Source organism: Pantherophis guttatus, chromosome 2 (genome assembly GCF_059756535.1).
Source record: "Pantherophis guttatus breed Tessera chromosome 2, ASM5975653v1, whole genome shotgun sequence".
In the NCBI taxonomy this organism is placed as follows: Eukaryota; Metazoa; Chordata; class Lepidosauria; order Squamata; family Colubridae; genus Pantherophis; species Pantherophis guttatus.
The window spans coordinates 232,501,709-232,573,797 of record NC_142064.1 but is presented as its reverse complement, the minus strand read 5'-3'; the positions used below and the strand labels follow the sequence as shown (position 1 = coordinate 232,573,797).

Here is a 72,089-nt window from a genome sequence, read left to right as displayed (position 1 = left end):
CCATATTTCAACACAGACAAACTATTTTTTTTTAAAAAAAGAAAAGAGGCAGCAGAGAAAAAAAAACTTCTTTCCAACCAAGATCAATATCAAATCTCCAGGAAGAGAAAAAACACAAAAGTAGAGCTTTATTTTCAAGTGTAGCCAAAAATATTTATTCAGCTACTTTGTATCTCAATAGGAAACGGAAGGACTCTCCCTTTCAGCCCCTTCTCAAGCCTCGGCAATCGCCCTTTTTAAAGATTCTTTTTTTCCTTTTCCTTCTTCAATAATTGTTATAAAATAAGTGAGATACTTGCAATTCAGGGTCACAGGTCCAGCTCATATCCCTTCAAATGTAGCCAGGAGCATTTATTCTGCTACTTTGTAACTTAATAAGAAACGGAAGGACTTTCTCTTTTCAGCTTCCCTGCTCCAGTTTCGGCAATCGCCATTTTAAAAGGTCTTTTTTACTTTGTTGAATATCCTTTGCGAAATAAGTATTAATACTTGCAATTTAGGGTCACAGGTCCAGATCCAAATCTCATCATCTTTAGTTAATCTGTTAAATATCTTAAAAAGCTTGTCTTCGTAGCCTTGTTCTGCAAAAAGGCAGAAGTCTCCCAACGCCCGGAGCGGGCGGCGAGTGCTATAGGGAGCTTCTTCCGCCCGCCCCCAAGAGTAAAAAAAAAGACCCTGGGGGCTACGGAGAGCTCTACCTACACTCACCTGCTCTATCCCACATTTCCTCCTGGAAATGGGGTTTTTCGAGCCGCCTTTGCGCTGTACAGGCGGCTCTTTACAGGCGAAGGGGCTGACGGTCCCGAGAGACCGTCTGGTGGCTACGAAGAGCAAACCGGAAGTCGTACCTTATGATTCTTGATAAACATATCTTTTCTTTTATGTACACTGAGAGCGTATGCACCAAGATAAATTCTTTGGGTGTCCAATCACACTTGGCCAATAAAAAATTCTATTCTATTCTATTCTATTCTATTCTATTCTATTCTATTCTATTCTATTCTAATCTATTCTATTCTATTCTATTCTATTCTATTCTATAGTACTGCACAATTCTACTTGCAACTCAGTCTTACAATGTTCAAAAGCATAAATTATTTTGTCTACTTTAATTTTTTCTAATTGTTATAAAGAAGAAAACAACTGACGATTATATGTCTCTGCCACAAGTTCATGTCTTGATTTTATTTTCCACTTCCCTTGACCAAATTATAGTATCTCAGGATACGTTAGCCATTTGTGTCTGCTTATTATTTCTCATCTATAAAATGAGAGCTGAGAGCTACAAAGATATTTTCAGATACAACCTAGATCCACACCTATTCCATATTCTTAATAAGGCGCATATAACAAAATGATTTTTAAAATCCCTATTAACTTTATCATATCAAACATTACAACGTTGCTTTGAGAGAAGGCAGAAAAAGGGGTGGAACTTTGATTGCTTTCATTTGATAAGCAGTCACAGAATCTGACATGTGCTGTTCTGACCCAGTTCCCCAAACACAATAAACCCTCTGAAGTTAACTCAAAGATTCCTTTATTAGGAATACTGGCAGTCCCAGCAAAAAGTTTCTCTCTCACTGCAGGCTAGCAAGTCCATCCAGCCAGATGAACAGTTGTCTGCCACATCTATTCATCTCTGCCCCCTGCCTTTTATCCCCAGAGCTAGGGTGGGGCTTCGCTAGCAACGGTGGCTCTTCCTTTCCAAGGATTGTCCCACGGATTTCCACTGCTCTCCTCTCCTCTGCCTTCTGCGTATCTGTGTATCAGGCACTGGACCCAGCTGTTCCCCCTCCTCTTCCTCATCATCCCCCTCCAGACTTGGGGCCTGTTGACTCTCCATCTGAGGGCTGATGGACGGCCCAGGCTCCGCTTCTCTCTCTCTCCCTCTCTCTCTCTCTCTCTCTCTCTCTCTCTCTCCCTCCCTCCCTCCCTCCCTCTCTCTCTCTCTCTCTCTCTCTCTCTCTCTCTCTCTCTCTCTCTGCCAGCTCCACTCCCTCTTCCCCCTCGGAACTCTCAGGTTGCCTTGATGCTGACCCTGACTCCCACACCTCCTCCTCCTTTGATTCGGCTGCTGGAGGAGCTAGTGGCCGAGAGGCCACAACATGTGCATTCTCCCAGACTTAACATCTCTGGGGAAAAGTAATGGAACAGAACCACTTTGGATGAACCAAAGTCCAGAGCTTTTACTCCATTCTTTTGGACTAGACACGAGAACAGTTTTTTTTTTCCCGAACGCCATCACTCTGCTAAACAAATAATTCCTTCAACACTGTGAAAGTATTCAGTAAGTCTGCATTACTATTACTATTAATTTTCTCATCGTTCCTATCACCCACCATCTCCCACTTATGACTGTATGACTGTAACTTGTTGCTGTATCCTTACGGATATGTTAATTGTTTCCTAGTATGATTTGATTGCTTATTTGTACCCTATGATTATCATTAAGTGTTGTACCTTATAGCAATAGCTATAGCAATAGACTTATATACCACTTCATAGTGCTTTACAGCCCTCTCTAAGCGATTTACAGAGTTTATTGCCCCCAACAATCTGGGTCCTCATTTTACCCATCTCGGAAGGGTGGAAGGCTGAGTCAATCTTGAGCCTGGTGCAGTGGTGGGTCGCCCCAGGTTTGGACCGGTTTGCAAGAACGGGTAGTAAAACCGGTGGGAGGCTCCGCCTACCAATCCGGACATCATCAGGAAGATTCTGTGCATGCGCAGAAGTGCAAGCACATGCACGGCCCCATTGCAAACCAGTAGTAAAGGTAAGTAGAACCCATCCTTGGCCTGGTAAGATTCGATCTGCCAAACTGCCTGCAGTACTGCACTCTAACCACTGTGCCACTGTGGCTCGGTTTCATTCTTAATGAATGTATATTTTCTTTTTATGTACACTGAGAGCATATGCACCAAAAACAAATTCCTTGTGTGTCCAATCACACTTGGCCAATAAAGAATTCTAATTCTAATTAATTGAATTTATATGCTGCCCATCTCGTGGTTTGAACATCAGCCAAAAGAATTCACATGAAGTCCTACATGTCATTTTCCAAAATGTGACAAACAGAATACAATGGCATTGGTTTACTCTGGCTGTTACACTCAAAAGACCTGGACTCAGGAACCTGCTGCGTCTGAGTTGGGGATGGATGCTATGCAGGGAAACAGTTGGTTACTTCCTTCCCCATCAATTAATCTAATGCCTATTTAAAACCTGATCATCATAATCACATCTTGCTAAAACAATTTATTTTACCTCTCTGTACTCTCATTGTTGGATGATGCCAAATTCTAGAATTGGAAGAGAGACAGAAAAGCCTTATCTTTATCGATTTTATCACTGCTGCACATAATTTTATAATTTTTTATAAAGCATTGAAAAATCCACCCTCATTTAAGGCGACATCTTTCCAAAATTGCAATCTTGACTTGTAGGAAAAGTGCAGCAGCTCCTGATTTCCCTACTCGCTCCCAGCTACTGGATTTATCTCCTTCCAAGTTATTCTGTTTTTAATAAAGCTCAAAAGCAAAGATGCCCTTTTGGATAATATAGAAAGAAATATAATCTAGCAAAACCTGACCCTGAAAGCTGAAAAGACCCAGCAGTTAATTTAAGGAAATACTTTATATATGTCTAGGAATAATTATTAACATTTTACATGTTATGAAACTATTTATAAACAGTATTTTTTTCCCCTCAGAGCCAGGCATAATACTGTAGGAGTTTCAAAACAGTAAGTTTAGCACCTTCAGTGGAGGGAAGCACTTAACTGATCTTTCATATCTCAAAAGCTCAGTTGATTAAAGCTTGGATGGGGATCCAGACCAGAGTTTCAGGTCTGAAGGCTAGACATAGAGTTTAAAAAACCAATCAAGGTCAATTCAAGTATGTTATTCATTTAATTATTTAACTTATTGGCCAGATCCTGAAGATGAAACTCAAATACTTTGGCCGCCTAATGAGAAGGAAGGACTCACTGGAAAAAAGCCTAATGCTGGGAAAGATTGAGGGCAAAAAAAGAAAGGGATGACAGAGAATTAAGTGGCTGGATAGAGTCACTGAGGCAGTAGGTGTGAGCTTAAATGGACTCCAGAGGATGGTAGAGGATAGGAAGGCCTGGAAGAACATTGTCCATGGGGTCGCGATGGGTCAGACACAACTTCACAACTAACAACAAAAAGCCACCCATATTATGAAGCACAGTCCTGGACAACTCACAAAAGAATAAAAATAGTAATTTGAAAACTTTTAACATTTTAACTAAGTGCTATTCAAAAGAAGCAATGTTTTCCATCATTACCAGAAAAAAATTCTGAAGTCAGAGATCTATATTTTGAAATCTAGGATGAGAAAATCTGAGATGCAAATAAAATAATAACATATACTGTACATGAAGTAACTCTGGCTTGACAACACTTGAAAAGCTTTTTTTTTTTTTTTTTTTGCTGATATATTGTTGCTAGGTTGCTACAATCCTTTTGGCTAGCCAATAAAATTCAACGCATCTCTGATCAATTGAAATGTGCCATCCAGGAGTTTCCCCTGAATGGAAACTACATGAAGCAGACAAAATGAAAGAACATGATGAGGAGGATCCTGAAATAACAGAATAACAGAGTTGGGAGGAACCTTAGAGGTCTTCTAGTCCAATCCCCTGCCTATACCATTTCAGAAAATAGTAAGGTTCTATACTTCTAGCAGATGATGTTTTTCAAAAGATTGATGTAATGGGATGCATGGATGAGCATGAGGAAAGGAGAGGAGAGATGCTGCCTAGGGAACAATCAGGCAAGAGAAACCCCCAGTGGTTTAACTGTCAGAGAAAAAAACTTACAAAGGACCTACTCTAATGGATCAAACAGTTAAAAGGTGGGGGAAGGAAGATTTGCAAGATTCTGTTAATGTAACCTTACAACACTGGTGGAATTAATTTTTTTTTTACTACTGGTTTTGTGGGCGTGGCTTGGTGGTCATGGTGTGGCTTGGTGGGCATGGCTTGGTGGGCGTGGCAGGGGAAGGATACTGCAAAATCTCCATTCCCACCCCACTTCGGGGGAAGGATATTGCAAAATCTCCATTCCCACTCCACTCTGGGGCCAGCCAGAGGTGGTATTTGCCAGTTCTCCGAACTACTCAAAATTTCTGCTACTGGTTCTCCAGAACCTGTCAGAACCTGCTGAATGCAGTGGTGGGTTGCTACTGGTTCGTCCCGGATCGGGCGAATTGATAGCAGCGGTGGGAAGCTCCGTCCACCTGCCTGGATGCTTCTGTGCATGTGCAGAAGCATCGCGTGAGCGCGCAAGCACCCACAAGCGAACTGGTAGTGACAGGATTTGCAACCCACTACTGGCTGAATAGCACCCCAGCCTTACAACATAGTAGAATTAGCTCATCTAGACATGTTTCCTTTCTGGTTTAGCTGTGAGCGCTAACACTAGTCTTGCAAGGAACAACCTTCTGAGCTATGTCTCTTATATTTAGAGAACCTCCTACTGATACTAACGTGTTTCTTGCTTTTTCTATTTATCAACCTCATGAAATCAATAGCTTGTGTTTGAAGATTTGGCCTGAAACACCTGTGTCTTTACAAATCAGTAGGCATGACCATCCCAGAAGAAAGTCTTTATAACAAGAATCATAGTCTCAGGACACCATGGAGGGCTTCCACCTTGTATTCTCTGGTTCCATCTCACTAACACTTTGTGAGGTTTCTTGATTTTCTGGAGGTTTCTTGATCTTTCTTTGGGCCATCATGAAATCCAGATGTCCAATTCTCAACCTTATCTGCAACAGGGAAAAAGAACTGAAATTCTTTTTCAGGAATTAGAGCATGGAGGTTAAAAAGGTGTCCCTGTGGGTTTTACCCCAATAGTCATGACTGACTTTAGGGGGCGGTGCTCATTTCTGTTTCTTAAGCCAAAAAACCAGTAATGCCTGAAGACATTTATATGGTCATGTAGCTGGTCATGTCACACTGCAACACAGAATATACGGCAAAACATGGAACGCTGTTACCTTTCCGCATACTTACAGTATATGCAGTATCTAGTCATCTACTTGCATTTGCATGCTTTCAAACTGCTAGGTTGACAGGAGATGTGCTATTCTGCTTTCTCTCTCCCCCCCCTCTCTCGAGCAGGGGTGTCAAACTCAATTTCATTGAGGGCTGCATCAGGGTTGTGTTTGACCTGGGGGGGGGTGGAGAGGGCGTGGCCAGGGTGGGTGTGGCCAGCTCAACGTCACTTGTGTCCAGGGCACCTGTGGTGGTCCAAGTGCTCTGCCAGAGAAAACAGGCTCCCGAGTTCTGTTTTCAGCTGTGATGGCTTCCTGCAACCCTCCGCCAGTGAAAACGGAGCTCAGGAGGGCCGCATGCATGGCAGAGGTACAGCGGGCCAGTCCTTTGCTGTTTCCAGAACGGCCCTGCAGACCAGATCCAAGCAACCTCATGGGCCCCCGGGCCTTGAGTTTGACACCCCTGCTCTAGAGAATGATACATAGCTCCCAGACAGAATCACCTTCATTATACAAGAGATTATACAAGAATACAAGAGATTTGCCTGCCCTTAGTGATGTCATAGTGTAATTACATGTATTAATATAGTAACAGACTACTTGATTCCTTATTGGGTAAAATTCCTCCTTTTTTATTTTTGAAGCCTTTAATTTCTTCTAATTAGATAAACATCTTAAAAGGCATTTCTCAATGTGTCTTTGAGAATTCTGAACGTGGAAAAAGTCAGGTAGGCAGACAGTTCTGGTGGGAATTGGAAGGACATAAAACTGGTGTACGGCAGAAGGAAGTTTTAATGAAGTGTGGTTAATAAAGCTTTTTCCTCTGCTAAGCATATTCCATCCATGGTTAGACTGATGCACTCTCAAAGTGCTGAGGCTTTTTTCTTGTTAACTGTAGTCTTGTAAAAACTTACGTTATAGGTCACCAGATGACTGCAACCAAAACATCTTTTCTATTCTTAGTCTATAAAGAGCTGCTAAGATCCAATTGAAGAGTTTGGCCTTTCATATTAAGTTCAAGATTTTGTCGCTTATCTAAGTTGGTGTTTCCATTTCACACTTTCTCCTGCGGTAACAGACAAGTCTCTTTTCACACCTTATAGACAGCTATTCCAATTTTAAACTGTCGCTATTTAATTGCCTCATTTTCAAGAGGCATACCAACGCAAAAAAATTCTATCCCCAATAAAGTTTAATGATTAATGAACTGACTTCTTCCAACTCTACCTTAAGCTCTGCTCTAACCACAGGTGACAGATTTTATTGTTCACGCTAGCTATATCCAACACTGAATGAGTTCACTTCTATTTACACAATGAGATGCCCTCTGGAGCAAATGTGGCACAGTCTACAGGGGGTGGCATATTAAGAAACTATTCCATTATTGCAATGGCATCTGTTAAGAGAATGATGCCACTGGATTCATCCCTAGTGGATAAGAGTTGTGAGTCAACACCACAGGAGGTAACAAACAAGCAGTAATATGCCAGCAGCCAAGGATAGTGTGAGATACGCACACAGTTCTAAAATGGCCCTTGAAACATCATGTAGGACTACAATAGATTAACTGGAAAATTAATACTGAGAGATAAGAAATCAAAAAAAGTTCCCTCCAGCCAAAGCACCCATAGACACAACAGAAAGACACATGTGTGACCGTGTAGGGCCCAGTCAGATAATACAACAGTTTTAATCTTTCTTGTAAAAACCTAAAACTAAAAGAGGATTCCAAGGTTTTTTTTAATCCCTTTATGACAAAACTGTAAAACATATAGTCACATGCAATATGTACTCTGCCAGCGATATTTTTATCACCCTAAGAATAGATAGAGCCAAAAATATGTCACTTTCTTACATTTTGGAGTAATTTAGAATATTTTCAGGGGTGAAATGAGTCTCTTAAAATTTAGATGCTTCCAGTATTGATTTCGCAACTTAAAATTCGAGAAACAATCCCTCTTCCGAGCACTTTGGGAGTGTGACATTTGGCATGCTATTCAAACTCTGGTGGGCTGTCCATGAGATCTCTGTCCTCATCATGGCCTAGCCATGATGATATGGTGGGATGTGATAATGTAGCAATGAACATATTATTGATTTCCAATATAACATTTTGATGTCAATAGCTACCAAACTGATCAGAGAGATCGATAGTCCTAAGGAATAAATCTAAAATTAGCTTCCTCAGGATAGTTAATGAAGCTGTTGATCACCAGTCCATCACAAAGTTTCAGTTCTATCAATCAGCAGCTTCTCCTATTCCAAAAGATCTGATAATTATGTTTGATGGTATTCTTTCCTGTTTCTTCTTTTTCCAAGATGTAGGAATATGGGCAAAAAACCTTGAGAACTTAGACGCTGCAACCATAGGCTTCCTAAACTTCTGAACATCCTACAGAAGTTTTCACTTCAACAACAGATAAATTTGTTATTTGCTAAGAATTTTCAGTCCCCCTCCCCCACCTGAAGGTTGGGATGGAAGAAAGACATTTCTGCCTTCTATGGTAGTTACACCAGCTCAGAAATGAATGAATAATCACATCCTCCTGAAATGTATAACACACATCACTGACACTACTTAATTGCTTTGTATGGAATCTTGTAATGAGAATAAATCATCCAGCATAATTGGTTGCTTAGCATAGCCAACTTTCTACTGGATTTCTGTACCATCTGCCCTTGTATAAAACTGTATCTGTGTTTGAATGCAAGGTCCTCAACTTCCACATTTTGTGCAGAGGAAATGCAACAGAAACCATGAAGCTCCTCACCAAATCTTTTGCTCAAACTTAAATTTCCACAGGGAGGATGGGTCTCTAGTTTTCCATTGAAAGTGGTGCCAAGCAGCATTTATGAATGCCATGGCATTGCTTCATTCTCAATAGAATTTGTTTCCTTCCAAAATGCAAAATGAAAGCATCTGAAGAACGAAGGTCAATACAATAAACGAAAGATAATGTAACTGTGCATTTCCATTTATTTGAAGAAAAAGAGGTCCTCAGAACATTTCTTGTTTATATAAATGTGGAACTAGCTTTCTATATAAATGGCATACACATACGCACATTCTGTTACTACCAAATGGAAATTTCTAAAAATTTGAGAGCAATTATTTAAATCTAACATCACATACTTCCCAGTCTTTAGGTTAAACATGCATTTCAGAAAATAATTAGAAGGAACTTGGTGGCTACAATATTATTTAGCCTCTACTCTACTCGGTTCCAGAAAGCCATATGTTTAACTCCTGGATGTGAGGACATGATTCCTAAATAATTCCAATACCTTTGCCAAACAAAGTCAAAATAAGAGTAACTTGCTTAATTTTCCTGTTTTCTCTTGTAATAAAGCAAAGGAAAAAGAAAAAAAATACTATATTTGAGTATATCAATGGAGATTTTGAGGTCATTGTTGTCTCAAAGATGCTTTTTCAACTGGACTTCCTTGTTTTTCCTGGAAGACGTTTCTCATCCAAGAAGCTTCTTCAGTTCTGACCGTATTTGAGACTTTGAGTTCTCAGAAAAGCAAACTCGTATTTCTTTTTTCTACAAATCAGATTTTAGGAAAAGCAAATATGGAACAAAGCACTTGGTTAAAGTTTATGGAGACTGTCCACGAACTCTATGTAGATGTCATGTCTTCTAACAATGACAACTTAGCAGATTTATTATATACAGTCCCCATTCTGCACAACTGTTGTGAATTTATACTTAATATTGTAGTATTCCATCAGAGAGGCTCTGTAACATACTTAGAATATAAATGCTGGAGCTACATTAGAAGGCCCAAACTATGCTTACACTGCATTTGTAAATATTGTAGGAATTCACTCTGTTTAAAATGGCTACTTTCTGGGTTATCTGAATGATATGATTCCCTCATTATCCTATCCTACAAAATGAACTCAAAGGTATTGCAAAACAATGCCAATTTGACATGAATCTGAAGTAAATCAGAAATAGACATAATTCTGGTCAGTGACTGTAGTGAAGTCTAAAAGGCTTTAGGTGGCATCATCTGGTCAAAGCTGTTTTGAAAATAGAATATACTTCAGAAATCCAAAGAAACTGAGTGAAAAATGAAAGAGCTAGTGTTGTAGTCATTAAAGCTACTGGTCTGCAATGAAGTGAGTGCTATCATGAAATCATTAAGGCTTTCCCTGATGCCATGTTTAAGATAAACGCAGAATGGAATTTGTTTTGAGAATGGTGTTCGGTTTTGTTTCACTAAAGGTCAGCACTAAAGACTGGCTAAATTACACATGAATAGTCTAAACAGGCTATTTAAGTAGGAACTTGTACTTGAGGTCCAACTGTGTTCATAATGTCAGGTCTCACAGAAGCTCTCTAGTGACTGTAATGGCATGTTGCTTAGAACTATAGATTGCTTCCTATGTTGAAGTCGGGGGATTGTTGGGTTCATTCCAAATATTGAGTTATTCTATGCTTTTCATTTAGTGTGTGATAGAACATGAAATCAGCTACTGTGCTTTATCAACATGTGTCAACCCAGATAATTGCTCCTTATACAATAATTGTGATTAGACAAACTAAAGTTTGACAAACATATGCATCTAACTTTATTGTGTCCAGAAAGAAAGTCCCAGTGAACTGAGAGAAAAATCTGCATGCTGAAGGCTTTAGACTTTCCTTCTTTTGATTATTACTAATTATATGGAGTTCTTTTCAAGATTGGGAAGAACTAATTATTATTTTTAAAAAAAAACAAAATCCACCACTGATTATTAGAAAGCCCAAGACAATTTATGACATGACTGAGCACAACAGGGTTACTGCCTAAAGAATTTTCTGCAATATAATAATAGGAAATAGATGAATACTTAGTGGCATGCAAACCATTTCAAATATGAAATATTTTAAGCTCCAACGACTCAGCTTAAAACTCAGCTGCTCCGGCTTTACAGAAAGTGCATTGGGGCTGTTCTGACTATGCCATATAAGTTCTAAGTCCAAAATGGCACTGTTTCAATTTCAAAACAGAGTTATTTTCAATTCAGACCCCTTTCAGACAGGCCCAAACAATTCAAAACACTTCCAGTGAGGGCAGAACAACTCATTTCAAACCATGTGCTCAAAATGTGCACCACTAGTTAAATGCAGAAGCAGAAAAGAGCATTGAATTTGATTCACACGACAAACAAAATACCTAAATTGGTACAGGGGTAAAAAAAGTGATGTGTCTCATATAATGAGTAAAATTCTTTCAGGAAAGAAAGCAGTTGAAAAAGCCAACAGTAAGTAGCAAATTAGAGAGGCTGAAAAATAAGTGGAGAGAGAGGAATGATAAAATTGAACAACAGATGGTGCGTTTAATTATAGACAATATATGAGTATTTGATCAGTAGCTATTTTCATTTGCAATTTACTGAGAAATAAGTGCTTACACAAGCTAATACAGAGGCAAGCAGATTCCTCTGTCATATTTCACACAACAGCTCAGCATATCTCATATGCTTTTAAAGTTGAATGAGAAACGGGTACTCCAAAAGCTGGTTAAACTCATTCAACAGTGAGAATAAGGTTTTACCTCTTAAAAAGTATTCAGCACATATGAACGTTGATTATTGCTTTAAGGTTTTAGCAAAACAGGCAGATCATGGCTAACTCCCACACAAAGTTATTCTCAGAAAATTCTACCCTAATGTGGGCTTGTTTCTCGGTTGCATTGCACACTAGATCCTAAATATACTGTATTTTAAAGTTATAACCAGAAGCAATGCCCTTCAATCTGTTTTCAAAAAAATTCTAGCAATTTTACCCATTCGCTCTCCTTCACTCCACCCCATAACGGTAATCTTCTGGATCTAATTTGGGTCAGTCACCAGGAGCAGAGGTTTATTCTTCCAAGCTTTTGGATTTGTGCTGGAGCCCATGCTCAGGAACTCCTGTCTCACCACGATGGGCTCCAGCACAAACCAGAAAACTTGGGAGATTAAACCTCTGGAGCTCTTGGGAGCTGTGGTGGCACAGTGGTTAGAATGCAGTACTACAAGCTACTTCTGCTGACTGCCTGCTGACAGCAGTTTGGCAGTTCAAATCTCATCAGGCTCAAGGTTAACTCAGCCTTCCAACTTTTCGACATCAGTAAACTGAGGATTCAGATTGTTGGGGGCAATATGCTGACTCTGTAAACTGCTTAGAGAGGGTTGTAAAGCACTGTGAAGCGGTATATGTGTTATTGCTATTCTAATATAAAACCTAGCACAAGACAGGAAACCTCAGGCTATCCTATCCCATACAAATAATTGATCAAACTTTGTTTGAAAATTGCCAGTGATAGAGAGTTTAGGAATCTAGGAAGAGGGCCGTTTCACTACTTAATAGTTTCACAATCAGGAAATTATTCCACCAGTTTCTTAAATTCTCTCCCTAATCAGGAATTATGTCATTGATAATGCAGACAACAATGCAGTAATCATAGGCAGAATTAAGGGAGAAGAAGCCAAGCTGGAGATGGCTGACTCAAATCCATTTAAAGAGAGGGTACGGTATAGAATGCTTGTTTCTTGGTCAGCTTGGTCCTACTTTGACCATATTTTCATCAGGTTTCCACCAAAGAGTACTCTGCAATCATCTCTGGAATATTTCTACTTGTGTATCTGTCCCCAGAGTGGTATCTTTTGAAATTTGCCAAGAGATGCTCTTTACAGCAAATTTTAATACAGCTGAAGCTCAATGCTTCAATAGCAGAGTGGAAATGAAAAGATACAAAAGAGAGAGAGAGCCTTGGTAGTACAGGGGTTTAAGGCACCCTGTTATTAAGCTTATTAAGACCAGCTGCCTGCAATTACTGCAGGGTTCGAATCTCGCCAAGGCTCAAGGTTGACTCAGCCTTCCATCCTTTCTAAGGTAGGTAAATTGAGGACCCAGTTGTGGGGGCAATAAGCTGACTTTGTATAAATATACAAAAGGATGAAGGCTATTGCTGAGCACATTGTAAGCCACCCTGAGTCTTCGGAGAAGGGTGGCATATAAATCAAATTAAAAAAAAAAAAAAATCCTTCCCCCGGAGTGAAAATTCCACCATGTATCGCTATACTCCAAAGGACCCATGAAATTACAGCTGCCTTATAGTCTCCATCAAATTTAATTTCACCTTGTTTCACAACCATGTTAAAAAAAATAATCAATGTCTGACTGTATAATTTTGACTGCATCCATTTATTTGACTATAGTTGTCAACATATAAACCAATAGTCTATATTCCCTCCTTTATTTAGCCTTCAAATCTGCCCCTCCATAAATGCATATCAACGTCTTTCCTCTATACATACATGCATCGGCCTCTTTGTAGCATTCTATCCAGTCTAAGATGAGGTCATTATAAATTAACATTGACATGATAGAAGAAGTGTGACCTTGGTGACTTGTGCGCAATTAATTACTACTATTCTCACTGAGGCAAGAAAATAGTTAACCCCCTTTATACTGAGAGGAATATCTCTTCCTTCCCTGTTAAGCAGTGACCTATAAATAATACATTGGTGAACTGGGCAGGCAAGTGACTGCAATTTGTGGTACCAAGAGGTTAGAGAGGGGATCGTAATGTAGCATTGATTTTCTAGATGTTAGTGATTTAATCATTAGTAACAACCTTGCTGTTGACACTGAATAAGTGTTTTGCCAGAGATTCTTTCATACTGTGTTCGAACTCATGCTGCTCTGCTTTCAGATTTTTTTTAAAGAAAAGGGGAAAAAAGACCACCCTGGATATTCCTAAAATAGTGAGAATGGTGTGTTCATTCCTGATGGCCAGTATGCATGCTGATCAGATAGGGGGGGGGGGGGGGGAAATGTTCCCAATCATTTATTATTCTGCATACGTACAAAATAAGAATATTTTACACTAAACGCCATGTCTCTGTCAAGATGAATTGGTACCTGCAGTATTAATGCATGGTAAACTACAAATGATGTAAACAGGCATCCAAAAAAAAGGGGCAAATTTAGTTATGAACAATTAGCTTATGATCTATTTCTGCTAAAATGAAAATGAAAATGAAGATGAAAATGGTTGCACTTATAATCTTTCTTTTCAGAAGAAAAGAAAGAATGACTCAAGCAAGCAGGTTTTTCAAGATGGATCGTGTTAGATCACTTTTGTGCACACGGCTGATAATACCATATATATATATATATATATATATATATATATATATATATATATATATATATATATATATATATATATAGTAAATTTTAAAATAAAGATCAGTGGGGAATTTTTCACTGATGCGGTATTCCGTCTTTTAAAGACAAGCAGTCTCTCAAGCCATTTGATTGATAGTTTGACATGTAGAGATGCATTGGGTATTAAACCTTCTACAAAATGGGCTAATGTATCCAGTCAAGGTGAAATAGAAAAAAAAACTCATAAAGAACAGCAAGAAAGAATAGCATAGCCAACACATCTGATACAATAAAAGGAGTGAGTTTCTTTGGTTTAGGTGCAGAGATAGGTCTCTAGTTTGTCTGGGACAAAAAAAAATCTGTGAACAAAAATTGTATTCTATAAAGCAGTGACCTATCTTGCCTGCTATAAGTGCAGTAACAGATGGAGTGATTGGTGGTAACTGAAAAGGAAAAATCTTTCAGGAAAGATAGAAAGACTATCAGAAAACTCAGTAGCTCTGAAACTGTCCCCTTCACCTTCCATCACTTTTCTGAGATGCTCCCTCAAAGAACCATTCTTTCTTAGTACAGGTCATTCCACATAATTTGATTTGAATGTTTTTTTTTTTTACCTACTACAATGTCTGACTGAACTTGTAAGTCATTGAAGCCAAGCCAGAATGGACCCAGTTAATATTTCAAAAGAATTACAGGTTTAAAGGCTTAAAAGTACCGGAAGAATGTAATGCCAAACTACATTCATTTTGTTGGAAAGAAAACTGGATAGATGGATGGATGGATGGATCCCATCTAGTCACCCAGAGTCAACTTCAAAATTATATCTAACTTTTATAAATCAAAGATTGCTGGATTAATTTCTCCTTTTTTCCATTCATGCCAATATATTTATACTAGCTGGATACCATGCTTTGCTATGAAACTATGTGATGGGGCTTGATAAATCAACACTTACAGCTTGAAAATTAACAAGTAGTTATGATCGGCCTCTCCTCTCCCCTACTCTCCCTCAGTCTTGCCCCACAGAACCCTATCCTATCCTATTCTATCCCCCTTCTCTCCCTCAGCCTTGCCCCACAGAACCCTATCCTATCCTATCCCCTTCTCTCCCTCAGGCTTGCCCCACAGAAGCCTCACCTATCCTATCCCCTGATTGCTGCTATGAAAGTAAAACTGAAACTGAAATGCCTCTCCTCTGCTTTTGTTTTGCATTTGGAACAGATTTCTTTTCAGGTGGGGAGGAGGAGTAGAACTCCTTAGCATCAGAGTGTGTTAATAATAATATAGGAAATACTAATGCTCTGATGGTCATTTTCAAAAAATCCTTTCTTAGTGAGCACCTAGAAGCCAAGAGGAACATCCGTGCCAAATTTCAACTTTGTAGGCTTTATGGTTCTGGAGATTTCATGATTATGGTGTGAGTGGTTTTCGCTTTTACATATATAGATTTTCTGAAATGGAAGATTTACTGATAGGATTTATTCCTATCAGGTTTTGGGACAACCAACAGACCAATCAAATATTACCATATCTGATGAGCCTGAACCAGTCCAGGGAGAAGTCATAGTTTCAAAAAATGTCTTGGTCTCTCAGTTCAAATCTGTGTGGCTTTTTGCTGAGGCAAAGACAAGAATTTTCTCATCACCAATAAAAATGCATGTGTTCACTTGGAAAGTTGTTTAGAAAGTAAATGAATAAAAAAGCAAAATTTTATTTACCTGAGGTTTTTTTTAAAAAAACAACAACAACAACAACCTCTGCATAAGATTTTGCAATATCAGATCTTAAAGACAGAAGGTGTTGTTCCAAAGCATATTGCCTTTCTGAAATATTGCTATTTTCAGGCCAAATTGAATGTGAGGATAATTATGTTGGTGCAATGCATACATATTCACACATCAGGCTGCGGTTTCTGAGTAAGCAACATTATGTAATGGTCAAGAAAAGATTAAGAAATTGGAAGCGAAATAAATTGGAGGCAGGAGATAAAGGAAAATCTAACAAAATTTAATTTACACCAATACAATTCATTACCTCTCTGCATTTGTTATTTGCAAGCCATTTTTGCAACCTCGTGTCCAAATCACTTCATGCATTCCTTGAAAGCCATCCAAAATGATGGAAGGAGTTTAGGTAAAGAGTGCTGTTGAGCCAATAACTTCAAGCTGTGTTCCAATCCAAATGAAGCTGGCTGTTTTTATGAACTCCAAATAAGCTGCACATTTTATGTTACTATGGAGCTCCGTGGAGCTCCGTCCTTTTGCTTTAAATATATTTGGCAATCTTGTAGAATGATTAATCCATAGTTCTTACTGATAATTTTATGGCTTCATGGGAAATCATAAAAGCAGCCTTTATGGATCAGAGAACAATGGCTGAAGGTAGCCATAAACCATGGAAGTAGATTCTCACTTGGAGGTATATCATCATAGATATACCCCAGAATAAATCCAAACAATTCCATTTGGGAGTTCTATTTCACAGATTCAAAGTACTTTCTCAAAAGGCAACTGGAGTGTGGTTTTTTTTCCTTGAGGAAGAAGAGGAAGATGTTTCACTTCTCATCCAAGACACTTCATCGGTTCTGACAGGATGTGGGGAGGATTAGAAGGATCATAATTATTATTTTTTCTTTGCAGTCCTCTGGTCTTAGCACTCTCCCTGTGAGCTCTGTGGCCTCAACAGCTCTCAGGGAGAGTGCTAAGACCAGAGGATTGCAAAGAGGAAAAAAAAAGAAATATGATTGTTCCACTCACCCAACCCACCCCCATCCTGTCAGAACTAATCCTTCCATAGCCCCCACCATCCTGATGGAACCAATAAAGCTTCTTGGATGAGAAGTCAAACATCTTCTTCTTCCTCAAGGAAAAAAACAGTCCAGTTGCCTTTTACAAAAGCATCTTTGACACAACTATGACCTGGATCATTGAGAATCTCACAGACGTTCACAGGTTCAAGTTACATCATCCGCTTCCTTTCAAACTGCAATTTGTATCTGAGCTTGTTGATCGAAAGGTCAACAAGCTCAGTGGTTCAAATTCTTAGTGTCGCATAATGGGGTAAGCGCCCGTTACTTGTCCCAGCTTCTGCCAACCTAGCAGTTCGAAAGCACGTAAAAAATGCAAGTAGAAAAATAGGGACCACCTTTGGTGGGAAGGGAACAGCGTTCCATGCGTCTTTGGTGTTTAGTCATGCCGGCCACATGACCACGGAGATGTCTTCAGACAGCGCTGGCTCTTCGGCTTTGAAACAGAGAAGAGCACCGCCCCCTAGAGTCAGGAATGACTAGCACATATGTGCGAGGGGAACCTTTACCTTTACCTTCAGTGGGTACTTTCCTGAAAAGTGCAAAATGCCTGCTTCAAAAAGGCAATTTTTAATGACAGGGAGAGGAAGTGTTAAATTCTACCTTATCCAGGTTCTAGGAGTTCTCAAGCTTTCTCATAGTTGCTTGTATGTAACAGTAATATATATTCAGTGGTGTTATTTAGCTGATGTAAAATATGGTTATTCCACCCCTTCCCTCCCCCGCTTTTTGGATTGCTTCCTAAAGCAGACACCCCGGGTACTGAGGCTACACCTACAAGGGTATTCCAGCCCCTAAGTATTGTAACTCCTGTACTGCTTCAACATCTTAGAGGAAAAGCAACACCTTGCAACCAGAGGCCAGCAGACTGAGCAGCCCAGAGTATTGCATTTACCTTACAGTTAGATCTGGGATAGGCAGGTGAGAGGTAGAAATACTGTATCATCTTTGGGGTGTATAGATGGGAGAGAATGAAAGCAGCCTGACTTTGTTTAAAGATTCAGAATTGAAGTGAACCATTGTTGCCTAATTTAGATAACACCTCTGCGTACATCAACCTCATCTATACGATTAACAGTGTCATATATAGTTTGCTTCTCAATTTGATGGTTTATTGAATTTGACAGTAGAATGTGAATATGTTTTTGTATGCGCCAAGTGAAAAATGGAAGGCAATTATAAACTCCAGTAATGTAAGGCAAACTGCTTTGGAAGGAGACAGGTTTGATGAGGAGATAACATGTTATCACCAAATGTTTTAAAACAGACAAGAAGCCAAATACTTTTCAATACTCTATTTCAGGTTTTCAGCAAGTCATTGGAGAAGACTTCAACACTTAGCGTGCCACTTTAAGGTCTTCAGCAGTTTCAGAAAATGAAATATGAATCTGTCTTATGACTTCTAAAAAAAAATCCTAATTCAACAATCAACAGAAGAAAAAACCGGATTCTGAACATCTACAACTACAAATTAATTGAATTGTATGAAAGGACAACAATGAAAGATCATCAGTGCAATTCTATGGATAGATCTACCAGTGCTACTAGTAAATTGACATGGTTTAAAAAGCACTTTAAATTGTCTTCAAATTTCTGGAATATTTGTATTTGGAAATTTCTGAAATAGTATTTCTAAGTATTCTGAACTTCTTGGGGTCTTTTAATTGCAAAAGAAAAACTATGCTAAATTCCTGACTAGAACATTAACTAAGGCATTCAGGTCAACGTTGCAACAGAAACAAGACTATTTGGTGGCAAATATTACAGTTATGGAACAGGAAATGTCCTTTCATAAAAAAAACAAAGCTTGTGAGAGACACTTTGTCATGTTAAAATGTTATAATAGAGGGTTGGTTCTAGGACTAAGTACTAACTGCTTATTTAGACTGAATGTCCAGATTTATTTTTTAAAAAATGCAAAGATGTTTATACTGAGCAAGAGGAGTGAAAGAGCTATGTTTAAATTCTTATTGGTCTTAGACAGGCATATTAATCTTCACAGGTTCTCACTGCAGTAACAATATAGATGCTTATAGTTCTAAAAGTATTCCCTCGACCTATGACTCACTTCTTAAAAGTTTTAAAAAATGATATTGCGAAAGCAAATCTCAAAAGTATCTGCATAATAATATATAGTAATATTAGTTTTTAATTACATTTAATTTTAAGATATACCAATTTCAATATCACTCTTTCTATTTTCCTTCCTTCCTTCCTTCCTTCCTTCCTTCCTTCCTTCCTTCCTTCCTTCTCCAGAAAATTTATAAGCCCAAGGCACTGTATATTGGGTACCCTAATGATCAGTTTCACCCAATATATTGGAAGGCCTTTAGACCTCTTGGCGTTCTAGAAGACTGCAAAGATTTTATTTTTCCTGCAGGCATGGCCCCAAAATGTTCGATAAGCCCAACAAACATTTCCTCTGGTCTGTGAGATGTTATGTGATGCCTTGGTTATCGTGTTTTGATCATTTTAATTGCACTCTTTGTTTGTTTATAGATGCTTTATTGCAATAGTGTTTTTTTGCTTATGAGCCACCCATAATTATGTATGTAAAATAATATTGATATAAATTTTCTCAATAACATAAAAATAAATTAAATGAATTAATATTGCTTCAAGTGGATAATACAGGCCTGGGAATGTATAGCTATTGAAAATGCAACAATGGTAAAGGGAAAGTCTTTGTGATATTGCATAATTCCAAAATAGGTCTTCCTCTGAAACCAGCATATTTACCATATCCCCACTCTCAGCAGCATGATGAATTGAATTGCTTATTAGATACAATTCTCATTATATATATTATATTAAACAAATATTTAATATATTTGTAGAATAGAATAGAATAGAATAGAATAGAATAGAATAGAATAGAATAGAATAGAATAGAATAGAATAGAATAGAATAGAATAGCAGAGTTGGAAGGGATCTTAGAGGTCTTCTAGTCCAACCCCCTGCTTAGACAGGAAACCCTACACCACTTCAGACAAATGGTTATCCAACATCTTCTTAAAAACTTCAAGTGTTGGAGGATTCACAACTTCTGGAGGCAAGTTGTTCCATTGATCAATTGTTCTGTCAAGAAATTTCTCCTTAGTTCTAAGTTCCTTCTCTCCTTGATTAGTCTCCTTGATTAGTTTAGTTGGTTCTTGTCCTACCCTCAGGTGCTTTGAAGAATAGTTTGACTCCTTCTTTTTGTGGCAGCCCCTGAGATATTAAAACACTGCTATCATGTCTCCCCTAGTCCTCCTTTTCATTAAACTAGACATACCCAGTTCCGGCAACCATTCTTCATATGTTTAAGCCTCCAGTCCCCTAATGTTTCCTTAGTGACACAACTGAACATAATTTAGCAAATTCCCTTGATCAACACCTAGCACAGTGATGACGAATCTTTTTTTCCTTGGGTGCCAAAAGCGCATGCGCACGTGCAACACCATGCACGTGCGTGCCAACACCCATAATGCAATGCCCCCACAGGCCCCGCCCCTCCGTTCATGTGCCCGTGATCCCCGTGACCCCCATGCTCCCCCCACCCCCTGTGCATGTGCACACCACCCCCATTTTTGTGCTAACAGGCCTCCCTGAAGCCTCCTGGAACCAAACACAGGGTATGGGGGGGGGCGCCACACACACCCGGGCACATGTGCACGCAACCCCCCCCACACATACACCATACCCTGTGTCTCCCGGCAGAGACCTGAAAATCAGCTGGCTGGGGGGAGGTGTGCGGGCTTGCGTGGTGGAGTTGACCTAGGCATCGGCTCGCGTGCCCACAGAGATGGCTCCGCATGCCACCTGTGGCATGTGTGCCATAGGTTTGTCATCACGGACCTAGCACATACCAAGCACAATAACTAACAGGCTAATTCATTTTGCAAGCTTATTCTTCAAACATTTTTATAAAGCTTGTGTTTCATTTTCAATTAACATTGCCTCCCCTACTTCTGTCATGACAATTTAAATGGATTGTAATTCATGATTCTACAAACAGGCATGACTCTGAAAAATTATTACTCATAATGTTTATTATTCTATTTCTCTTATTTATATTTAACTATATAAATAAACTATAATAACAATATATGTTAAACTTCTGATGCTTATATTGTGTTGGCCGTATGGTTAGCTTAAGTACAGTTTAATCATAAGTAGCTCTATGACTAGAATGCTGCAAGAAAACCAACAAACAGCTATGTCCAGTCACACGTACACAGATTGATGTATCATCTGAATCTGATTTTTGTGTTGGGTGCTCAATGGTAGCAATTATGGGGCAGTCTTTCAAATGTGTCGCACTATCTTTTCCAGCTAGGTTTTCCTGTTCACATTTCCAGCACTGCAAACTCTACAAAGAAGATTTACTCCTAGACCATTTTAACGTGGTCTGTCTGGGGCCTATATTATATGGACAGAGCTTGCCTAGTCATACATTCCAGCTTGGCCCATCAACATGCTAAGTCAAAATGGCAAGTGTCATTTTTTTCTACAAACCTTTAATTTTTATGGTATGGTGTATGAAACACTGGTTTATTCATCATGTTTAAATAAACCAAGCTTTCCCACGTGGTATGAACCATAGCTATCCTTTTACACAGGCTAAATGTAAAGGAGAACAAGGAAAAACTGTATAGATTTCTTTTGAAAAAGGCTGATGAATATTGATAATATCCCTTTTTTTATATAGAAAATCAACATATGCTATTGCATCTCCTCCATGTTTAGCAAGTGCAATCCATAGTTCCTTAAATCAGAAACAAAATGGTAAGTGAACAGGTATGTGTGTGTGTGTGAGAGAGAGAGAGAGACAGACAGACAGACAGACAGACAGACAGACACAGAGAGAAACAGAGAGAGTCACAGACACAGAGACACAGAGACCCAGAGAGATGACCAGACAGACAGAGAGATGCTGCAAAGATCACTGGTTCCTACCATCTCATTTAAATAAAGTTCTCTCATATACTATCCTGTGCCTGAATCCCATATCCATCATACCACAGAGCTGTTCTTCTCCATAACAAAGTATGTCCCTAAAAAGTGCTACCTGCAAGTTAACAAGCTCAATTCTGTGAACTTAATCAGTTGATGAGGACCCAGATGGTTGGGGGCAACAAGGTGACTCTGTAAACCACTTAGAAAGGGCTGTAAAGCACTGCGAAGTGGTATATAAGTCTAAGTACTATTGCTATTACTATTAAAATCATCCATAGGAGGAGAGGACAATCTATGGCCCCTTTATCACCTGTGGACTTCAACTCTCAGAATTCCTAAGTCAGCATTGAAGTCCACAGGTCATAAAAGGGCCATAGATATTTACACCTGCTCCATAGACTTATACCACATGTTAATCAGTTTCACAGTGAAGGCTTTGGTTGTCAGGCACATGAAAATTTGGGTAAATGTTGGAAAGGAGTCCTGGTGGTGCAGTGGTTAGAATGCAGTATTGCAAGCAAACTCTGCCCAGAGCCTGGAGTTCGATCCTAATAGGCTCAGGGTTGACTCAGCCTTCCATCTTTCCAAGGTTGGTAAAATGAGGACCCATATTGTTGGGATCAATATGCTGACACCCAGAGAATGCTGTAAAGCACCATGGAGCAGAATATACATCTGAGTGCTATTGCTATTCCTAATATGATTAGTTTTTATTACCATCATATTGTGAACAGTGACTAAACAATACATATATTTGTACCTGTATGCATATTTGTACCTGTATCTATTCTATTTTATATGACTGAGCAGCTCCATGTTTGTATCATAAGCATCCTAAGTGACCCATCTTGGTTTTATAACCCTGGAGACAGAAATCAATGTGTCCGGGCAGAAGTGGCTAAGCAACTGCACATTTGGTGAAATGGCCGAAGTTTTTGTTAAACTGGCTTTGTTTTGGGGAAAGTTTGAATGGTTTTAAGGCGAAAGGCGTCTCTTCCCATTTCTAAATCCCATTGCAACACCAAAGGCTGTTTTAAGCCCTCAACAAGTCAGGAGGCTGAGTTCCAACCAGAGGTGGGTTTCAACAGGTTCTGACCAGTTTTGGAGAACTGGTAGTGGAAATTTTGAGTAGTTCGGAGAACCTGTAAATACCACCTCTGACTGGTCCCGCCCCCATCTATTCTCTGTCTCCCGAGTGCCAGCTGATCGGGAGGAAATGGGGATTTTGCAGTAACCTTCCCCTGGAGTGGGGAGGGAATGGGGATTTTTCAATATCCTTCCCCTGGAGTGGGGTGGGAATGGAGATTTTACAGTATCTTTCCCCTGCCACACCCACCAAGCCACACCCACAGAACCGGTAATAAAAAATTTTGAAACCCACCACTGGTTCCAACCCCAACAAGAACCATGTTTTCCACCCTCCGAAAGATAAACTGTCAAAGACAATTTACCCCCTTGCCTTCTGATCATCCTTCTGCAACCTCTTTTTTTCCCACTGATGAGAAAAATGGAAATATATCCCAGCGATCAGCTTGCTCCATCTTCACAGAATATTTTTTTTTCCGCTGCTTTCTCTGTTTGACTTTGATAATATGTTCCTCTTGGCAGCCTTACAAAATGATCTTTGATAGTGCAAAGAACACACTACAATAGCATCAAAATCATCCCATGCTTTAGAGTGCTTTGTTTTGTTTATTTCATTACAAGCAAGCAGGGCTATAAACACAGATGCAGATGAAAAGGAGAACAATGTACATCAAACTAAATGAAGTTAAAAATACTAACCGGAGTATTATTGATTGTAAGCCCCGTGCTCATCTACAGCCAATCCCTTACCGGGCATGGTGGTGGGGAATCATTCTTTTTCCCAAGAACAAAAGAGTGTGACTGTCATATTTTCTTAAACTATGGACAAAATTACTACTGCTGATGCATTTCTGGACCTTCTTACCAAGTATGTGCCTACAAAATGTAACAAAGAATCATGCCAAGTGTAGGTAACTAGGATGAAGCTGTCCTAACCAAACATCTTTCACAAGAGTGTCATTGTGCTGTTTTAATAGCATCTTTGGAGACCTAATGCAGTAGGTAAACTGGCCTAGGACAGCTCCATTCCAGAATAAAGCATTCAATTTTACCTGTTAAGATGCATGCTTCAAAAGAAGGCTCCATGCTGATGGACATGTGTGTGTGTGTGTGTGTGTGTGTGTGTGTGTGTGTGTGTGTGTGACTAAGGAACAACAACAACAAAAGGTCCAGTGAAGCACAACTAACCTAAATCTAGTTGGTTGGGTCAGCAATTTTGATTGATTGATTGATTGATGATGTACCATCAAGTCTTTGACAACGACTGTAGAGATAGCTTTCTCCATGATCTTTTCTAACCTAGAGTTTTAGATTGGTTTTTTAAAAAAACATGACAATTTCTAATACCTGAAAAAGTTTGAAATGACTAGTAGGTTCAGTCCAATTTGTGAAAATCAGACTGATTCTACCAAGGAAGATGGGAAGGAAAACCTACAATAGTCTTTACAAAAATAATTAAGTTTTGCAGGTACCGGCATCCTGATAAGACTACATCCTTGGCTTTACAGACAAATGTTTTGTCCAGGTAGATAGAGAAAAATGTGAATTTACTTCTTAGCTCTAATTGCACTGAAAATGTGGAAGAAAGAATATAAGTTCTCCACATTTCTTTTTAACAGAATTTGCTGTGCACAGCTGTGATTTAGGGTTTTTGTGCTTATTTAGTTTAGTCAGATTCTAACACAGAAATGTATTGCATCAAGTAAGTTTTAAGAAGTGTTTAGGATTGCAGCTGATATTAGCAGCACCGTAATCTAACCCTCATCAGAAGAATTAAGATAGAAATATATATCCATTGTTATTATAATTATGTTATATATTATATCATATATTGTCATTATGTTAGATACATAAAAATGTAAACTATTTCTAAGGTAAAATAGACACATGGACATGCACAGAACTAACTTCAATACACCTTTTCTCACAGGTATCTTGCCAGTTGTCAGTAGCTAATAAAGGATCAGTAATAAGAGCCATTTCTTTTGCTTTTCAATGTGCACAATGTGCCAAGGGAAAACTTAAGAGGTTGAATTTTGTTGACTCCTTCAGTTTAGCAAATTGTTCTGAATTCTGCTTTAAACCGAAGATATGTTATGCTCAGTTCTTGTTTTCTCCTTATCAGCTTTGACATTCAGAAAGCAACCTACCTTCAGTTTTGCAATAAAACAGCACAGATAAAGGAGGTGCACAGGGTCATTCTTGCCGGAATATTTTGTCTCTCTGAGCAAAATATATTCCTTTTGAGGGAATAAATCTCTTTTCACAGAAATGCACCACATCCCTTTCCTTTCTGTGTAATGTCATCCTTCAGCGCTAATGTCAGTGTGAATTTTCCCTGTTCTCTTGCAGTCATGCTCTGTCAGGGCCTATAATAACGTCTGTAATTTTATTCTGCTGCTGCCTCTTCCATAAGCATCAGAAAGGAGGGAAAGCAGTCAGGCGATAGCAGCAAATTCACACAGGCACAAGCAGCTGCAGGCTGTCACACAAACATGGGGGAAGAACAGCACAAAGTTAGTTCAAACATTTATGCTTGCAACAGAACTTAATGTTGTTGTGCTGATCTGCAGCCTATTTGTAGTTCTCTGGAAAAGGAAATGTATGTTAGAAAGCATGACAGTTAGAAGGTGTTGTTGTATGACTAAATAAGCATCATTTTTAGGATTTCATGTATGTTCCAGTTCCCGCATTCCATAAGAATTGGTCAAACAATCATCTACTTCTGACACTACATTAATTTAAAACATGATTGTGAACAATAATTGATTGGCTACACAGCCTGTTAAACTGCACAGCAGGATTTACAAACTACAATTGCTGACTTCACTGACATTTACAAACTTCAATTCCTGACATATATCAAAAGCAAACAAACCACATTTTTACTAAGCACAATATGTAATTCTAGCTATTTGGTCCAGTACGAGCTACTTGGCTCATGGGATTTATTTGGTTTTGTTCTAAAGTTCATCCACTGACACTCAAAAAAAATAGACATAGAAATTAACTATAGGGTGTCTCTGAGCAGATGGTCAACCCAGAAATTTGTTTCTAGTCCTCAAATTGGAGGCCTTACACAGATCTGTTCCAGTTTTCCTCCACAGCTCAGTTTCTCGGGAAGGTTTTGTTATCATTAATATTAATCCTTTTTAGACAGAAATCATCGCTGATCTCCTGCAAATGAACTAGAAATATACCAATAAATCCAAAGCTGTTTTCTATTCACCACTGGTTATCCTGAATCTGCTCTCTCTTTACCAAATGAGATTTTTATCCCATCTTAAATCTGAGAATGTCTTATTGTAAAATAGGGGCTTTACTGCAAAACTATGTGTACTATCTTCCTTCAGGCCTTAAATGATCATGACAAACAAAGAATGCAATGGACATCTAAAACTGAGCAATTAGTTCTTTAATAAATAAAAACCTTGACATTCTGCTATCATGGTAGGTATATCTTTACAAAAAACAAATAAAAACCAAAGAGAGTCTATGTATGTATGTACTGTATGTATGTATGTATGGTATATACCATGTTTTCCCAAAAACAAGACCTACCCCAAAAATAAGCCCTAGCCTGATTTTTAAGTGTGTGCCTAATATAAGCCCTACCCCAAAAACAAACCCTAGTGAAGGGGGTGGGCATGGCCCGGACAGGAGGCGGTGAGTGTGCATGGGCTGATGGTGTCTGGCAGCAGCCACAGCCCATGCAGCGCATGTGAGTTAATTCTCTGTTCAAGCAGCAGGCAGAGGGGAGGCACTCAATCTGGATGCACCGGGCCAGCTGCAGGAAAGTCAAGAGTTGGTGGGACAGAGTGGTGGACGGCTGCAGAAGACTCATCTTCATGTCTCTCAGCTTGCAGCCCACATGGTGCATACAGATCACCTGCCTTTCACCCCGCGCCTCTGTCTCCATCTGCTGCTGGTGCCACTGTGCGAAGATGAGCCTCCCACGTCCAACTGGCCCCTGCTTCAGCCCACTGACTCCCAGCTTTCCCATGGCCCACATGGCACATCCAGATAGCCTTACTCCCCACTGCACCTCTGCCTCTGTCTACTGCATGGACAGGGAATCAACTCACCTGCGCTGCACAGGCTGTGCAGCCCCAGAGTGCACCAACCAAGGGTCCAGTGGGCTGCAGCTGCTGCCAGATACCATTGGTCCCCATGAGCTTGCCACCTCTTTTGTGCGTGCCAGGGGGATGGGGCGTCGAGCCAGGCTGATCACCCTGAAATTGTGTTTCCTCAAAAATAAGACCTAGTATTCATTTTGGAGCCCCCCAAAATAAGACCGGCTCTTATTTTCGGGGAAACACAATATGTATGTATGTGTATGTACATATTGATAGAGGTCTAGCAGAGTGTATACATTTGAACCAAATTGTTGGTGATACAAAAATGGTGCATATTCTGAGGGGAAAAATCAACAGGCTTTTTTTCTATTAAAGGAAAAGCTCTTTTAAAGGGAGGTGTTTCAAAGTTGAAGTTCCTTTCAATCCACTAACTATTTTGTTGGCCATGAATTCTGTTAAAGATCTGTGAGCATCATCTGAGGGCTATATAACTTCATTTTTTTCCCCTGAGATATGGATACTGATGGATAAAGATGCTTTAGTTAATTTTAATTTGTTACCAATCTTTTCATACACAGCAGAGGGCAACAATATCATGCTGACTTAAATTCTACGCCGAGGCAGGAAGTCTGCAGGGTATGGTTAAAAAAAAAGTTGGGATGGTAGCTATGATGATACAATGGTTTCAGCACGCATGAAAAAGAGGGAGAGCTTCAATCACAGAATCGCAGCCATCATTGCTGTTCTTATACCAAGGGATAGTAGTTGTCAGAAGTTGACTTGATCTGGTAAAGTAAAGCTTTTCTTTCTCTAAATTGCTCTCCTAACAGCTCTCTTGCCAGTCCCTAGCCAAATCTGTCTTCTGATTTTGAAAAACGACTTCAAGACAGACCTGGTTAGCACTTGGATGTCAGAACACTAGGAAACAGCGGGAAACAGCAGGCTAGGCAGGGAGGGAAAACAAACAAATCTGGAAGAAGACATAAAAAACTTTTTGAAAAAAAAATCTGGAAGAAGACAGTAGTAACTGCTTCCATACCGCTGCCAAGAAAACTAAGCAACAGTTTCTATGAAGCTGAAGCTCAACATAAATCTTAAATAAGGGAGAGCCAACCAGAAGTCCATAATCTGGTTTGTTTTGCATGAAATGGCAGAATTCAACAGATTTGTCAATATTTGCTTTGAGACTGAAGCCAAATCATGGAAAAACATACATACAGTTGCAGTTCTACTTTGATCCATTACTTGAAAATGAAAGGAAATTGTTATTAAGGGAAAGAAGAATCAAGGGGAAGCAGTTTTATCTGTGGGTATGGTTCAAAACCCACTTCCACCTGTAATTGTTTGGTGCAGTATTTCTCAACCTGGGCAACCATAAGACATATGGACTTTAATTCTCATAATTCTGGGAGTTCAAATCCACAGTTCTTAAAGTTGCCAGTGCTGAGAAATACTGGTTTAGTGTGTAATACAGTTGAGCGATCATCTCATGATTGAGATCATAAACAGAAACAAGATGGATGACTAAATAAATAAAATATTTTTTGTAATCAAAGGAAAAGCCCAAGTACAAATCCTGGGCATGTTACTGAAATAAAGCTGAGCATTCTTCAGAAATGATTCAGAAATGTTTTGGCTCATATAAAAAAAGCCAGTTTGGTCTAGTGGTTAGAACACTAGGCTAGAAGGCAGGAGACGGTGAGTTCAAGTCTTGCCTTAGCCATGAAAGCTAGCTGGTAGACTTTGGGTCAGTTACTCTCTTTAAGCCCAACCCACCTTACAGGATTGTTGTTGAGAGGAAAATAGGAGGAGGAAGGTATGTTGAACATGTATACCACCCTGAGTTATTTGTAAAAATAATAATAATATTTGTAAAAATAATAAAGGTGGGAAATAAATAAATAATAATATAGTAGATCACCTCTTTTATTCTTTAAAATCCTATGCTGCTTAAAGAGTCATGTTAATTTTAATGAGGTGATTCCTTAAAGTAGCGAAATCTTTTTTTTTTTTGTAGATTTATATTTATGCATTTTAATGTAGAGCAAAGAGGTTAATTATCAACCACCAGAACAGTTACCTTAACTTTTAGCCAGTGCTGGTTACTGATCCTCTTTCTCAGTGTATTATTCAGCAAATACATTTATTCATTGGCATGTTTTATTTTGCCAAGAAAATGCAACAAGACAATTATGTCTTTGTAGCTAAAATGTTCACACATTTAAAATCAAATGCACAAATTATTATTATTATTATTGGTGACTCATTCAGCACTGGAATGCACTCCAAACTTTAAATTATAATAATTCAGGTAAAGTTATTGTTCTCCATTTAGTTTGCACATTTCATGTCCTAGCCTGTTAAAAATTACAATTTCATAGCAACAGTTAGATGGATTGTATCGGCCCCATCCAAGAGTGTGGAGGTCCCGGGAACACATTAGACTAAAAGCATTTTGAATAATAACTTTACAATATTGATGTGATATTCTTAATGTATTCTTAAGAAGAAAAATAGCATTTAAGCTGAAATGAAACCTTGTCGGCATCATCATCGTCATCATCACAACTTCTTTGTCTTTACTATTTGCTTTTCTGCAGAATGGGCAGAAGTGTGCTTCTTTGCCACATGCTTGTCCTATGGAGGAGCATCTCACAGAGAGACGTGCAAACTCCACTCTCACAACATTTAGAAAGTCATTGAAAACTTAGCTGCTTTCCCAGGCCTTAGGAAAGAGTGGTAGTTGAGCCCCTGGAAGTTTGTTTTGCTTGTTAAACAGGTAGTCGTTGATATACAACCATTCATTTAGTGACTGAAGTTTCAATGGCACTGAAAAAGGAACTTATGACTGCTTTTCACACTTAGGACCATTGTAACAATCCCAAGGTCACGTAGTCAAATTCAGGTGCTTGGCAACTGGGATGTATTTATGACGGTTGCAGGTTCTGGGATCACTGTCAGATCTGCCCCAGTCAGATCCCTTAGGAAAAAAAGACCCACAACTCCATTTGGATGAAATGATAGGTTATTTTACTAAAGGCTACTGGCTTCAATAAAGAACTAAATTTTCTGTGTGAAAAAGTTACAAAGTTTTCCCCTCATCCCAGCCCTCCCCCCATGACCAGTTCGTCTTCAGCCAATGAAGAGCCGCATAAGTGTTTTGAGAAACATTGAGATTTTGGGGTAGTTCACATTCCAATCTCAGGGTGCATGGCCTTGAGTGCTGGCCCAAACTGGTTCCATATTTCTCTGGTCTTCATCAAGCTGTAGTCCCTCTTTCCTATTTCCCATCACATTCCCATACATGTTTATTGCCCATTTGTTCCCCTCATGCCCCTCCCCTGTAGCTTTTGATGGCAGGATGCCAGCAACGTGCCAAGCCGAAGATGGCAGACCTGACATTTGCAATCTTCCCAGCCAGCTTTTGACAAGCAAAGACAATGGGGAAGCCAGATTTGCTTAATGACTGCATGATTCATTTGACAACTGCAGTGATTACTTAACGACTGCAGCAAAAAAGGTTTTAAAATGGATCAACTGCCTTGCTTAGGAACAGAAATTTTGGGCTCAATTCTGGTCATAAATCAAGGACTACTTGCAGTAAATTTGCCTGCTGTGGATGTTGTTACCTGTTTTTATTTAATTATTATTATTATTACTTTCTTTTTAAAGTTTAAGTTACCCAAGATCAGTTGGAGTTTGGTAATCTCTACATTGCATTAAACAAATAAAATATTTATATATCTATATAATGGTTAGGTAAAAAAAATTATAATGTATGATAAGAGAGAAACTATTATTAATCTGTAATGAAACTTCACTTGTGTTATCTGAGTCTCTAAGTCTGTCACTTAATTATTCTAATCCCTAAGAACATTCCAGAAGCTACTTTAATGGTCATTTTAGGAACTATCAATATTAAATGACTTTTAAATAATGTCACCACGATTTAAACTTGCGTGACTTGCATTCTCTTGAAAAACGCATGAGGAAAATGTGAGCATCAGTGAGAGAAGTTGTATGTGTGAGAATGCTAATTGTGTCTGGCAAAGGAGCTCAAATGTTGATTCAATGGGCAATGTTAGCAGAAGCCTCATTCTCGGGTTGTCAATAAAGTGCTAAATCATGATAGCACCCTCATTATTACATCATCTAAATAATATCACCAAGGAGGTCATTATGTTCAACCACAGTGGCACATTTGAAAGAGAATATGCTTGGAATCATCTGCCTTTCTTAACAAGGAGAGCAAGACTGAATGCCAAAATGCTATATAATAAAATTGGCACAGGGAGAGCCTTTTAAATATCAATATTTCCATTACCTTTGTTGAAACTAAAGATAGCTTTTTAAAAAACGGTAAAATTGTTTCCTGGTCATCAAATACTGTATCCTATCACTATTTCTGGATTTTGCTTATTCATTAGGTCTGATCAGGATCCTTCAGTTTCTGCTGAACATTACTCCAGGAAAAAGATAAGTAACAACTCTGAAACCTTATGCTATATTCTTACCTCACACTCAGGAAATCAATGCAAAAATAATCTTTTAAAAAAATTAACTAGTTATTTATCTCCTTCTTCCCTTCAGCAAAAAATGTGTGTGAGAGAAAGGAAGATAAGGGAGGGAGAGAGAGAAATAATATTATAATAAAAACTTTAAATAAACTTAAAGCTGGGTTAACATTTATTCCTCAAAATTGCAGGAGGTTTGATTAAAAAAGAGAGAGAGAGAGACTAATAGATACTCTGTTAGTTAACTGCAGTCTGTGCACATGTTACAAAATTAAGGATTTTTTTTTTGTCATCTTTTGCGACTACCAGCTGGAATTCATGGATACAGTCTGCCAATCTTTTATTTGTTTGACCTTCATAGTCCTTACCCTACATGTCGTAGATGACTCCTGCATTTTGCTGTCTGGTTATTTGGCCTTTTGGTTTGTTGATTATATCATATGTCTTCTCTAATTAACCAATAGAATCTGCCCAAAAATCTTAAGCAAACCAATAACCAGAGGAAAAGAAGGCAGGAGTCATCTGCAACACACAACGGAAGTCATTTGATGGAATATTCCCAAACTAGTACTGATTCCAGAATTCTAAAGATAGTTCCTGCATCTGGTGGGAAAGTTAGCATCATTGCTGAATATATATTGTTATCTGAGCTTGGTGAACTAGTTCTACAACCCTGGAGAATGGGATAATGATTGCAGACCTGGAAATAACATTTGCAATTGCCCTCACAAAAATGATTTTTGTCCACAGCCAGCCAATCTTACCAACGGATTTGACAATATTGTCTCTCTCTATATATTAAGAAGCAGAGATGCATCAATCTTCAGAACTACTTGACTGGAACCTTAGAATAAAAGCAATTTTTTTTAAGAACCAAAGAAAACATTGCAGCATTTTCTTTAGGTTTTTTTTTTTTCATGCATCTCTCTTGCATTCTTTGCTATAATTCATATGATAACTGCAATAGGATAATAGGACAGTTATAAATATATGTGCTCACATAAATTAAACAGTTCTGCTATAACCAATTAATATAACAATGCTTACTTGGCCATTAACTCTGCTTTGTTTGGTGGTCTTTAAAATTCTATGCACTTTCTAGAGAGTAGGATGTGTCTCTTATCATTAACCTAATACTCAATTATGCAAGAATAATTTATTTCAATTGACTACTTGCAACAAATACAGTAATTAATCATTATTATGGCTTCATTACAATATTGTTCTCCTTTTAACCAAGGAGTTGATAATTTAACCAAATGACTTGATTTTTCCAGCATTATATTATTTCATCATATAACAAACAAATGCCAATAAATTTGAATATCACTTGGTCCAAAGACAGCAGTTCAAGTCCTGGCTGGCCCTCGTTTCTCTGATTAGTTAGTATTTTGTATCTGTAATTGGTAACCAATACAGTACACGGCCTATATTTTTCAATGCAAAATGATACTTTTAATGTATAAAGACATGTGGTTTGACCCCTAGATACTTTAAGGACTATCTACTGCAACAAAGTTGATCTATTGAAATTCTGCGGAAAATTGCTTGAAGTGCCCAATTTTGTGAGGTGAGCAGTCTATACTGTATATATACACATTTATACTATTATTATTATAGAGAAGCTTCAGTAGAGTTGACCGTATTTCATTACAATAATTCACACATAGTGTAGTGTAGTCTGCTGGGTAATTGGGACCATGAATTTATTTATTTTTTAATATTAAATGTAAAATCCCTTAGCCATAAGAAGGATGTGAAGAATCTCATTTCCGCTGCCCAGATGTTAGGTTTTTTGTTTTTGTTTAGGTGTGCATTTCAAAAGAGGAGGGACATCTGAAAATATTAAGGTCTATCTTAAATTCAAGTGGACATACTTAGTGGCTTCTTCCCCAAATATAATGATTTTAAGATCACACAAAAATATGCTTGCTATGTATTGTAACATGTTAATTCCAACTTGGATTAATATGCACACCCCTATTGTATGGAAATCCAAAATACAGCTTGCATAGGGTTAAAATATAACTAAATAAAGCAAAAGCAAATTGTCTATATGCATTGAAAAATATTGGCATTGTTTTTTTTAAATAAACTCTCTTTTTAAAACAGCAATAGAATGGAATGGAATGGAATGGAATGGAATGGAATGGAATGGAATGGAATAGAATAGAATAGAATAGAATAGAATAGAAGAATAGAATAGAATAGAATAGAATAGAATAGAATAGAATAGAATAGAATAGAATAGAATAGAATAGAATTGAATTGAATTGAATTGAATTACAGAGTTGGAAGGGACCTTGGAGGTCTTCTAGTCCAACCCCCTGCCCAGGCAGGAAACCCTACACCACTTCAGACAAATGGTTATCCAACATCTTCTTAAAAACTTCCAGTGTTGGAGCATTCACAACTTCTGGAGGCAAGTTGTTCCACTGATTAATTGTTCTAACTGTCAGGAAATTTCTCCTTAGTTCTAAGTTGCTTCTCTCCTTGATATAAAAATATAATATAATATATTATAATATATAATATAATATAATATAATATAATATAATATAATATAATATAATATAATATAATATACTATTTATCTGTAAAATAAAATTGCCTAATTTAGTTTAAAACATAAACTAACTTGTTATAAAAACAGAAACCAGATAATCAACATGAATCTAAAAAAATTAATACCTATACTAAACTACCTACTGGGGGAACTTAAAAACAAAACAAAACTAGAAGGCAGAACAAAGAAAACTGAAAGCAGTTAAACTCAGCAGTTAAAACTCCCTTCCTACCTCTTCCCTATCAAATTAGGTACATATCTCTGTGTAACAGCAGAGAAAAGGCTATTTTGGAATCTAAATTTTGGAATTAGGACAAAGACTGAATAGCAGCAGATTTACTTTTTAAAATACCTCCTTGCCTTTAGCACTTAGCAAACTGCCATATTTTTGCAGCCCAAATATGATGGCTAAAGGCTGATATCTATTGGAGATTATTTATTTATTTTTCACATTTCGGAAATGCCCATCATCCTCAAAGAGTTTGTTGGAAGAAACATCCTTCTGGGTTCTGCTCCAAGTGGGGAAACAGACACTGGAAACATGGAGACTGCTTGGAAAGATGGTTTAATGGTGGACAGGATCACATGGCCTGAGTTCCTGAACAGAAAAGGGCAGATACAGTAAATCCTTGGGTTTTTACTCTCTCTGTGGCTCTGCATTTCTTGGGGCCCTGAAAGAGTATCCTGATTGGTTGTCAGACTCCCAGGGGGTGGGGGCCTTGCTCGCTGATGGTCACATGTGCTTCCCAGGTCACATGTGGTGAGTTTCTGCTGCTATTGTGTAGAGGGCTAATCCTATCTTTGGCAATTCCTACTATGGCTCTGCCTGAAGGAGGCAGATCTTTGTTATGTAGAATAGACTGGCCCAGGCCTTAATGGCCCATTGACAAAGGGTGGGGGGCAGGAAGGTGGGAGCTGCTTTGTCTGTAAAATATGCTTCTCATATTTCTCATCCAGGGAAATATAATATTCTGCCTTTTTCATATTTCCTAAAATATTTCACTCTTCCAGGAAAGCGGTGGGTGCTAACTTCCTACAAGTTAATGCACATTATGAAATTCCCCTCGGTCTGAAATATGCTGTATGTCTTAATGAAGCCTCTATTTCTCAAAAGCCTCTATTTCTCAAACTTCCTCAAATATCAAAGCAGGCATGGGGGGGGAGTCTTCAGAGAAAGATAGCATCAACAGCAGCCTATTTTCCTCTATTTTGTCAAAGAAAATACCTGAAAATAATGGCTGCATTAAGAGACCAGAGGCCAATGCCGATTAGGCAACAAACATTCAGCTGTTTTGAGCATTGTAATATCACATACCAGAAGAAAAATATAACTATCAACAGCAGGAAGGATTTTAAAGAGATCTATTCTAAGCTTCATATGTTTAAATCATTACCACCTTCTATCCATAATCCACATGAAAGAAACATGAAAGAAAGTAGTTTGATGTGTACACAGTCCTGAATTTTATAATCTTTCCTTGACTTCTTAGCCTCTATTGTCCTCCTCTCCCTCTTTCATACATGCACATGCACAAGGAGACACACCCACACCCACATAACACATACACACTGCTGCCAAGTTGTAGGAAAGTGACCTAGAAAGAAAATAAGAAAGAAAGAGAGAAAGATATAAGAGAAAAGATTGTAAAGAAGCAGTTTCTGTTCTCCTTAATAGTGGTTATAAATGTGTTTATATTTTGCCTTCTGTCTTTCTAAAATTGCTTCATAATTTCCTTCTTTGCATATTCCACCTAATAATCAAATCCACAGTGATTATTTTCTTTGTCCAGAATGATGTAGGCAGGGGTGGGTTCTACTTAGCTTTACTACTGGTTCGCAATGGGATCGCACACCTTGCTTCTGCGCATGCACAGAACACTGATGACAATATCCGGGGCGGTGGGCAGGGCCTCCCGCCAGTTGCCCCAGGGCGGGGGCAACCCACCACTGGTGTAAAGTCTCCTGCTTGTGCAGGGGGTTGGACTAGAAGACCTCCAAGGTCCCTTCCAATCCTATTATTCTGTTGTTCTGTTATTATTCTTTTTTTTTTTCAGCAGAAAGTCCATAGAATCCAGTGTAATCCAAATCCAGCATAGATTTGAAGTGCTTTCCAGTTTCCAGTCACTAATAAATGTAATAAAAGTCTCTAATCAAACAAGCCAATTTTGCCATCTTTAATAATTGTCACGTTCAGTCTGTTGTGGATATTTCCTTGGATAGCCAGGTAACCAACAAGCAAATACTGGAGCACATAACACCAGACATGCCACTGGAAAGAAAAATCACAAAACTGTGTCTCACTTATTTTGGCCATGTAATGCGGGGAAATTCAATGGAGAAAGCAATTATGTTTGGAAGAATTAGAAGTAAAAGGGAACAGGACTGCCAAAGAACACGATGGCTGGACACAATCAAAGCTGACACCAGCCAGAACATAGAAAAAGTCAAAGAGATAGTGCAAGGGAAGAGGTGAAGGCTCTGGTGAATTGGTGCAATAAAAGTAACCTGCTTTTAAATGTTAATAAAACAAAGGAGATCATCGTAATTTTAGAAAGAGCCGGCATAGTCATATAACTCCACTCAGTATCAAGGATGCAGCTGTAGAGATGGTCAACAGTATTAAGTATCTGGGGGTGCAGACAGGGGTGAAATCCACTTACCTTCACTACCAGTTCACAAATGGGAGCGCGTGCATACGTGCTTGCTTCGCTCGTGCGTGACACCTCTGCGCATGTGCAGGACCTTCTGCACATGTGCAAAGGGTCAAAAACAGGACGTGATGACATCTGGGCAGGTGGGCAGAGCCTCCTGCCACTGGCACTACTAGTTCACCCGAGCCGGATAGAACCGGCTGCATTTCACCACTGAAGATAACTAACAATCTGAACTGGCCTCTCCACACGCCTGCAAACCAGGGTCAGCATTTCCTGCATCAGATAAGGAGAGTGCATCTCTCCTTCTGTCCTGGCCACTTTTTACAAAGGCACAATTGAGAGCGTTTTAACAAACTGCATCACTGTTTGGTTTGGTAGCAGCAGTGCCTCAGATAGAGTCCATACAGAGAGTGGTGAGGACAGCCGAGAAGGTTATAGGAAACTCGCTTCCTGTTATTTAGGATACTGCTTATAAAAGCTTAGAGCTTAGAGCTCAAAGCATTGTTAGATGCTACATACCCACTTTACAGTCTGTTTCTTTTGCTCCACTCTGGGAGGAGGTTTCGAAGTATTTCTAGCAGAACTGCCTGATTCTGTAACATCTTTGTCCCTTTGCCATCTGTCTGGTAAACTCGCAAGATTTGTTTTTCTCGCCATGTGTGTGTATACATCCAGATTAGACTGTGTTGTGTCATATACAGTAATATATGTGGGTATATGCATAATTTTGTGTTTATTTATTTTGTCATGTTTATGCAGTATATATTGGAGGTGGTGATCCTTTGAGAGCTGTATGGAATGAAATTTCATTTTAATGTATGCCAATTAGTGTACATTCAAAGTGACAATAAAGTTATTCTAAGTCTAAGTCAAGTTCGGAAGATACGGAAAGAATTGGCCCATAGAATTACCAAGAGCTGGACATGCATGACTGATTGGATAACATCATAATCATCATTATAAAAATTCTTTCTATCACTGTGTATATTTGAACTCAAAATTTCCTAGCTCACTTACAAGTTCACCAGGCATGATAAAATGCTCCTTTACATTGTCCACATTTCCAGCATAGATCTGAGGTACTTTCACACATTTTGAATATTTTTTTCAGAAATCATATCCCAATTTTACACAAAAAAATATTTTTTTTACATAATGTAAATTTCAGTTCTTTCAACAACATATTTTCTCCCATTGTGCCATCAATATATTTTATTCAAAATTTTATGAATATTTTATTCATTTTATCATGTAATTTTTGACTTGTTCTTGTGTTTCAAATTTTAACAAAAGTTTCTACATTTTAGCAATTACATGTTCATCATTTATGCATAGCTCATTTTTATATTCTATCTTGTGCTGTTGAATTATAAATGTCCTATTATCTACCTTAAATCTCTGTCTTAACTGTGCATATAAAAACCATAGGAAACTAAATCCCTCTGCAGCTGTTCTTTAAATTTCATTTTGTATTCTCCATCCTTTTGGTTTTAACAGTTCTCTATATGCTAGCCATTTCTCTTTGCTTGCTTTTCTATAAAATGCTTTTTGTGCTGAGTCTCATAAAGGCATTCTCCAGCACAATCTGAATTTATATCTATTCCATACTCTCAGTATGGCATTTCTAATATATTGATTTTTAAAAGCTATATTAATCTTAACTTTATTGTACTGTACAAAGCCATGCCAGCCAAATCCCAAATTATGCGCTTCTACTTCTAAATTTCTTTTACTTCTCAGCAGCACCCACACCTTTATCCAAGTCAAACAGCAAGCTGCGAAGTACAGTTTCAAATCAGTCTTCCTCATTCCTTTACATCTTGGAGGATTTTATATTTAGCCCTTCACTTTTTCCCTTGGTTTGCTGTACAAACCAAGATATGTCTTCCTGTCATTGCTTAAATAGTGCATCAGTTCAAAATAAGGTACTCTGAGTCAAAATCATGTCATAGCAGCAACATGTAATACAGGAAAATGACCCACCATGTCATCAATCCCCCAAGCTTTCCAAGGTCTTGGTTGCTTTCCTGAAAGCAGAACTGCCAATGGATGGAGCACCATTTTGAATAATAGGAACAGCTACAGAAAGTCATGTTCTTGTGATCCCTGAGTACAGCAAGTCCTCAAAGATGTGTCAAAAAGAGTCCTTCTCTAAAGGATTGTGCCGGATGGGCAGAAACCACTAGAAGAACTTAGTCACCCCAATATCTATGAAATAACATTTATTTCCCCCCTTAATTTCAACCATCCATTTAGGTCAAATTTTACCTGAGATATTTAAATGTAGGCAACCACAAAAGAATGATGAGTAATTGTTCCTAGATATTTAAAAGAATTCAACTGTACCTGAAATAGCAATTCTTACAATTTGCCAAAGAAATATTAGATGATATAAAAGTTCATGAGATTCCAGTTAAAGCAATAACTTGATAACTTAATAAATTGTTGCATGGTAACAATACATTATATCATTGAAAATGCATAAATAACAATGATTAATTGTAATCATTTGTTTTCAGCTCCCATCACAGTTATATCTGAAATGTCCTCTGTCCCCATACAAAGTTCTACTGCCGTATTAAAAACAAAAGGAGATAAAGGACATGTTTGATGGGTTCTACAAGGCATCTTGGTAGATGAAGAGATCATTCAAAGAAGATAGAATCATGGAAGGGACCTCAGAGGTCTTCTAGTTCAATCCCCTGCCCAACGTAGAAGACTTTCTTTTATCCAGGTCAAATGTTGTCCAATCTTTTCTTGAAAACCTCTAGCAATGGAGCTTCCATGACTCCAAAATGCAAGCTGTTCATTAATTGTTCCCAGTGTCAGGAAATGTCTCCTTAGTTGTAGGTTGAATCTCTGTCTAATGATCCCTCACCTGTTACTTCTTCTCCTGCCCTCAAGTGCATTGGAGAATACTCTAGGTTGACACCCCGGGAAAGAAGGAATCATGAACAGATGGTGCTTCTTGTTGTACTTCAAAGCATCTTTTCTCCTCCAACTCTCAATTCTTCTCTTTAACAGTCCCTCAAGCACTGTAAGACAGTTATCATGTCACCCCTAACCTTTCTCTTCATAGGCTCATATACCTACCTCCCATAACCGTTCATCATATGGTTTAGCCTCCAGACTCCTTATCATTTGCTGCTTTTCTCTGCACACTTTCTAATTTACAAATTCCATTTGTAAGAAAACTAACGAAGTGAGTAAAGTACCATATTGATCCAACTAATTAAAAGAAGAAATCCATATTCAGGCAAGACTTGGCTTGTGTTTGCACTCAGAATACACATTTCCCCATCTCAGACAGAATAGCAATAGCACTTAGATTTCTATACCACCCATAATCCTTTACAGCACTCTCTGGGTGGTTTACAAATGTCAGCATATTGCCCCCAACAATCTGGGTCCTCATTTTACTAACCTTGAAAGGATGGACGGTTGAGTCAACCTTGAGCCCCATCAGAATTGAACACCAGGGCTCAGAACGATGAATAGTTCTTGCTCATATAAACAAGGGGTCAGTCTCTTTCTTTGTGGAGGTATAAAATTTGAGTTCCTTAAAAGTATTGAGATGAAGCTGGGAATTGAGGGTGAGAAAAGCAGTGGAATAAGATTTCTCAAGATCTCAGATTAAAGCCTAATTTAATTCCAGGAAAAAGGAAGATCCAAGAAGAGAAGCAAAGAATTCTTGCTGTTTTCAGAAGGAATAAATAAACAATCTAACAGAACAGTGCATTCAATCTTTAATTTCTATTAGTGTTTGTTGCAATAAGTCGAGACTGATTGTGTTATCATCCTGTACTAATCAGAAAATTCTGTTTTATATCAGCCTTTACAGGTAGATCTTCTGGCATGTTCCAAAATAGATAGTATTTTTCCCTTTAAAAATATAACTTGGGAAGAGTATATTTCTAGGATGGAAAATTTCTATTTGTGGCAGACCGTGGCATCTGTTGTGTGGTCTGCCTGTTATATTACATCTTTTTTTATAAATATTATTTTTTTAAAAATCAAGCTTTTTTTCCCCTCTTGTAATTTGAGTAGGCTCTCACTATTGAATGTTTGCATTTTGGATCTTTAAATTAAAAAGAGAGGTTATATTTTATTTCTTCTTTTTTGTAAAAAACATAAACCGATTTTGCTTAGCTCTTGTCTCACAAGGAGTGGGGAAACTAGGCGTGCCAATTTTCAGCAAACCCATTTTAAAACATGGTCCTGTGACTGTGGGATGCTGCAAACATCCCTTAATGTTGCCAAGCACCCAAAATATGATCACATTTTAATGGGACGGGGGAATGACCGCTGGAACTTCCGATCCAGTTCTTTTTCAGGCAGGTTGTAACTTCTAATGGTTGCTAAGCAACAAGTCATAAATCAAGGACTACCTGTAGTGTATAATATATTCTGATTTAATAGTCTTCTGATTTAAGACACTCGGAACATTTGCTCGTAACATAGACCTATACTTGCTTATTACGAGCAAGTCCCAATCTGTTGCAAGAAGCTTATTCTTTTATGTGTTTAAGACTGCAACATTAAAGCCAGAATGTGTTCTTTAGCTCCAAGTAACTAGCTCGGCAGAATACAAATTTTATGCAATGGGATTTCTCTAATTGGATTTTATTTTTATTTATATTATTTGTTTACCATTAACTTCAGCAGATTATGTGACTGAAACAATAAAACATCAATTATACCTTCAACCCCTAAAATTAGCATACAATTATAGGACTACCAAGTCACCAAATAGCGAACAGCAGTTCTAACTTCTGAAGATAAAAATAGCAGCAAGCGTTTTATCAATCTTTTCCCCCAAAAGACTTGAATTGGTGGGCTGTGTAAAATCAGTGACCGTAAAACATTTTTAAACTGTTAGAAAAAAAATGAAATACAAGTGATAATTCAAATAAATAAAAAGAAAAAAATATTAAAATTAATATTAATTTTTAATTAAAATTCTGGAATAAAATTTAAAAACAAAATAAAAATAAAAAATGAGTTTGGACCGTGATCTATTTCTGAGAGAACAGTAAGTTTGAGAGGTACTCCCAAGCAGGTGAACAACAGACTCTAGCTATAATTGGGCAAAGCACACAACAACGTAACTTTTGCTGAAGGGTGTAATTTTTCAGATTTAAAAGCAAAAAAATTATACAGACATCGTCTGTATAGTATCCATCTGCAAATCCTTAATGCAGTTGCCTTTTGGATGTGATTGTGTTGTTCTTTGCAATCCTGGGGGAAGGACATTTCGTTTAAAAAGCGTCTAACAGGTGCTACTTCAGGGGCGAGAGGTGGGTTTCAGCAGGTTCTGATCAGTTCTGGAGAACCGGTAGCGGAAAATTTGAGTAGTTCGGAAAACCGGTAGTAAAAATTCTGACTGGCCCCGCCCCCATCTATTCTCTGCCTCCCAAGTCCCAGCTGATCAGGAGGAAATGGGGATTTTGCAGTAACCTTCCCCTGGATTGGGGAGGGAATGGAGATTTTGCAGTACCCTTCCCCTGCCACACCCACCAAGCCACACCCACAGAACCGGTAGTAAAAAAATTTGAATTTCACCATTGTGCTACTTACATCTTGATATGCTCTGATATACCTTTTGTGAATATGATACAGGTAGTCCTCAAATTACAACCACAATTGAGCCCAATATTTCTGTTGTTAAGTGAGTTTTGCTTCGTTTTATGACTTTTTTTGTCATAGTTTAAGTGAATCACTGAAATTATTAAATTAGTAACACGGTTGTTAGGTGAATTTGGCTTCCCCACTGACTTTGCTTCTCAGAAGGTCACAGGAGGGGACCATGTGACCCCAGAACACTGAACCCGTCATAAATATGAGTCAGTTGCCCAGAATCTGAACTTTGATCACATGACCATGAGGATGCTGCAATGGTCATAAGTATGACAAACAGTCATAAATTCCTTTTTTCAATCCTGTTGCAACTTTGAATGGTCACTAAATGAATTGTTGTAAATCAAGGACTACCTGGATTGGGCCAAACATATATTTTCTACCTGTTCTTTCTTTTGGGGAGTGTGATTCCTAAATTCAGGATTCTTATTTTTTTTCCACTAACTATGGGATTTTTCTTCTCCTTTTACCATAGAGTCTATGGCATAGACCAGTGATGGCTAACCTTTTTGCCATTGTGCGCCAAAAGCGGGGTGAGCACAGTGGGGTCACATGCACATGTGCCCACATCCATAATTCTATGTGCCCCCCGTGCTCCCCCCCGCTTTTGGCACGATGGCACGGTGGGCCCGGTAGGCCCATTTTTTGCTCTCCCCAGGCTCCAGAGCCTTTCTAGGAGCCTAGGGAGGGCAAAAACGGCCTTCCCCACACACACCCCAGAGGCTCTTCGGAGGCCGGAAACAGCATGTTTCGTGACTTCTGGTGGGCCCAGAAGGCCCGAAAATCAGCTGGCTGGCGCACGCATGTGTGCAGGAGCTGAGCTCGCGTGCCCACCGATATGGATCTGCGTGCCACCTGTGGCACCCGTGCCATAGGTTCGCCATCACGGGCATAGACAATCTTTTTCCTTTTGTTTTCTGTGTGCGGTTGTATTAACATTTATTTGGATGCTATGAACTGGAGAAATAATGTCTTAAACATGAAATAAAGCTATGGAGATATGACTGAAATAATAAATCTTCTGCCAGTTCCCAGAAGAATATGTGGAATTAAAAAAAAAGATGTATCAGTTATTACAAGCATTATAATCAGAGCTCTATGAAGTATAACAAAAGCACTAAATAAGAGGCAAATAGATGGAAAGACAAAGTTAATAAGCCAAGTAAGGAGGAAAGACTAAATAATAAACACATTATGATGGGGTGGGGTGGGGTGGGGAAGGAACCATTTAAAGCTATGTGGGAGTTTGGCAAATTGCCACAAAATATATAGCAGGTCAAATCCTATTTAGCCCTTGGAATGCTACATGTAGGCTTTTTAAAAGATGTATTTCAGAAGGATTCTAATTCAATACTCTTATTAGGTATAAAAAAAATCTCAATGAAAGATAGAGGAGAAGGAGGAAAAGTCCATCTAATACAGCAGCTGCATTCATGGGGATGGGATTGGTGGGGGGGGGGAGGCTGAATACCCCAAGCCCCATCCTTTTTGTATACATGTTGACACTGGATGCACAAAAAAGGCTTCAATCACATTTTGACTTTATTTAACACTCCCTCCCCTGTTAGATACCATTGCTGTAGAAATATAAACAAATGTATTTTCCAAAAATAAAATGCTAGTTGAATTCAGATATTGAACTGTAGGGTTCTTCATGCTCTCTGAGCTTGGTAGTTTCCTTGCAGACATTTCATTACCAAACTAGGTAACACCATCAGAGCCAGTCTGCAAGAAAACTACCAAGGTCAGAGAGCACCAAAGATTCCACAATTCAACCCTGAGCTACAAATATTCTTTTTCATAGATATCAGACTTGGTCTTCATACACAAATGTAGTTCTGTGCTATTGATGTGCTTAAATTTTTTATCTTAATCTAAGAAATTTTGATTTATTCAATAAAAACCACAGAAACCAAAGGCAGCTTCCATCCAATCTAAAGTGCTTTAATGTAATCTATAGCCCTATGTATTATCTTTGTCGTCATAAATGTTTCAGTAGTAACATACTGTACATTCTTTTTCATTAACCCAATTTATGCTTTACATTTATCTCTGGTGGGAATATGATGTAGGTTGTTCCTTATTGAGCATCTCTGCCCCTGATGTTAGGCACCCTTCTCCCTGTTGTCCAAAGATAGGGTGAGTTGCAGGAAGAATTCAAAATGTTTAATCAAGAAAACTCCCTTTCTTAACAGTCAGCATTGCAGGGAGTAAGAAAGACGATCTTGATGGAAATATGTAGGAACTGTTATCTAGACAAAAGGTTTAGTTAAACCCCAGATGACTGGAAGGAGTTATTGTAACTTCAATCATATCTAACCTACTTTGAGTTAATTGGCTGGGATGATTGACATTTTTCCTAATACCTATTTCATGACTTAGTTACGAATGTTGCATAGAGCCAAACAGAATACACTGACCCTTTAAAGGTACAGTACAGCGGTGAAATGCACTTACCTTTGCTACTGGTTCAGAAATGTGAGCGTGCATGCCTCTTCTGCGCATGTGCAGAGCCTTTTGCGCATCCACAGAAGGTCAAAAAGGGACGTAATGACGTCCCGATGGGTGGGCGGAGCCACCGGCCCTACTGGTTTGTGTGAGCTGGATAGATCCAGCTGGATTTCACTGCTGGTACAGTATCCACTCAGTAGAGAGCCAGTTAGGTGCAGTGGTTAAGGCATCAGTCTAGACACCAAGAGAGTTCTAGTTCTGCTTTCGGCGCAAAGCCAGCTGGCCAGGTGACCTTGGGCCTGTCACTTTCTCTCAGTTCTAGGAAAGAGACAAGGCCAAGGCACTTCTGGAAAAATCTTGCTATGAAAACTGCAAGGATTTGTCTAGGTAGTCTTCAAGAATTTGACATGATTGAACAAGAAAAAAAAAAACACTAAGTAGAACCTTTAGAAACAGCTTTGCCAGATCTAGCCAACCTGAGGTCTCTGGGAAGCTCATAAACAAGATAGAAAGCTTCTTCACTCTTGTTGTTGTTGCCTTGTAACCAGCATTTTGAAGGATGTTGCCTCTAACCTGAGTCTTCAAGATTGATAGACTTATCCTTCATGAATTTATCCAGTCTGTCCAGTCGTCCAAATTAGCAGGCTTTGTGACATCTTTTGTAATTGATTCTACAAGTTAATTGTGCCCTCTATGAAGTTACAATATATCCATTACTTGTTCTAAATCTCCTTCCAGTTAGGCACTCTGAATGGTTCCGGTTCGTAGTGTTTTGAGAAAGGAAGAATAATCTATTTCTTTATGCTTCCATATAATAAGAGCCATGGTGGTGCAGTGATTAGAATGCAGTATTGCAGGCTAATTCTGCTGACTGCCAGTAGTTCAATTCTCACTGATTTAAGATTGACTCATCCTTCCATCTTTCTGAGGTCGGTAAAATCAAGACCCAGATTGTTGGAGGCAATATGCTGACTCTGTAAACCACTTAGAGAGGGCTGTAAAGCACTGTTAAACATTATATAAGTCAAAGTGCTATTGTTGTTGCTATTAAATGAGTGTTGTGATTCAAGCTCTACTCTAATTTATGCACTGTAGTACTATACACACATCCAAAAGGGCCAGTGCTTGGCTCTTCATCACAACTACAACACTTGTTTTTTATCTCTTTTTTTATCTCACTATTTTATCTCACTATTTTCATATTCAACTCAAGGCAGCAAACATACCTTGATTTTCCCCACAACAAACATGTGAGCTGACAGAGAGTGACTGGTCCAAAATTACCCAGTGATTTTTTTATGTCCAAGGTGGGACTAGAACTCCCTGTCTCCTGGTTTCTAGACCAGCACCTTAACCATTACACCAAACTGGATTTCATTTTAAGAAAATTGTCAGATTCTGTGAGCGCCTCTAATCTCAATGCTGTGTCTCCCGGTTGTTTTTCTTTCTAAACCAAAATGTCCCACACATTCTATCACTTCCTCGAAGCGAAGGTGTTTGACTTCTCTAATCATTTTGGTTGCCTTCTTCCGTACCTTCCACAACTCAGTTGTATTCTTTGTTAAATGCAGGTACCAGAATTGTACACAGTATTTGGATTATGTAGCTGTATGACAGATCTACCAAAGGGCATGATAATATTAGCATTTTCCCTTTCCTTTTTTCCCCTACTATGAAATTTGCCTTTTTTTCATAGCTGCCAGGTAGTAAATTAGCATCCTCAGTCCACTATGCTCCCAAGATCTTTTTTATGATTAGTTACAGTCAGTTCAGATCCCATCGATATATATGTGAAGTTAGTATTTTCATCTAACGTACCTGAGGTTTCATTATCTCACACTGAATACTCTGCTCTCGTCCAATAAGAGTTGCATTATTTCTTGCCCTTTCATATTGAGCTACCTAAATTTTTGTCTTTTGCACTCCTGCTAGGATCCCTAATGCAAAACTGTGGAGCACACAGACATACAGTACAAGGGTTGGGACAAAAGAGCCAGAGGTATTGCCATTTTAGTCATAAAGGGAACATAAACTGGTGGTAGAGATGAAATAAGCCAGCAAAGGGAAAAAGAAATGATCTGGGCAGCTGGCTTTACAAACAGCTGTAAATTAAAGTTACACAATTAGATCATTAAACCAATTCAGTCAGAATGAAGAGATGAGATTCCTATTGGGAAACTGGATTTAAAAGAGAAGTCAGAAAAATGGTCAAAACCGTAGAGATCATGGATTCCAAAGGACAAGTAGATGCCACACCATTTAAATTCAAATGAAGAATAGTGATATGATCAAAGCAGAGATCAAGGAGTCCAATTTAGGGCACACAAGAGCAGGTTACAGCAGGCAGTTGTACCAGCCACTAAATGCAAGCTCTCAGCTTCTACATTTGGGGATTATCAGTCCTAATTACATATTAGTTACATATTACTTACAAATGGTTCCACCCATGTTTTGGGTTTGTGCCACCAAGTTGAATTGTCTCTTATGGTCTTCTGTCTGTCTGCAGCTGGTGATTCTCTTTTACGCTGGTTAGGCTGGTCTTTAATTCAAAGACAGAAATTGGGATGAAATGCTATCTGAAATAACCTTTTCAACACCGCTACCCGGAGCCTACTGTATCAGAGCTGCTAATGGGATGACACTTTCTGTGTCATCTTGGCCAGAAGCCCATTTGTGTTCCATTTCTTCATCCAAAGAGAAATCATAGGCTGGCGCCATGTCAGGAAATGAGAGAGCTCATAAATATTTTCTTTCTGATTTACTTTCCAACCAATTGCTTGAATGAAAAACCGCTGGGCCATAAAATGCTGTTCTTTATTTTCAGGTGAGTAACTTGAAAAGCCTTTGTGATCTGGGATTTAAGATTGGGTGAACAAGTTGATTTGGTTTGTGAAATTGAAACCAGGTTGAGCTAAACCAACCGGGGAATGGGTTTAAGCCAATTTGAACCCATTCTCCACCCCCCACCTCCCCAAAAAGCAATACTGAGCAGTACCATGAGGTGACATTGCAGGGAATTATTGGGAAGAAACACGATATTCCTTTTACAGAAACACATAAGGGAGAAGAATAAAGAGATGAGTAAAATAAAAGTCAACCCTGGAAAAAAGGAAGGCATGAGAAAGAAATTTAGAATAACTCTGCCATGAGTCTGTTTCAAATAAGAGGGAAACTGACAGGCTTTCTGTCAATGATTCTGTTGTTATTATAACCTACAACAATGCTTCTTAACCTTAGTAAGTTTAAAATGTGTCTGGGGAATTCTGGGAGTTGAAGTCCACACAATTTAAAGTCGCTGGGGTTGAGATACAATGCCCTTCAACAATATAGTAGCATTTCTGTACTTCTTGCTGTTTCTTTTTCCTGACCTGGGCTAATTTAAATGCCTGACAATTATCATGCATCCATTTTCCTGGCTAAAGGCAATAATAAAACTGAAATTGAACCATACATTCTTCCTCTTACTATATTGCAGCTCTTTTATTGTAGCTCTCCTCTTAGCATTTTCTTGACAGTGTGCCATACAATTACGCATGCTTTGCAAATCATTGAAGAAAGTGCTCTGTACCACCTGCAAAGCTTAACAACTTTTCAGGCCCAAATCTGAAAAGAAGATGCTGCCACATGGAGATAGTAGGGGGGAAAAATTATTTAAAGCCTGAAAAAAGACTGCTTCAATGAATAGCAGAGAGGTGTTTTTGTTAAGATCGCAGATGATTCAAAGCAATTTTTTTTTCCAAATTATTTTCAAAACACGCAGATCTACGGTGTGCACTTGGTAATTAATGCAACTTCAAGGCAGAATTAGGATTCTGTTAATGTACCAGCCATTCCACTCCTCAACAATGCCCTTGCTTGGTGTTGTTGTGGTGATGATTCATCTCAAGAAAATAGTATTGGATGATATAATCATTCATCTTGAAGCACTTTGATCTAAAGCAGCTTAGGAGTCCCTGGCTCCATAGCCGACACGTCTTAATATCCAGAGCAGCTATAAAAATAAGAAACTTAGTTTAATCACCATCCAATCCCAGCTAGATAATAGTTTCCTGATGATGCCCACATTACCTTAGCCCAGGGGTGTCAAAATGGATTTCTTAGAGGGCCAGATCAGCATTGTAGTTCTCCACAGGCCCGCTGAGAGGGGGGGGGGAAGATGGGACGGACGCCTCCTGCAGCATCCTACCAGCCAAAATGGGGTGGGTGGGGACTGCATGTGGCCCCCTCATGTCCCATTTTCAGCCTGAACGGCTTCCTGCAGCACTTTGCTGGCCAAAACAGCATGTCCCATTTTAGCTGGCAGGGTGCTACAGGAAGTCGTCCAGGCCAAAAACAGGTTGCGGGAGCCCCATTTTCGCTAGCAGAGGCATCGTGGGCCAGTTCTTTGCTATTTCCAGGCTGGCCCCATGGGCCAGATTTAAGTACCCAGTGGCAGTGGTGAAATCTGAACCTGTTTGCTATCAGTTTTCTGGCCACGCATGCGTGCTGCAAACCAAGCACGTACTGCATGTGCACATGCACAGTTTGCACCAAACATGCGCTGTGCACACATGCACAGTACACACCAAAAGGACGCTTGGGAAGGTAAGTAGAACAGCGGGGGGGTGGAAATCAGCTGTGGCGTGCAATCTTTTTAAAAAACTTTTTTAAAGCATTTTTTACTACCAGTTCGGGCGAATAGGTAGTAAAAAAATGCTTTAAAAAGTTTTTTTAAAAAAGGTTCCAATGATCACATGGCACAGCTGTGATCCTGGAAACCTTTTTTTTAATCTTTTTAAAGCATTTTTTTACTACCGGTTCGGATGAATAGCTAATAAAAAATTGCTTTAAAAAGGGGGAAAAAAGAGGCTCAGACGATCACAGCTGTGTTGCGTGATCGTCCGAGCCTTTTCTTTTTACTTTTTTAAAGCATTTTTTAACTACCTATTCGCATGAACCGGTAGTAAAAAAATGCTTAAAAAGTAAATTTAAAAAAAAGTTCCAACAATCAGCTGAGAGACGCATGATCGTCAGATTTTTTTTTTTTTTTACTTTTTAAAGCATTTTTAACTACAGGTTCAGACAAATAGGTAATAAAAGAAATGTTTAAAAAGTAAAAGAAAAGTTCTGACAATCGCGTGTCACTCAGCTGATTGTCAGAACTTGTAAACATTTTTTTACAACCAGTTTGGGCGAACTGGTCCGAACCGGTAGCATTTCACCCCTGCCCCGTGGGCCTTGAGTTTGACACCCCTGCCTTAACCAAATCAACTTGGGGTAGAGTCTTGAAATCCCAGCAGCAATCAAGGTCGGAGATAAACCTGAGTGAACTGACTGAACTGTTTTTACTCTGACAATGTGATTGGATGTTCTTCTTCTCTAGTTGTGCAAGAGGCCCCCTACTAGCTTTGCAGCAGGAAGACTGAAAAGTTGTGTTGGTGGAGGAAATCAATAAATTGGGGCAGTTTAAACAATGCAAAGCAATGCTGCATGAGTCTCTAGGTGGTATGCACCACGGAAAGAAAATAAACAATAAAGTATTTTATTCATAAAATATCAGAGTTCTATAGATGTTAATAATATTTATCATCTCACTGGGACAGATGTAAGGAGCATAAGTTCTAAGTAGCAGCATGTGCAGCAGAAGGAGTGAGCAGAATAAATGCTAAGCCACAGATATATGGGCTAGCCTCTGATCCAGGCATCCTCTAACACAACTCAGTCTGTTGGGTATCTCTCGTTAGGTTTATTTCATAGCAATTGCTTCATGAATATTTGTGGTCTCAGAAGAAAGTGACTCCACTCTGCCTCTTAGTCAGTAGGCTGGAAAATTGGTTTACATTATGTTGAGTTGAATTTAATAGGATGCAATGGCTTCTAGTTATGTATAATGATGTTTATTAGTCTTCCAGAAGGAATAGGCATCCATATTTTCCAGGATCTCTGAAATGAAACAAATCTCATGGAGGGAGAACAACAAGCATCATTGCATCTTGCAAATACTGCCTGCCTATTCCTTGATAGAGTCTTACAAAGAAGGATACTGAAAATAAATTTTAGAAAAGAACAGGAAAGACTTCAAACTTTAGCAAGACTGGGAGAGGTTGCTGAAAGAACACCAATAACTAATGTCTCAGTGTGGTTAATCAGATCAAATAAGAGATAATTTATGTTATTTATATTATTCCCCCAATTTAGCTCTATCTGGTATTTCCCAGACTGCTTATATTTAGAAAAGCCTCTTCCTGAGAGAGATGGCTTTCATAAGACTCAGCAGACTAAAGACATAAGACTCACCCATTCATTTACTTAGAGGATTAGCAATTTGTTAGTTTCATCATGCCTGAATAACAGGATTTGTCAACCAGAAGCGTCAGGATCACTTGAGGCCTTGCAAACATTTTTGTAGACATTTGAGAGCAAAATCTCGATTACTTGGGATTATTTTAATGAGGAAGTTGCCAAAAAAAAATCATCAGTAAAATAATGATAAATATTGGGACTGGGCAAATTTTTAAAGCCACTGCTTAAAGCCTTAAAGCACCTTCTCTTGTTGAAGGCTCAGTCTGGCTCAGGGGTGAAATCCAGCAGGTTCTGACAGGTTCTGGAGAACCGGTAGCGGAAATTTTGAGCAGTTCAGAGAACCGGCAAATGCCATCTTTAGCTGGCCCCAGAGTGGGGTGGAAATGGAGATTTTGCAATATCCTTCCCCTTCCACGCCCACCAAGCCACACCCACAGAACCGGTAGTAAAAAAATTTGGATTTTACCACTGGTCTGGCTTCTGTTGAAGACCTGCCTGGACTTGCATTCTCCTTTGCTTCAGTAACAATCCTGGAATTGCTATCTATGTGCACACATATGCTGTGAAATGGTGTGAATGCCCAGAAGGAGGCCCTGCTGAGTTGTTAACAGGATATAACCCCGGTGTTAAACTAAGAGTTGAACTTAAATGTTTCTTATATCTTCAAAATGGGAGGAGGGGGGTTCAATGGTTAAGATGCTGAGTTTGACATCGGGGTTCAAGACCTCAGAGCCCTGTGACAGAGTGAGTTCCTGTTACTTGCCCCAGCTCCTGCCCACCTAGCAGTTTGAAAGCATGTAAGCAGATAAATAGGTACCATTTTAGTAGGAAGGTCACAGTGTTTTGTGTGCCTCGGCGTATAGTCATGCTGGCCACACGACCATGGAAATATATTCAGATAACATTGCCTCCCTTGGCTAAGAAACAGAGATGAGCACCGCTGTTTAGACACAACTGGATGGGGGAAGCTTTTACCTTTATTTTGCCTTCTTCAGAGCTGAAGAAGCTTCTTGGATGAGAAGCGAAACATCCTCAAAGAAAAACCAGAAAGTCCAGTTGCCTCTTGAAAAAGCACCTTTGGGACTTTTATCATTATATTCTCAGAAGAAATCAGAAGTCGTTCTTAATATCTATCTGTCTCTGTCTCTGTCTCTGTCTCCCTCTCTGTGTGTGTGTGTGTCTTTGTGTCTCTCTCTCTGTCTCTCTGTGTCTGTTTTATATATATATATCGAGGCACCTCGATAGCACCTAGAGGTTAATACAACTGCCTAACATGCAGGCAGCCCAAGTTCGAATCCAAGTAAGGGTTTGGCTAGCTGATGAGAGCTAAATAGCTTGAAATAGATCTATACTAGTCTCTCTTTATTTCTTTATCAGCGAAATATAAATTTGGTATAAAATGGTTTGTCGTGAATGTGACTGCTTGAGGGCTCCTGGATTGGAGCTGAAAGGCTAAAGGGATGCAGTATGCTCCCTCCCACATGCTGGGGTAGATCAGGTGCCTCGATAGAAAAACAATCTCTCCCCTGGCTCAAGCTGATGAAGGGAGAAGTTGTGGCTCAGAGTTTAATACAACTGTCTAACATGCAGGCAGCCCAAGTTCAAATTCAAGTAAGGGTATGGCTAGTCGATGAGAGCTAAATAGCTTGAAATAGATCTATACTAGTGTAGGAAGTTGGAACCCACCCCTTTCCTAGAAGAGTGAAATATTTTGGGAAATATTAGAAAGGCAGAATGTTATGTTTCCCTGGTTGAGAAATGGAGAAACATGTTTTAAAGACAAAGCAACTTCCACCTTCTTGCCTCCCCCCCCACTTTGTTAATGGGCCAGAGGCAGAAACTCAATCTTTGACAATAGACCCATCTGCAACACAATAGCAACAGAAACTCACCACATGGCATCTGAGAAGATTATATCAGCCAGCAAGGCTAGCTAAAACCCCCCACGCCCTGGGAGTCTGACAACCAATCAGGATACTCTTTCGGGGCCCCAGGAAGTTCAAAGCCAGAGAAAGCATAAAACCCGGAGACTTGTTCTGTCTCGCCCTTTTTTTCTGTTCAGGAACTCAAACCATGTGATCCTGTCCACCATTAAACCATCTTTCCAAACAGTCTCCATGTTTCCAGTGTCTTTTTCCCCACTTGGAGCTGAACCCAGAAGGATATTTTTTCCTACACTAGTTTCCCTTTATTTCTTTATCAGTGAAATATAAATTATATATATATATGTGTGTGTGTGTGTGTGTGTGTGTGTGTGTGTACACACACACACACACACACACATATGTAAATATATATATGGTTGCCAAGTGCCCAAAATGCAGCCACATGGTTGCAGGGGAAGGGGAAAGTCAAAACTTTGAATCCAGGTTGTAAGACCCCTTTTAAGGATCCATCATAAATTTGAACAATCACTAAGCGACTCATTATAAGTCTAGGACTACTTGTATATTCTGTAAAAAATTTATGATTAATAATAGGATATAACCTCATGAAGCTTCAGTCAGAGGGTCTTCAGTCTTCAGTCCTCTGGAAAGCCTTACACAGCCCTAAGAGATTAAAAAACAAAGAAACAGCATCAGTTTTCCAGCATTTAAAATAAGAAACACATGAGATTTCTATTGTAAGCCTTTAAAACATTTTTTGAAAAATAAAATAAAATCCAAAACTACCCTATCCACCACCACCACCAACCCCCACCCCCCCGCCCAAAAAAAAACATCTAAAACCCACACACAAACAAAAGAAAAACATAAAGTTCTGGTTCCATTGACTTTACATTGTTTTTAAAGGATTATTTTGGAGGTGTTGTGGAGGTTGTAATTTGCAGTGTATAGCTGTTGTTTGTATATAACAGAACATATTTTCTGTTAACAGACTGAAAATCACTAGTAAACTTTTAAAATAAATATAACTACGTGCAGCAGTAAAATTAATAAGTAAAACTATAGCCTATAATAATTTCAAGATCTGTTACTAAAAATCTGATCTGCTTTTGACATCCTGTGAAATTAGAACACAGACTCTGAGCCTAGAGAAACATAAATTGTAATACGGAACAAATCCATATCATAAGCTGTAATCTAGAAATGGTTTTCAGTTTGAACCGAATTCTATGTCAGGTTTGCTGTTATGATATGAAGCTATTCCAGAGGTTGAAGCACATTCCCTCAACTCAGCCATTCGTTTATTAAAAGAATCAAATAACCTTTGTATTATTACTTAATTACAGCCTTCAGAATAGTTAAACACTGTATATCCCCGGCCACCAAAAGGTTACCCATTCTTGCCTTAGGAAGTGAAGATATAATAACTAGCTGTTGACATACATCAAGATCATGTCACAATAATATATTTTGACATATTCCGGAATATGAACTCTGTCAGGAAGCAGAGACTGAAATTTTCATCAGAATATGGGGAACCACATCATAATCCCCATTCCATCATGAAATTCACCAGTCAAATTAATTGGCTGCTATACACAGTCACCCATTTTCTTCACATAGCATGGTGACTCCGGTCCCTGTAGTCCTTAACAAGGCAGTTTATACACAAAGTCAGATTTATCGGTTATTGTGACAATGAGCAAAATATAGTGACATCATGCTGACAAAAGGGATGTTGTTCTACTGGAACCACTGTGGCAAAAATGAAACTCTGAAGATATAAGTTTATGGAACCTTATTCCTTAGGAAAGCTAATTAGTATCTTCCTAGTGTTTGAATCGAACATGATTTTACTGCCATCTTTTGGAAAACAGATACACAGCAGAGGAATTGGTAGGTTGCTAAAATGTCTCTGGACTGGAAGGGATTAAATATCTAATTCCACAATGATGACAAATGAGAAAATGCTGATGACTAGAACAATAGAGGGAAAAGATTAAGGTCACTGTGATGATGAAGGCAGAAATTCTGCAGGAACAATTAGATCTAAGAAACACGATTCCCATCCTTGGCTGTACTGTAGCAGTAGCCTTGATTAACATTAATAGATTTCTTCACTAGAGTAAGGACAAGATCTTTATAAGAAATACAAAAAAATAATTTCCTTGGGACTTTTTTTTTTTAATGGGAATTTTTTTCAGGGGCAAATAATAGTTGAGAATAATTTTCAGAACGAAAACACTCACTGTTCCTGCCAGAATTCTTATTCCTGTGCAAGGACCACCCAACCCACTTTGTGGTCAGAATTTCAGCTTTAAAAAAAGAGCCTGAGGCTCTTTCTCTCAGTCTGTTTAGGAAACTCAGCTGTGTTCATCTGGATTCTGAACATGAACCAGAAAAAATAAATAAATAAAAGCCCAGATTCCTGTCAACTACCATGGGACCAAAAGAGGATTGCACTTTCAAAAACCTGTAAATGAACAGATATGCTAAACGCCCTAGAAATCCATGTGGGAGATTCAGAATGACTTTTGGAGCGATATCTATTTGTTAACATTTGAATCATGTTTTAGCTTTTGACTAAAATAGAACATTTGTAGGCAGGGTTGACTGCTATTAAGAGATGAGGGAATAAGACCTTTTACAGATCATCCTCAACTTGAAACTATTTGTTTAACAACTGTTCGAAGTTATATCACTGAAAAACGTGACCTACAATTGGTCTGGGTCTATGATAATATGCCATGGCCAACTTGCCATGGCCAACTCACCAAGACTAACTCGCCCCAGCCAATTTGCTGCAGAAGAACTTGCCACGGCCATCTCGCCATAGAACAACTCGCTGCAGGACAAGAGTTATCAGGACTAATATCAAAGAAATGGCATAATAGAATCATTAAAGAAAGGATGGAAAAGGAGGGACAGGATGAAATGTGAATGGCAAAAATTAAAATATTTTTATTTATTTTAATAATTAAATAGAATTGTTAAATTGTCCCACAGTGAGTTGCACTGTGGCCATGGTGAGTTGTCCCCTGGTGAGTTGGCAGTGGTGAATTGGCCGCAGCAAGTTGCCTGTAGCAAGTTGTCTTACCCCCAATTGGTCCTCAAACATTGCAACATCTCCATGGCCACGTAATCAGAATTAGGATGCTTGGCAATGGGTATGTATTTACAATGGTTGCAGCACGTGATTGTGCTGGGAAGGTCACGTGTGACCTTTCCAGTTGGCTTACGACAAGCAAACTCAATGAGGCAAGCCAGATTCGCTTAACGACAATGTGATTTGTGCTGAACAACTGTGACAATGAAAAAGGTTGCAAAATTGGGCACAGCTTACTTAACAATCATCTTGCTTAGCAATGGTCCCAAATTCTGGTCCCAAAGTTGGGTCATAAATCAAGTGGCAGCATGGAAGCTACCTCTATAGAATGTAGACCAGAGGATTACAAACAACAGGTAGACATTGACCTATGACCACAATCGAGCCCACAATTTCTGCCGCTAAGTGAGACATATGTTAAGTGAGTTTTGCCCCATTTTACGACCTTTCTTGACACATTTGTTAAGTGAATCACTGCAGTTGTTCTGCAGTTAGTAATGTCGTTGTTAAGTGAATCCAGCTTCCCCATTGACTTTGCTTGTCAGAAGGTCACAAAAAGGGGATCATACGACCCCAGGACACTGCAACTGTCATACACATGAGTCAGTTGCCAAGCATCCGAATTTTGATCACATGACCTTGGGGATGCCTCAATGGTCATAAGTGTGAAAAATGGTCATCAGTCACTTTTTTCAGTGCCATTGTAACTTCGAACAGTCACTAAATGAACTGTTAAGTCGAAGACTACCTGTACATTCAGATGTTACAAAAGAAGTGTCAATATTGTTGTTTGTTTCAAACGACGTATGGAAATATGAGCTCTTGTTCATTTTTTGCCATCCTCCCAAAAGATTTTGCCTGCCAAGGAGCTTTGAGCATCAACTCATGATAGCATGTTCCCTCATTATTGAGTGTCTCATGCATTTGCCCCACCAAATAGATCAGGATTAGGGTTATCAATCCATGGTGGATGGTTCCCTCTGCAAATTTATGTACTCGTGCTACCATCATAACATGAGTATTGCACCGGTAGATTCTGTCTGCAGTAAACCAAAACTTTTGGGGCATGAGATTATCACTCTAGTGGTGGACTAAACAAGAACAAAAGCCAAAATTGCAGGAATCCTATAGTGAGCAGTATCTGTAACAAATTCCAGGCAAAGAATTATAGCTTTTTATGCAAAGGGAAAGTTAGTGACAAAGAATAATTATGCAGCACACTTCCTCAAGATAGTACAGCTGACTGTGAGGGATGGAAAGAGGGGAGAAGCATAAATAATATTTAACTAGGTCATACATCTGGATCTTACAGTACTTTAGGCTGCCAAGTATAACATCTGACTTCAGTCCTGAAACATTATTTTAGTGCCTATCTTTTATAGGTCACCTCCCCCTCCCCTCCCTTAACAGCCAACTTGCAACTTGCTAATTTTATGAAGTTGTGTCATTAAATTCATATTAAGATTTTGCTAAAATTAGCATGGCGCTGCGCCTGCAGTAAAGACTTTACTTAGCTTTCTTGAAGTGATCTAATCAGCAGAGGAACCTGGGAATTGGGAGGGGGGGTGTCTTTGCAAACCTCCTTCCTTATTTTGTTATGGATGATGAATGGGTAAAATATACAGAGTTCATTACTAAATCAGAAAATGAGTAAGTCAGAGCGCTGCCTGGGGACGTTCTGGGGTAAGAAGCAGGCAGTTACGGTACTTTGTCTTATCTAAAGAACTAATAACACGGCAATATTCAGCATTTGAGAGTGCTTCTCACTGCATGTAAAAGAAAGGGGAAAAAAAGAAAATCTATAGCTGGCAGTTTTTCCTGCCTACCTCTGCAGTGAGAGTGTCTTCTAGGGACAGGAAATAAGAGCTGAGCACAAGGCATGCCAGCCTATCAGAACAGCACAGATATTTTTGTAGGTGTCCACAAATCTATATGATATGTATATAGTGTACATCTGCAATAGGGACACGGTGGCTCAGTGGCTAAGACGCTGAGCTTGTTGATCGAAAAGTTGGCAGTTCAGCGGTTCAAATCCCTAGTGCCACGTAATGGGATGAGCTCCTGTTACTTGTCCCAGCTTCTGCCAACCTAGCAGTTCAAAAGCACGTAAAAAATGCAAGTGAAAAATAGGGACCACCTTTGGTGGGAAGGTAACAGTGTTCCATGCGCCTGTGGCATTTAGTCATGCTGGCCACATGACCGCTGTCTTTGGACAGCGCTGGCTCTTCGGCTTTGAAACGGAGATGAGCACCGCCCCCTAGAGTCGGGAACGACTAGCACATATGTGTGAGGGTAACCTTTATCTTTACCAAAACATCTGTAATGTAGTTTATAATTCATAAGAATAATGAGCTCTCAATAACTTTACTTTCATACATACACAAATATACATACTTTACCTGTTACATAATCCAACCTAAGTAATTCTCTTTTTATAATAGAAAAAAATCCATTCAGCAGGGAACCTGGAAAACTTGTAGTATGCACCACAGGGGTTTCGATGCAAATACAAGAGTTCTGACATTTAGATAATTATGCATTTCTTCCTTTGTCATCTGGCCCACTTCCCCCTGAGGGCAACCCCAATCTTTCCCATGGTTAGATTAAGAGATTTTGCATCCTGGCTGACTGAGAAGATGAGACCTTTCCTTATGGCACACAAAGACAGAAACTGGACTGATAGTTGGATCTTATTTCAGAATCGTTTCTGTCATCAATCCTTAAGGGGCTGCTACAAAGAAGAGGAGGTCAACCTTGCATGCACATGCGCGGGGTGGGGTGTATGGTGCCCCCTGTACCCTGTGTTTGGTTCCAGGAGGCTTCAGGGAGGCCTGCTAGCATAAAAATGGGGATCTCGTGCACATGCACAGTGGGTGGGGGGAGCATGGGGGTCACGGGGTCATGGGCTCATGCACGGGCGGCGGAGCCTGTGGGGGGCATTGCATTATGCACATGCGCTTTCAGCATCTGAGGGAAAAAAGGTTCACCATCACACTATTCTTCCCCTTGTCTTAAGGGAGGTGATCAGACTGGACATCTCTTTAAGGCAGAAGTGCAAATCAGGCTGCACAACTCTGAGTGACCACTAGTCGGCAGAATAGAATTACTTATAAAGTAATAAAGGCAGGATAAAGATCTAATAAAACAACCAATCAATAAAATTTGCAATATTAACATAAAGCTAATTTTAAATATTTTAATACCAGTATTTATTTTTCAAAATGCACAAGTCCGCCTTATATGTTGTTCAACTGCTAGGCTATCTGTTCAAAAATGCTATGAAAGGAAGGTGGGATACCAATTTAACCAATAAATAAACTATTCTTCCCCTTGTCTTAAGGGAGGTGATCAGACTGGACATCTCTTTAAGGCAGAAGTGCAAATCAGGCTGCACAACTCTGAGTGACCACTAGTCGGCAGAATAGAATTACTGTAGAAATTTTTGAACAGTATCTCTACATCTTTTTGCAGTCCAGATTTAAGATACTTAAAGATGTCTTCCCAAGTGCTATTTATCCTATATCTATTTATTTTGAAATGCAAAAACATGAATCTGAAACCATCTTTTTCTTTTTCTACAATATTCATTCTTGGTTAAGCAAACAATGGCTTAAACAACATATCAGATAATTATAAAGTGAGCATTCACATTTTGCTGCTCAGGTCTGCCCAGTGAAATTGTTGGTTTGCCATCTCCTCAGAGAACCACAATTTCACACCTCCAGAAGACATCAGAAACTTCCTCTGCAAATTTTTTTCATTTCAAAACCATTTTGTGAAGTGATAAGGGGAAATATAAAAGATGTGGATGTTTCATAGTCTAAACCAGGACTGTGTGATTTTTTTTTCCTGGATTTTTTTCCCATACTTATGGGGAGAATCAGAATAAAACCTAAAGTTGATTTAATGTATAAATAAATATAATTAAAATGATGCATAGTTAATGTGATTATTTTACACATTATAATTTGAAAACAACTTTTGGAAATCCCAGCAGCAGCCTCATAGGCTTTGAGAACTCCTTCAGCCTCATAGTTTCTAATTTTCCACTTCTGTCCTAAATGTTTAGTAATTTCATATTTGCTTGTCAAAATACTAGAAAAAACTTACAGGTGGATTTCAAAATTGTGTTTTAATGTACTGTATTATATTTCATGAAGCTCCCTTGGTTACCATTAGGGTTATAAAACTTTAACAAAAACTTCAAAGGATGACACTGGCAGTTTAACTAAATCTATTTAGCCAAGGTGATTTCATTTTCATTTAAAATTGAGATTAGTTTCAGTTTGACAATAGCTATTCTTCTTGAGGTGTTAAAATAATTTTTCATGTTAATTAATTGGTATAACTATTTCCACTGTACATTATGAGGTTGGAACGTATCCAAGGGGGTGCATTAGGATTCCAGGAGTCAACACTTTGTCTATCTCTCTTCTCAGTTGTAGATGAGAAGCTGTGGTGACTTTTTTTTTTTTTTGACATTGTGACATCTCATGGATTTGATGGTTCCTCCGCCTCTAATGTGCTTCATTAGGGCTGCACATCTCCCTAGTAAACAGTAGGGTGCCTCAACTGTTTGTCAGGGCTTTGAAAATGATCTTTGGCTGCTCATCAAAGAAAAGTCCAGCTCTAACCCACTGCTAATGAGCTTGGCCTTATAACAGGGGGTCCACTGAGAAGCCAGTAGCTGTTTCTTTCACAGAAAATGTGTCATTAGACATTTATAAAATGAGCAGCTATTGTGTATTTTCAGACACTTGGCAAAAAGTCTGAAAAATATCAAATAGGTTGGCTGAAATTTGCCTTGTGATTAAATTAATGGTCAGTATTAATTACATTTTGAAGTACACCAAGCATTTCCGCCCAGCTGTCTTAGAAGCAAGATAAGGAATCTTTTGAAATAGAAAGTGAAATACCAAAAATCTAATAAAAGATACTTTTATTATCTTTTGTGTCCCTTTTTCCCATTTTTGATTTTTCATTCGTTCGTTTGTTCATTCATTTGTTCATTTGTTTGTTCATTCATTTATTTAGTATCCTGCCTTTATTATTTTTAGAAATAAGAAGGCAAACATATCCCTACTACTACTTTCCCTATAATAACAACCCTGTGAGGTGAGTTGGGCTGAGAGAGAGTAATTGGCCCAAAGTTGACCCAGCCAACTTTCATGGTTAAGTTGGGACTTAAACTCACAGTCTCCTGCTTTCTAGCCTGGTGCCTTAACCACTAGACCAAACTTGCTCTTTTCATGAAAACTTGGCTGTTTCCTTTAAGCAGGTATGGGGACTGCTTATTAAACTTATTAAACAAGCAAACTTTTTAGGTTTTATGTTCCAGGTGTTATCGTATATAATTTCTTTTTTCTGTTGTTTACAAAAACAACAACAACAACACCTTGAGTCTTGGGCAGTACATAAAGTGTTGTAATTAATAAATAAATACATGAAAATCTCACTTATCATCTTTAGGTTTGTAAAGACCAAAACAACTGTGCTAAGACTGGAGCGGTTTGAAGCTTGGTAAGTTTGTGAACAAGTTTGTGCCACAACAATTATCATTTTAAATGGGAGTGATGGGCATTGGACAGCAAGAATATCAGGAGTCCCTCAATTAACTTGGTTCCACAGCATGATGGGCTTTCTAGGTCATTATCAGCACCCTGAATTTAACTTGGAAGCATACTATAACCAATACAGCTTACAGGACAAAGGTGTAACATGCGCTGATCAAGGAGCGTACTTAATTGCCCACACTGTTGCATTCTGTACCAGAAGTTGCTTATGACTGTTCTTTAAGGGTAACTCCACATGTAGCATAGTGTAGTAATTTGGGAGCTGATGAAAACATGAGTGATTATGAGCAGAACCTCTCCACTGGCACAAAGTTCTGCAAAGTTCTGGCCTCGTTACTATCTGCTCCTCAAGCACGAGCCAGGAGGAAATCCAAATTGCCTAGTCGACACTGCCTACAACCAGTGACCGTTTGAAGTTACAGCAGCACTGAAAAAGTGACTTATGACTGTTTTTTACACTTACGACCATTGCAGCAGGTCACATCAGTGGTGGGTTCGGAACCGGTTCTATAGAACCAGTAGTAAAACTGGCGGAGGCTCCGCCCATTGACCCCATCATCAGGAAGCTTCTGCACATGTGCAAAAGCTTCTGCGCATGCGCACAAGCCCTTTTGCAAACCGGTAGTAAAGGTAAGTAGCCTGTATTTATGATGGTTTCAGTGTCCTGGGGTCATGTGATCACATTTTTCGAACTTCTGACAAGCAAAGTTAATAGCTAAGCCAGATTCATTTAACAATTGTGTTCCTAACTTCACAACTCCAGTGATTCACTTAACAATTGTGGCATGAAAAGTCATAAAATGGAGCAAAACTCACTTAACAACTGTCTTGCTTAGCAACAGAAATTTTGGGCTCAGTTTTGGTCGTGAGTCAAGGACTAATACCTATGTATAGGCTCTTTCTGAGGTAGTGCAATGCCATCCAGAAGAAGAGATGGAAGGATCAGGGGGTCCTAATGCCGAAAACCACTTATATATACACTATGGCCAAGTAAATGACATAGCATATTGTGTAGTAACACTGTCTGGATCCATTTGTAGCCCAGCACCTTAGCCCCGACTAAGATAAGAGGTGATTCATGAAATTTCATTTTAATATATGCCAATTACTGTACATTCAAAATGACAATGAAGTTATTGTTCTATTCTATTCTATTCTATTCTATTCTATTCTATTCTATTCTATTCTATTCTATTCTATTCTTATTCTTATTCTTATTCTTATTCTTATCATTCTCTAATTCTAATTCTAATTCTTCTGTTCTATTCTATTCTCATCACGTTTTTACCAATTTACGGTTGCCTATAGTACTACACACTTAACCCCAAGTCTCTGTTTAGAAACTTTTTACAAGCGACAATGGCCCTGTTCACCCACTACACAAAACTAGGGCTACACCGCAAAAAGCTAGAGGGGCAGCAAAGAGATAATGAAAACTATGATAGCTGTACTAGGCCAAAATCAAACAAATTAATTATGGGTCAGTGCAACATATGAATCAAGTATATTTGTTCAAAAAAAAAAAAAAAAGTAGCCTGGCACTTCAGAGCAACAAATCTGAAGTACTTTCACTTATTCCAAACACATGCAAACTAAATCTAACTAAGAACGATTGATCACATTTAATGTGATACATTCAATGTGTATTTCCTCATCAAGCTTTTTAAAATCAATATCCAAATAATTCTTGAAATGGACAGTCGCAGCAATGTCTGAAAAATGCATAGAGCAGGAGTCTCCAACCTTGGCCACTTTAAGCTTTGGCGGACTTCAACTCCCAGAATTCCCGCAAAGCTGGCTGGGGAATTCTGGGAGTTGAAGTCCACCAAAGCTTAAAGTGGCCAAGGTTGGAGACCCCTGGCATAGAAATATGAATCTGTGAGTGGAATTGGCTCGTTTAGGGTATTTTCCTCCTTTTCCCACGATAAGAGCGACAGCTCCGCAGAAGACAACCCGATATTTGAGGGTGGGGAAAACCAACTATTTCTAGCTAAAACCCCGCCTTCTCTTCTTCCACATTAATCTTTTCCAGCAAAAGGAAAAGAGGTAAAGAGAAAGTGTCAAATGAAACCCAGAAGCACTACTTCTGCACTACCCTGCACTACTCTATTAAATTGGTCCTGAAAAGACACCGAGGGACGTTCCCAAAGTTCTTCCCTTTTGCCATTGGCTGAAGCTCCGCTATTGGTAAAATGAAACTGGCACGGCAGCCAATCCAGGCAGAAAGGGCGGGGCAAAGGAAGACCGAAGGGACTGCAGTTTTCCCCGCAACTGAAGACGGACTATGGACGTGAGTCGCGGGCTGGAGCCTCTGCCGGTGTCCGTGTGGCCGCGGTTGGAGGAACTTCCGGCTTTCCAGGTGAGAAAGGAGGAAGTAGAAGGAGCTGAGCAAAAATCCAGCAGGGACCTTTAGAAAGCTATGCTTTGTAGGACGGAATGTAGGGCTTTTTAAAACCGCGGCGGTGGCATCGAAAGGGACGCTGGGAATTAGAGTTTTCTGTGGGCTGGTTGTTCCTATATCTGCAGCGGAAGCCTTAAGCTTCTGAAAACTACAATGCCTAGAATTCAGTAGTCGTGGGGCGGGGCCGGAGAATAGAACTATGTTTACGGGATTTGCGTAAACGGCGCTTTTACGGCACCTGCGAGAGTAAGTCCCAAAGGTGCTTTTTTAAGGAGGCAACTGGATTTTCGGGTTTTTCTTTGAAGACGTTTCGCTTCTCATAGGAGAAGCTTCTTCAGCTCTGGATGGATGGTGGGGAATGGAAGGATTTATACTTTAGCTTCTTGGATGAGAAGCGAAACGTCTTCAGAGAAAAGTCCAGTTCCCTCTTGATAAAAAAGCACCTTTGGGACAACCATAACCTGGTTGACTGAGAATCTGCATAGACTTTGGGATGAACACCCTTCGAATGGTGCGGGAGTATGGACGGATTTTCCCCAAAAATGCAAACTACAGGAACCGTTTGCCCTTCAGTTTGAGATGCAGATAGTACAGACTCATCCCCAACAGCCTGCACCCGTGTTCAACAGTGAAGGGACGCAGGGCAAAAAACATCCTGCAGAAAGCACAGCTCCAACAGAGCTGAAGAAGCTTCTTGGATGAGAAGTGAAACCTCTTCAAAGAAAAACTCAGAAAGTCCAGTTGCCTCTTGAAAAAGCACTTTTGGGACAACCATGACCTGGATGACTGAGAATCTCCATAGACCTTCTGCGAGAGAAAGATTGTGTTTCAAAAAGAGTCAAGGATATGATTTCATTTTGGACGATGACTCCCCTCCCTCCTTTTTACATTTCTGAGCTTCAGTTATCCACTATTTTCTATACCACTCCCATACAGAGATATATGTGTGTATATACGTGTCTCCTTTCATCTTTTGTGATCACTGACTTTCAAATAACAAACAGGAAGAAAAAGGATGTCCGAAGCCAAAGACATCAAAGGAAGCTTAAGAGTTTCTCCTGATTATATATTGCACTGAGTTAACTGATTTTGACACTTCTGGATACTATCAGAGAAATGCATAGGGTTTGAAAAACCACCACATGGCAAAAACCTATCTTTTTAAAGAAACAATAAAACTACCAATTGATAAGGTGGTTCTGAAACGTCTTTGTAAGCAGCTTGAGGCTGATAGATTGATCAAACTGCATTAATATAAATTGATTCCAGATGTTCATTGGTCAAGAGTAGATTAAGTTACATGTATCTATAGAGCCTAGGGGTTTTTTTTTTCTTGGATTAAAATATTTTTAAAGTGTTTGAAAACACCAAAATAGTTTGAAACACTTTTAAAGAAAATATACACTGAAAATAATTACCTCAGTCTTAACATAATCCTTAAAGGTACAATTCAATTCCATTCTTCAGTTTTGACAATGAGGAATAGCTTTTCCTGCACTGTTTTGCAAATAGTTTATTCATTAGATCTATGATTTGGTTTGTAGTGCAGTCTCCTATTTTTCTCCCATAATAACCTTGTGAGGTGTTAGGGTTGAGAGTGAGTGACTGGTCCAACCAATCTTCTTGCCATTGTCACCCAAGAAGCTTTCATGCCTAAAGTGAAACCAGAACTCATTGTCTCCTAGTTTCTAGCCTGGTGCCTTAACCACCAGACCAAACTGGTTTGCTTAATGGTTGTATGAGGGGCATAAATTCAAAATATGGTTTTCATTATATCTAATGCATACTTTTGATGCAGACGATAAAGAAACTTTATACTACCCTTTGTGAAAAAAAGTCAGTTTTCCTTCGAGTTAGTGTAAATTGAGTAATCCGTAAAATCCATTAGATGTCACTCTTGTTCTGGCAAAACTATTGTACTCTGTTACCTCAAGAAACGTTTCACTGCACGTTTCTATTGAAATAAATACTGTACAAAGTATTTTAATGTAAAATTTTTAATGTGACTAAATATAAATGTTCTTAATATAAAATATTTTTAAAAAATGATTTTGTAGTTGTGTGTGGCTGACCATGACTGGGCTCACCTAAGAAGAGGTAGGCATGGTCTCTACTTAGATGAGAAAAATATACAACTGGATATCAGCATACTGATATTTGCTCACATTTCATCAGATGATCTCACCCAGCATCTTCATGTCATGCTTAACTGGAAGGGGAAAGTGTTGAACCCCAAGAAACCCTATAGTGCAGTGCCCTAGAATTATATATCACCTCTATGCCCGCCCCCAGCACTTGATGGAACTAATCCCAGGAAAGAGAACAATATCTTCAACTCTCAGGGCCTTTAGCTAGTCAAAAAAGATATTATTTCAGGTGGTTCTGAAAAATGCTAAGAGGTCATGGTTACCACTCTCATTCTGGTTCCACCAGAAGTAATCCTCAATTGTCATCATCAATGCTATCTAAGTTCTATACTGAAAAGTTGAAAGTTAGGTGGAACAATAGCAATAGTACTTAGACTTTTATATACCGCCTTAAGTCAGCATATTGCCCCAACGATCTGGGTCCTCATTTTACTGACCTTGGAAGAATGGAAGGCTGAATCAACCTTGAGCTGGTGGGGTTCAAATTGCCAAACTTCTGGCAATTGGAAGCCAGCAGTATTAGCCTGCAGTACTGAATTCTAACTACTGTGCCACTTATAGCTTGTAAAGTAGGGGTGTCAAACTCACTGCATCACAGCGGCATCACATGACGTATCGGGACTTTTTCCCCCTTCGCTAAACCGGACAGGGCCAGTGCATGATGCATCTGGCCTGTTAAGGAATAACTTTGAAGGATATATACAGCAACAGTTAAGGAAAACAAGGAGTCTCTGTCCTGGGGAAAAAGGGATGTGAGACTCAGAATAACCTCCCCTTGGGTCTTGATGATGTAAGAGGAGACAGGAAAGTTGTGGCAAGTTTCCAAGCTTCTGTGATTATATCAGCAATAAAGTTGCATTCCTGTACTCCTTGTGCTGCTTCTTGATTTAGCCTACCTCAAATAACTGATACTTATTAAGGAGAGGACAACTAGTGCCAGTTTCAATGCAGGTGGAACCATGTCTTTACTCAAAGGTGAATTCACTACTGCTTACACCCAACTACATGTCTCTCCAGTGGCTTTGACCAGTTTGGAGAGATGTGAATTTTACCTGTTTATTGATGCTTATCTATCACCATCAACAATACTCCCCACTTTATCAATACTCAAGCTCCTAGAAAACAGAAGAAGATCTGTTCGGATGGAATCCAGTTCAGAACACATATGAGCAATTTTGTCCATTGATTTCTTAAAATAGTTTTAACAATATTCAAGTTCAAATTCAAGTATTTTTCTGACCTTTCCCTCTTAAACATGATTGCTTGCTAGCATGGATGCAAAGGAGAGCCAATTTGGTGTAGTGATTAAGGTATCAGACTAGAAACCAGGAGATCAAGCATTCTGGTCCCACTTTAGGCATGAAGCGAACTGTGTGACTTTAGGGCAGTCACTCAGTCCTAGAAAGCAGGCAATGGCAAACCACTTCTTGCCAAGAAAACTGCCTGACTAGGCCAGGCAGTTACTTGTGTTGGATTGGCTTCTTATCTTTCTGTAGCAGTACTTTAGGTGTGTCTTCCGATGTTTCATCTATGAGAGCTCATTTGTGCATCAAGATAACCCCTAGGGTTGATGTATAATGGAGAGGACATTAGGAGCTATCTCCTTAAACTTTCATTCCAAGTAGAGACTACAGATTTAGTTAATCAGAGTCAGATAATTTACCAAGCTGCTTTTGAAACCCAGTTGGATTTATCAAATGAATAGATATGATAAAATCCTGGGCATTTTTTTAAATCTTTATTTCTGTGACATCAGCATTTTTGGAAACTTAAGATTCACTATATAACAAACATAACTATCTTCCTTTAATATCCTTGGTTATTATTTTCAAACCATCACCCAGTCTAAATGCACAGGATTGCTTTAGCAGTAGCATTTAAACTTATGTACTACTTCACAGTGCTTTTTACAGCCCTCTCTGACCAGTTTACAGAGTCAGCATATTGTCCCCAACAATCTGGGTCATTTTACCGACCTCGGAAGGCTGGAAGGATGGGTCAACCTTGAGCCTGGTGACATTCGAACTGCCAAAATGCAGTCATCTGGCAGTCAGCAGAAGTAGCCTGCAGTACTGCATTCTAACCACTGCGCCACCGCAGCTCTTTTAATGTTCACTTCAGTTACAGTAGATCATTTAGAATCCTTCCATGAAGAAATGGTGAATTAGTAGAAACCTGATTAAGCAGTGCATTCCCATAGAACTGTTTTCATGCATATTAAATCAGTTATAATTTTGTCTCACATCTCCCCATTTGTGGTTTCGCTTCAGTATGTGGAATAACAACTTTTTCCAAGTTTTTCTTTCTGTAATTAAAGGATACATTTGTAATCTTAAATGTCCGAAATCATGGCTTGTCCTATCACATAAAATTAGAAACAAGAGATTTGGTAGGCTGGCAAGATAATTTTATTCTTGCTTCAGCTAATAAGCTACTTTAGAGGAATTAAATTATGAATGCATCCTCAATTGAGCCCTGTGGGTAAGCATCTGCATAGTAAGAAATAAATTCTGTAGAAATCATGCTGGAAGCAAGGGAGGAAAATGTTAAAATGACAATTATCTAGTTTGCTTTAGAGTACTGCCAAGTAGCAAACTGATATTGGTTTAAAAAGAGGAACATTTTCTTCTGTGGTTACTTGACATAATTTGTTCTTTTTTAAAAAAATAAAATATTGTTCATATCTGATTAATGTTTCTTTCCAAACCTCTCTTGTTCGTCATGTTTTTCTGTTTTATTTTCATACATGTTCATTTAGAAAACAAAACTATTGCAAGGAATAACTCATTTGTTAACTAGAAATTGAATGCATGAATCATAGACTTTTAAAAGGAGAATATGCTGCTCCCCTTTTTGACCTCACGAGTTATTTCCCAGAGTCTGAATGAAAGTATTGGTGCAATTGAACAATTAATATCACCAAAATCTGTTCTCATTGTAGACAAGTACTCAATTTTTCCATGTAAGTTGCCATAATAAAGTAGATAGCATTGTATATAAGCACAACAGAGATGGTGATAGACTATCTAGAAATAGACAGTCTCTTAAGATATTTCACCACTAATTAAATCTTTTTATCACTTTTTAAATCTATTTCTTGATAGAATTTCTTGTTAGATTGCCAAGACAATCCTAAACTGCATTAATAGAAGGATGGAATCAAGATCATGTGAAGTATTAATACCGCTTTATAAAGCCTTAGTAAGATCACACCTGGAATATTGCATTCAATTTTGGTACCACAATATAAAAAAAGATGCTGAGATTCTGAAAAGAAATCAGAGAAGATCAACAAGAATGATTAGGCGACTGGAGACTAGAACATATGAAAAATAGTTGCAGGAATTAGTTGCAGTCTAGTGAAAAGAGGATTAGGAGAGAATGATAGCAGTGTTTCAGTATTTGAGGGGCTGCCACAAAGAAGAGGTGATCAATCTATTTTTAAAAGCACCAGAAGGCAAGAAAAGAAACAATGGATAGAAAATAAACAAGGAGAGAAGCAACCTGAAATAAAGGAGAAATTTCCTAACAGTGAGAAACAATTAACCAGTGGAACGGTTTGCCTTCAGAAGTTGAGGGTGCTCCATCACTGGAGGCTTTTAAGAAAAGACTGGACAGCCACTTGTCTGAAAATGGTATAGGGTCTCCTGCTTTTGCAGGAAGAAGGACTAGAAGACCTCCAAGGTCTTTTCCAACTGTATTGTTCTGTATTCTTTTGCCTTTTTACACAATATATTATGCCGGCCTCTTCAGTTATGAATATATAGCCCTCAAGATGTTTTCCTCTCTTTTCTTTTTTCAGTACAGTCCCGATCATGTGCCTGGACCTGGAGGCAAACCAGACCCATCTGAGATCTCCTTCTCTGGATGCAGCTGTCGTTCTGCTTCCTGCGTGGCCCCAACATGTTCTTGTCTTCGCTATGGAGAAAATTATAAAAACTTATCCATTGAGACGGAAGGAAGTGAACTGGGATTTTCAAAGCCTATTTTTGAATGCAACGCTATGTGCCACTGTGGAGAGATGTGTCAAAATAGAATAGTTCAACGGGGCTTACAATTCCAGCTTGAAGTATTCAAGACCACTGAGAAAGGGTGGGGTCTTCGCACCCTGGAATTCATACCCAAAGGACGATTTGTGTGTGAATATTCTGGGGAAATTCTAGACATTAATGAAGCACGTAAAAGGACTCAGTTGCAGACATCGAGCGATTCAAATTACATTATAGCAATTAGGGAACACTTGTACGATGGGACGACAATAGAGACTTTTGTAGACCCCACATATATCGGCAATGTTGGTAGATTCCTGAACCACTCCTGTGAGCCCAACCTCTTTATGGTGCCTGTCCGAATAGATTCAATGGTGCCTAAGTTAGCACTTTTTGCTGACCGTGACATCTGTGCAGGTGAAGAGCTTTCATACGATTATTCTGGAAGGTATCGTAATTTTTTGCCCATAGAAGAGCAAGGCAGCAAACAAGAAGGGACAGAATCAAAGAAACCTTGCTTTTGTAGAACTAAATCATGTATAGGTTTCTTGCCTTTTGACAGTTCTTTATTCCACAAAGATGGTACGAGAAAGTAATGCTGAGGGAAAAGTCTGAAGGTGAAAAGAGCAGCTGGGTGAATGTCCAGAAGTGATAAAATCAGCCTTAAATACACATATCCCCACACACAAAATGCAGAGGTGTTTGTTAAAGGTGGCTGAATGAGTTTGTTTATGCACTGATGAAATATTTTTCCATTCAGAATGTCAGTTGTAACATGAAATACGTCAATATCAGATAAGTTGTAAACACTGTATCAGATTGGTTGAAATCTTGCCCTGAAGAATATGCAAGAAGTGATAATGGAATATCAAGAGATATTGGGACATATCTCTTGGGTGAGCTACCCTTTTTCCTTTCAAGCCATATTGCCTTGTGGTGGGTTGGGATCATTAAATCAACCTGTAACAATTCTCTCATTGCCATGGGATTCTGCTAAGAAGGAGTCATCCTCACATGTTCTTTTTTTCAGTAGGGTGATGTTCCCAGTCTTCAAATAATTTCAGGATTAGGCAACATCGTACTAGGGCAGGGGTGTCAAACTCAAGGCCTGTGGGCTGGATCCGGCCTGCGGGGTGCTTAGATCCGGCCCACGGGGCCAGATCTGGAAACAGCAAAGGACCGGCCTACAGTGCCTCTGCCAGTGAAAATGGAGCTGTTTTCACTGGCAGAGCGCTCAAGCGACCACAGGCGCCCCCGACACAAGTGACATCGAGCTGGCCATGCCCACCCTGGCCATGCTCACCTCCTCCCTGATGCAGCCCTCAAATGAAATCGAGTTTGGCACCCCTATACTAGGGGGAGAGGCTACAATTGTGCTCTTTTCCCCACAATATAATTCCACAATACAGAGAATGAGGGGTTTTTATGTGAATGGGGGTGGGGGGAGGAGAGCCAATGTGCACTTTCTGGTTGCCATTTCTTTTGTTAATACTTATGGTTATGCCCAAGGATTGATAATAAAGTTATTGACTGCATACCATTCCTCTTTGTGTGTTGGCATTAAAAATTAAAGGAAAAGGGGCAGCAGGTCAGATTAGTGAATGAATGTACAGTAACAATTTGCTAGATTGTTTACTGGAAAAAATACTATATGAACTATCAGTTAACATATATAGGTGGCCACCTAGTATGAGCTGATCTTGTACTCTGGGCTTAAAAATATTTTTCTCCCTAATCGCAAAGGTGCTTTTTTCAAAAGGCAATTGGACTTTCTGGTTTTACTTTGAAGACATTCAGAGCTG

At 38.9% G+C, this 72,089-nt stretch overlaps 1 protein-coding gene across 1 annotated transcript; it reads left to right on the top strand.

Moving 5' to 3' along the window:
* Window positions 1–63,971: 63,971 nt before the first annotated feature.
* On the top strand, window positions 63,972–71,822 carry LOC117673929 (histone-lysine N-methyltransferase SETMAR). The gene is made up of 2 exons (XM_034431659.3): window positions 63,972–64,109; window positions 70,101–71,822. Exons 1-2 carry the CDS (start codon window positions 64,035–64,037, stop codon window positions 70,881–70,883), a joined length of 858 nt encoding a protein of 285 aa, XP_034287550.2. The 5' UTR covers window positions 63,972–64,034; the 3' UTR covers window positions 70,884–71,822.
* Window positions 71,823–72,089: the final 267 nt, after the last annotated feature.

Excerpts from the sequence above, each read along its gene's own strand:
- LOC117673929 (XM_034431659.3), top strand. The coding sequence starts at position 64,035 with ATGGACGTGAGTCGCGGGCTGGAGCCTCTGCCGGTGTCCGTGTGGCCG. Across the intron at positions 64,110-70,100 it reads AGGAACTTCCGGCTTTCCAG|TACAGTCCCGATCATGTGCC; the intron begins GTGAGAAAGGAG and ends TTCTTTTTTCAG.